At 39.5% G+C, this 72,089-nt stretch overlaps 1 protein-coding gene across 1 annotated transcript; it reads right to left on the bottom strand.

Annotated features, from left to right (window-relative positions):
• Window positions 1–25,439: 25,439 nt before the first annotated feature.
• Window positions 25,440–61,377, bottom strand: LOC149141510 (NADH-ubiquinone oxidoreductase 20 kDa subunit). The gene is made up of 3 exons (XM_089446528.1): window positions 61,219–61,377; window positions 60,248–60,666; window positions 25,440–25,911 (listed from the first exon to the last, which is right to left on the bottom strand). The coding sequence occupies exons 2-3, from the start codon at window positions 60,628–60,630 to the stop codon at window positions 25,677–25,679; spliced, it is 618 nt and encodes a 205-aa protein (XP_089302654.1). The 5' UTR covers window positions 60,631–60,666; window positions 61,219–61,377; the 3' UTR covers window positions 25,440–25,676.
• Window positions 61,378–72,089: the final 10,712 nt, after the last annotated feature.

The following is a 72,089-nucleotide window of genomic DNA, read 5'->3' as shown; positions in this document are numbered from 1 at the left end:
GACCCTCACTGCCTCCGCTCGGACTATAGCAACATTTTGGTGGCCTCCCGGTCTCCATGTGGCAGCCTCCGGCTGGGCCACGGGCCAGCCCATGGTTTACCATCATTCCAACCAATGAAAACCACAAAATTTCGACCAGTATAAATGTGCCACTTGGCATGATATAATTCAACGAGAAATTCTTTGACCAAGTTAACATCCAAGTCACCTGCCCAGTTAGTGCCAAGTCAGCAATACGGATTGCTGACTCGGCTGTCCTTTTTTTTAATTCGTCTGTTTGAGAAAGTGAATAGAACTTGTTTCTGGAGTCATACAGAGTCTGTTTCGCGTGAAACGAAATGTGTCATATTTAGGATGACGAGCACTATGCGGTCATCCAGGTTCCACACCAATCCGACATCTTTGAAATTTGAGCTATTTTTTGAGCACCTGACCATTGGCAGGCATCAAATTTGGCTAAGTATTCGCTTGAGTTGGTTTGTGAAGCAGTGAGATAGTTTGTACTTGTGCAGAGATTGTTTAGGTTAAACAAGAATTATATTTTCTTCTCAAATATTATGGTTAATGAAATATATAGATAGCGGGTTTTTAGTTGTTTCCTTCCCCAGATAAATATTGTGTTATGTGCAATGGAAATTCTTCCTTTTCTGCTTTGCGATTTCATCGATAAATTTTTGTTTCCGCTAATGAGTAGAGTAGATTCATGTATTTTGTTTTAGCATATCACATAAGTAGTTTGAATCTACAGTAAAAATCTACATGGTATCGAAGCTGAAATCACTATAGAAGAGGAGAATAAGAGTTTGTGGTGCGGTGAAATCGAATTTGTAGTTTCATACTTCAGAGTCATCAGGATGTCGTTCTACGGTTTGAGACTTGAGTATGCCCTGGAGCGTATCTCGAATTACATATCTTGGAAAGACATGACGGAGGCAGTGTTGGAAGACAACGGGTTGAAGGAATTCATAGATCATGATATCCCGAAGCCTCCAACATCTGATGCTAAAGATTTGGTTGAATGGAGAAAGTGTGGCAAAGGCAAGAAGGATTATCCTATAAGGAGTTTGAGATCATATTGTCTTTAATCTCCTCAGTAAGGAAACTTCATTTGCAATGTGGAAGGAAATGACGGATCTGTTTCAAAATAGCAGTGACCACAAGAAGTTGGCACTAAAGGACAAGCTCAAAAATATCAAGATGGAGAAGGGCGACTCAATTCCGAAGTACTTGACCAAGTTCACCCAACGTTGGGATAAGATTGGAAGAGTCGGGGTTACTGTTGCAGAAGACGATCTAGTGATCCTAGCACTTCTAGGACTTCCCAAGAGATGGCACAACTACCAGGACTCGGTTAATGGGAGGGAGAAGCTACCATAGTGGGATCGATTGTGGTCTAACTTGGTACAAGAAGAGATTTGGTGGAACACCAGAGATATATCCTCATCAAAGCATGATGATGAGGAGAACTATGCCTTAGCTGGGAAGGCGAATAAATGGAAGGGGAAGTCATCCCATTCCAAATCAGATTCCAGTTAGAGTGGCAAGAAGAAGGACATCTCGAAAATCAAGTGTTTTCACTATCACGAGTTGGGAAACTATGCCACAAAGTGTTCGCACAAGAAGGCCGGTAAGAAGCCCTCAAGAGGAGTGGCGGGTGAAGCTCTTGCTTTGCATATCGAACTGGATTTTACCCTCATCACTTGCATGGTGTCATTGATGATGGGTAGTGTGTGGTACCTGGACAATGGAGCTTCATTCCATATGACCAGCAACAAAAAGCTCTTCGATAACTTGGAGGAGAAGGATATCCAAATGCACATCAAGATGGGAGATGATGGGAGGTATAATGAAACTGGCATCGGTAATGTTACCTTTCATAGGGATTCTAGTTCTCCCCTCACCTTGAGATATGTCATGTATGTTCTAGGTTTGAAGAAGAACTTGGTTTCTATTGCCATGTTGTAGGATCGAGGCTATGATGTGATATTTAGTAAGGGAAATGTGTTCCTTCGTCACAGCCACAAGACAGGTGAAGTAGATCGGGGTCAATAACCTCTACAAATTAAAGGTATAAGACTGTGTTGCTTTGATCACTAAAGCAAAGAAGGTGTAGAGTCAAGACATCGATGAGTTGTGGCATAAAAGATTTGGTCACTTGCACCACGGAGCTTTGAAGATCATGCAGCAAATTTCTACAGGACTGCCCAAGGGTACATTAGAGCAGAGAGACACATGAAAAGTATGTATATTGGGGAAGTACACCAAAGCTTCCTTTCATGACAAAGACATTCAAGCACAAGCGACTCTTGATCGGGTTCACTTAGATGTGTGTGTACCATTCTTTACAACATTCATCGCCAAGCACAAGTATTATGTAACATTTGTTAATGATTTTTCTTGTAAGTGTTGGATTTTCTACATGCAGAAGAAAGATCAGGCATTCAATAAGTTTTGTGAAGTTAAATCACTTGTCGAGAAAGATACTAACAGGAAAGTTAAAGCTCTCAGAAGCGATAACAGTGGAGAGAGTGTTTTAAACGAATTCAAGAACGTATGTGCTTCAGAAGGCATTCAATGGGAATTGATAACACCTCATAACCCACAGCAGAATGGGGTGGTTGAAAGGAAGAATAGAAGTATTGTGGGAGCAGCATGGCCGATGTTACATGATCAGGTCCTACCATTACACTTGTGGGCTAAAGCATGAAACACAATTGTTTATTTGCATAACGGAAACCCTCATCGAATTCTCAGGTTGAGTATACTAGAAGAGGATTTTTTAGGGAAGAAACCAAATGCGGCACACTTCAAGATATTTGGTTCATCAATCTACTTCCATGTTACCAAAGATGCATAGAAAAATCTAGAGCCAACCACTGAGTTGGGAATATTTGTGAGGTACACCGATACACCTCGTAACTATTAGGTGTACCTTCCAACCAACAGGATGAAAATGGTTTGCAGAGATGTGAAATTAAATAAAGAAAAGGCCATGAGATGTTCCCTTGTGAGGGAGCTTCAACTACATGCAAATGAGGATATTTTAGCTCCAAAGGAGGAACCTTAGGATGATGTGGAGTAGCCACATGCAGAGGAGCAGGGAGTGGAAACACCCACTCATATAGAGACTTCCAGAGATGGGAGAAAGCACACCAGAGAGGCTGACAGGTTATTGCATGATGCTAGAGAGAATTTGGGAGCACCCACATCACAGTGCACGCAAAGGAGGTCACTAAAGAGGTACACTGGCTACACAACTCTGATGAGAAAGAGTGTAGAGATTGAGCCATCCTCATTTAAAGAAGCAGTGCAGCAACCAGTGTGGGTTGATGCCATGGTTGAGGAGTATGACTCCATTATCATAAACAGTGTTTGGGAAGTGGTCCCAAGACCAGCAGATAAGTCAGTGGTGAGTTCTAGATGGATTTACAAGGTAAAGCAAGCAGTGGATGGGAGTGTGGAGAAACATAAGGCCAGATTTGTGGCCAAAGGGTTCTCTCAAGTGGAAGGAATTGATTATAATGAGACTTTTTCTCCTGTAGCAAGGTAGTCATCAATCAGATCTATTCTAGCACTATCAGCGCAAATGGGATGGAAGATACATCATATGGATGTAAAGACAGCCTTCCTCAAAGGCATGATTGAGGAGGAGGTCTATATTGAGCAGCCAGAAGGATTTGAGACCTTCAACAGAGAGTTGCATGTGTGCAGACTCAAGCTAGTGTTGTATGGACTGAAACAAGCACCTTGTGCTTGGTACACCAGGATTGACAGCTATTTCACTGGGTTGGGGTTCACAAAAAGTGAAGCATATGTCAACCTTTTCCATATTTTGGTTGAAGGTAAATTGTTGATTATTGTTTTATATGTCGATGATTTGATTCTGAAAAGCGATGAGAAGAAGATTAAGTCTTGCAAAGAGGATCTTGCAAGAGACTTTGAAATGAAGGACTTGGGGCTCATGCATTACTTTCTTGGTATGGAAGTATAGCAAGGAGATGAGGAATTGTTTGTCTCTCAGGGAAAGTATGCCAAAGAGATATTGAAGAAGTTCCACATGGAGAGCAGCAAACCCATGGAGACTCATCTAGTTGGTAACTAAAGGAGGATGTTACTTCAAGTGAAGTAGTGGAGGCTATTATTTATAGACAACTTGTGGATTCACTTATGTATTTGGTGAACACACGACCGAACATGTGTTATGCAGTTAACCATCTTAGTCAAGCCATGTTTATGCCAACTAAACTGTATTGGAAGGTAGCTAAAAATGTGTTGAGATACCTCGGAGGCACCACTCAGTTTGGCCTTTGGTACAGATGGATAGAGAGCGTGAAGATTCAAGGCTTCACAGATGCAGATTGGGTTGGGAGTCCATCCGGTAGGAAAAGAACATCAGTGGGAATCTTCAGTATTGGGTCAGCAACAGTTTCTTGGTACATCAGAAAGCAGAGATTAGTTTCACTCAGTTCAGCAAAAGCAGAGTACATAGCTGCTAGTCAAGCATCTTGTGAGGCTATCTGGATGAGGAAGATTCTTGTTGGTTTTTTTGGTCAGCAGATGGATCCAACAGTGATTTACTGTGACATCAGAGTTGTATCAAACTCTCTGATAATAAAAATTTTCATGGTCGGTCCAATCATATTGACATCTGGTATCACCATCTACGAGATTGCGTGCATAGGAGAATCATGTTGTTGGAGTATATTCCTACAAAGGAGCAGGATGCAAATATTTTGATAAAGGCATTGTTAAGATGCAAATTCGAGTTTCACAGAGGTATAATCAGAGTAGTAGATAATACCTTTCTTTTTGATAGGGAGTGTTAAAAATAGCAACAAGAAAATCCTAATTTAATTTGTCCTTGAATTAAATTGGGAATTAAATTGTAATTCTATTCTCATAGCAGCTTGTAGCAGTTAACTAAGTTAAGTTGACTTAGTTGGCTCAGTAAATTCGAGTTGGAAGTCTATCTAGAGTCATGTAGAGTGATCCCTAAATTTTAGGGGCCCAAGTTGAGTTCTTATTGAGTTGTAATTATTTAATTCAGTTTAACTGAGTTAAATTCAGTTAAACTAGTTCTAACTGTTGGAGGAACTAGTGAGTGGTCAAGTGAATTAAATTGGATTTAATTCACATGCAGTGATCAATCAGATAACTAATAATTCACTAAAAATAGCTCATGCATGTCAGTTCATATGTAGGCCCAGTTGAAATTAGAGTTCAAGGACATTGTACTATCAGTTGTAGATTAATCTAAATTAAACATCTGATGCATGCAATCAATAGAAGGCCAATGGATGGATTGCACAATTATGAGTAAGGAATTTCCCAATTAAATATGGGCTAATTCCCTTGGAAACTATGTAATGAAGTAGGAGCTTGGCAGGTAACAAATTTGGCTAAGTATTGGCTTGAGCTAGTTTATGAAGTAGTGAGATAGTTTGTACTTGTGCAGAGATTGTTCAGTTTGAACAAGCATTGTATTTTCTTCTCAAATCTTTTGGTTAATGCAATATATAGATAGCGGGATTTTTAGCTATTTCTTTCCCCATATAAATATTGTGTTATGTGTGATTGAAATTATTCCTTTTATGCTTCATGATTTCATCGATCAATTTTTTTTCCGTTGATGGGTAGAGTAGATTCATGTATTTTGTTTTAGCATATCACATAGGCAATTTGAGTCTACAGCAAAAATCTACAACCATTGTTTTGGATGTTCACTTATTAGGCTTCTTAGGATGTTTCCAAGGCTTCTATTAACCAACTCAATTTTTCCATCTAAGGGTGGTATTTGAACCAAAATTGAGATTTGTTCCCAACTTCTTCCAAAGAGTCCTGCAAAAATGGCCAACAAACTTAGTATCCCTAAAAGAAACAATACTCCTAGGAATTCCATGCAATCCTACTACTTCCTTGAAAGACAAGTTAGCAATGTTACTTGCATCAATTTTTTAGCACATGTTGTAAAATGGGTTGATGGACCCTAGAATTACAACAAGAATGTTGTCCTCCTATTGTTCTCAAATTAAAATGTGAACTCAAGCTTCATATAAACTTAAGAGGTGCCTTTCACTATATCTGCAAGCCACACTTTCTCGTTCCTCTAATGCATTTATTAACTCTAACTAATGAAGGATGATGGAACATCCCTTTTTCTAATCCCTAAAATATGTAATGCAATTAAGGGATAATAATGTTGGAGAGATAGGATAGATATATTTTCAAGATTGTCTGATGTAAATATTTTGATTTAATTATAAACTACTAAAGTTGAAGAAGGAAAAGCCTATGTAAATCCTAATTTCTGGAAAGATAGCTTTATTAGGAACCCTGTAAGGGAGATTGGGAAGTTTCTTATCTTCCATAAATTTAATGTTCTGGCCCTTGATACTCTTGTTGAATTACCGACTACCCAAGTAGTTATGAGAGGATGGGGGAGGAGGTATTGGAGGTGGCCAAGCATGGGATGCGTATCTCAAGGCAGAGTCTTGGTTGACTCCATAACTCGAAAAGGAGATCCCAGACCCATGGGGGATTCACTCAATAAACCTTTGACATATCACGTGTGTCCATGGCATATTAAATAATACCCTTAATTTGACTACATGTTGGAAAATACCTCTAAAAATCATATTATTTAACCCCTTACCAATACAAACCGAATACACCTCATCAATTTAAAATACCTCTACTTTCACTAGATATTGTAGGAATCCATTTGTTCATTAACATTTTTTATATCCCTTTTTATTTTTTCGTTAACTTTGAGCGCTCCATTTTTTATACCTGCCAATATAAAAACCCTTTACCCCATATTTATCCACCAATATATTATGTCATTTTTTCCTGAATATATATCCCCCAATAGGAATGCACGTGGTATAGTATTGCTCCCACAGTGAAGCCCTCATTCCCAGACCTCTCTTGCATGAAGAAATGCTCGTGGGGAGAAAATATGTTAGTTTTATAGTTAGTCATTATGAGTAGGATTTCGAGGATATTAATGATTAGAGATAGAGACAAAGAAGAGAATTGAACTATGTGTGTGAACCCAAAACCCTTATGAACTTGTGAATGTAAGACCTGGGGCCTTGTAAACCTATAAACTTGTGATTGTAAGTTGGATTGCAAAGTCCAAGCTTGAAGTGTGTTAGTTGAGGAAACCAGAGAGAGCCCTCCACCTCAGTCGGATAGATCCAAAATAAATCTGCTATTTTGGTTGTGTATGTGCATGTGAAACACTAGAAAGAGGGAAGATCTCTTTTGGGACCATAGGAATCAGCGAAGGGATCCTCCTTTGCATTGTGCTAGCCCTCAATGGCCATATTTTATTGTGTATTCATCCTGAACTTAATGCTTGAGAAGTCGCATCCATGTTTTCCAACCAATGAAGAAGATTGGTATTCATCCTCTATCGCTTGAATTGACCCATGTAGTGTAATACAATGAGTGAATAATCCTTTAGATATCAAATTTAGCTCAGGGGTGGCCAGATGCAAGAAATTTGTAGTATAGTTGTGTCTTCGGTTGGGTGGAGAGTGGCAGTGCCTTCTTTAGTTTCCAATAGAATTAAGTGTAACGGATGAGTGTTTTTTTAGCTTATAAATGAATTGTAAATGTTGTTCAATGCTTCAAATTTTGATATCATACCATATATTTGTAGAAAATCCTATAGATTCACAAACTCATGCAATTTCCTAAAGCACAGGACAAGAATCTACTTTTACTATCAATTAGCGAAGGCCAATAGATCAATGAAAACAATAATAGCAAGAGGAAGACAAATCAATGGAAAATAACACAATAAATATCTGGGGAAAGCCACATCTCAAAACCCCTACTATTTGTGTTGCATTAATCAGAAATCCAAGATGATAATACAATGCTTGTTCTCACAAGAAAAATCTCAACACTCAGTAAAATCAATCTCCAACCCACAAGAAAACTCTTGGCCAACACTTAGCCAATTATCCTACTCTCCAAGTCCCTATTTCCTTGCTCAATTCCTATGGTTGATTAGCCCATATAAAAGGGAAACCAATGCATCCAAAACTATGCAATCCCTTCTAGGTTTAGTTCCTTATTGCATGCATGATCTATACAATTTAGTCAATCATACAATTGATAGTACCTTGTCCCTACACTCTAGTCTCAACTGGGTCTTTCTTAGAATTGACATGTGTTGTTCCTTAAGAAACCAATTTCCTGGCTATAGGGAAATTGTGCTTAAGACATTAATAAATATTATTTATTGTCACTTATTGTTTATTGTGTTCTCAAATGAAGGACTTGGAAAACTTGGCCTTAGACTCTTAATACATATATGACCAGAACATCTCAGAATTCCATTTGTTGCTAAATATAAATGATGAATGAGGAAAGTTTGAAGGAGAAGTTAAAGACAATATGCTGATTTTTCACAGGAACTACTATTTGTAACTTAAAGGAATTATGGTAATGAGAAATAAATTATAGACAATATGCTGGTCTTTCACAGAAACTAATATCTATAACTTGGAAAGGGAAGTGAGGACTTCAAGTATAGGAACGCTCTTTAAGGGATTTTAACCTACAACTTCATTACTACACTTAAAAAGAAGAAAACATAGCATGACACATGATAGAGTAACTTACAAAATTATATATAACAACTCATGGAAACTTCTGCTTCTTTCATTAATCAATGATGATATCATAAATACAGTGATCGGGTTCTCCAAAATTCCAACCACCAACCCTTTCTCTGTAAAATTTCCTCCTTTTATACATTTGTGAAACAGTTGTGAAACTGTCAAACTACTAAATTGTTTCCCTAACTATCTAAATTAAAAATTATTACATAATTTTACAAAGGTTTAAAGACACCTCAAAGAGCATAAAATAACATGAAACAACTGAATTTAGAAAAGGACAATAATTGCTGACTTGCTTTGTTAATCCATTGTTGAGCTTCTTCTGTAGATGCTTTAATAATGCTTAATCCGCTTAAACCGTAATTAACTGTGTTGACCTGTGTAAACCTGGGCTTATGCATGTACCAGGATTCAATCAACCTTTCTAAACCTTCAATATCCCTTTATTAACCCAAATATATATATATGCCCGATTAACACTAGTTATATCACGGTCTTCACCTATAAACCCTTATATCGGCACTGAATTCATTATAAACCATTTATAATAAACATATCCACAAAGCATGCATTTCTACACTTTTCAAAGCGTCTACACAGTTCTCTAGGCAACAGATTTTCCCAATAGATCCCCACCGTAGATCTGCGATTAGTGAATCAGACAATCTATAAAGATTTCAGGCGAGACATAGGCCCTGAGAATACCCGCTCGAAATGGGCGGTTTTCTCTCTCCACCTGACTGCCACATGTTGAATGTTGAGTGGGATCGGGTGAGCCCACTAAAAACCACTTACCACTTTACATCCGCCCGAAATTCCACCTTTTCTTCGGATTCGGCTTTAACACTAATTTTTCCTTTTACACAACAAAATCAACGCAAAACACATAAAGCGGAACTAAAATGGAATTAACCCAAATTAATAAATATATCAGGTCTGGAACCCAATTGCAAATTTCAATCAGCGTTGTCAACATACACATAAGGCGCTTTACAGACCCGACAGAGTTATTAAGCACATTATATATCATTTCAGGTCTGGCCCACCCAAATCGCAATCGGCATTAGGCGTGTATATATATATATATATATATATATATATATATATATAGAGAGAGAGAGAGAGAGAGAGAGAGAGAGTTTTGCGATATTGCGAACACGCCGGGAGATTTAAACAATATATATGTAACATCAGGTCCGGCCATTGCATATCGAAATTGGCGGAACCAACTCTATATGCATAAAGGCTTTGCGGACCCGACGTAATTATAAAACACAATATATATTATATCGGGTCCGGCCTACCCATATCGCAATCGACACTTATTTCTATTATAATCCCTTTATAATAGAAATATATAAAAAATGTCGTTATAAGGTATATGAGGGACTTTTTGATATGGTGGACCCGACGGGACTTAGAACCACGCTGTATATACCTTTCGGGTCTGGCTATATATGTTTTAACACTTTTTTCCTTTGTAAATTATTTATTTCAATATGCATACATATATATATCGGTTATGACTCCATTTATGTTGCGATTTAACTTTATCACGTGGACCAATTCCTCCATACTTGTTCCTTTTGCAATTTTGATAGGTTGAACCCCCCTTAATGATTTTAGACCACACATTGCGATAAAAATGATAAATAAGGCTTAAATCACAATATAAGCTACAACATCTGGCTCCACCTGGGGATAGTGCTTTTGTCCCGGAAGCACTAAGAACCACACATCAGTGCCTTATCCATTGAGCATGGAATCATATATTGCTTCGCCAAGTCTTAACTGTGTGAAAATCTGTACAGTGAACCCACACCAATATCTGCAGTGATTAGATGCTTGCACTTTGATAGCAAAATATTTAAAATCATAGATTAGTAGCCTTAGTTGGGCATGGAGTCCAAAACTGTGAAAACCCTGAAATCTGACAACTGAAACCTAACAATCTTGAAGTCTGACACCTCTGCAAACCAGTTTCCAACTGGGAAAGTCACCCTTATTCATCAACTAATCATTAAACTGAAGAACTGCCACTGGAAACCAAATGTTCAACCCCTGAGCTTATTTATGTACAAGTCCCTACATATGTACATGAATGACCTCAATCAGGTGAAGTCAATCTTCCAGAGATACCAGACTAGCATTTGAGTGCATAATCTTGAGTCACTCTGCCAGTGAATTTTTAAAATACAATTCATCCTAAATGAAAAATAAACTATGCATAAAGACAGCTCACAACCAAAATTAGGAGTATATCCACAAAATGATATATGTAGACTGCTAATAAATTTTTCCATGTAATCTGCCATAGGATCTTCAAAAGTATAAGAAAAAATTTGCTCTTGATCAGCGTCAAAAAAAAAGAAATTATCTATGTATGAAGGTTCCTACTCAATTAAACCTCTTGTTGGGATAATATGTTCAACTGAACAACTAGAAACATCTTTAAGAAAATGATCTATGTCACCTTCATATCTCCACTTTTCATCTCTAGACCTTGATTGAAAATAATTTGTAATTGTAACCTCAAGGAAGAAAAAGAAATTTTGTCACACTACTATATGGCATATGATCAACTTCAAATAGATTGTTTACCTCTGATCCATGAGCATCTTTGTGTTCTTCAATGCAATGGCATACAACCTCTTTATCAGCTTCCTTTTTACAGGAAATAGCCTCTTTTTCTATGATAAATGGCTTAATATATTGTTATCCAACATATCCCACTTGCTGGTTTCTTCTTGTATGTTCAACACCCAACTGATGAACTTGAAGAGCTTCATCTTGTTTCCCAATTAAACCATTTTCATTATAGATAGGAGGATCATCAAATCTAACAAAATAGGAACTCTGGGGATTTATTTGCAACTCAATCATTTCTTCCTCTTCTTGATTGTTGAGCAGAGACTCTTGATGCATGTTTAAACTTTCCTCCATCTGAATACTCTCTTAATTTGCTTGGAACAGGGTCAACCCATTCTCTGCTTGGGAATTTATTGAAGAAAACTGTTTTATAACCCTCTCTACATCATTTTGAGAACATGATAGTTCCTCACTTTCAGAGACTTGCTCATAACTCTGAATGCTTGACATATTATCAACAAAATCATTAGTTTCATCAACAAGATCATCTTGAGCTTTTAAATTTTCTTTAGCATCATAAAGTTCACAACAACCTTCAAAAAGAAACTTGTGTGGGTAATAAGTTTTACAAGAAGAATTGAATACTGAATGGAAATCTTTCAAAGATGAAATGCTTGAAAGAGGCAGAGACCTGAACCAAGCCCTAGCTTCTTGATCCAAAGAAAACATAAAGAACTTCATCTTAACATCTTCATGAATGATGCCCTGCTGCTCCATGCATTCATGAAACTCTTGGTGATGTTGAGCTGGATCTTCATATTCCTTTCTACTGAATTTTGGAAGATACTCATTCCACACAGAAAATCCAGGCATATCATGAGGATAGCCAGTGATCCCAGTAAAATCAAATGGATCAAATTTATGGACTAAGAAAGCAGGGAGAGTCGTTAAAATCTAGAAAAGAAAACTTCAATGTACAGTGGAGTCACCAATCAATGTGGTAAGTGAAAATCACAGGTGTGCATATACAACCAACTGTTGAAACTTGTCACTCTCAAGAATCAGCTTCAAACTTAATGAACCCAAGAAAAAGTGTTCTTATTCTATTGCTTTTCAAGTTATGGTCTTTATTACAATGGAGTCGCCTTTTAATGCTTTTATTCAAAACAGCGAAGTATTTCCTCCTCACTGAACAACTAGAGGAAAATATTGAAACCCAGGGAAAAATCTTCTTGTCTTCTCTCCCCGGCAGCGGCGCCAATTAATGTTGTTCCTTAAGGAACCAATTTCCTAGTTGTAGGGAAATTGTGCTTAAGACATTAATAAATATTATTTACTGTCACTTATTGTTTAATGTGTTCTCAAATGAAGGAGTTGGAAAACTTGGCCTTAGACTCTTAATACATATATGACCAGAACATCTCAGAATTCCATTTGTTGCTAAATATAAATGATGAATGACGAAAGTTTGAAGGAGAAGTTAAAGACAATATGTTGATTTTTCATAGGAACTACTATCTGTAACTTAGAGGAATTATGATAATGAGAAATAAATTATAGACAATATGTTGGTCTTTCACAAAAACTATTATCTATAACTTGGAAAGGGAAGTGAGGACTTCAAGTATTAAGGGATTTTCCTGCAGCTTCATTACTACACTTAAAAAGAAGAAAACATAGCATGACACATCACAGAGAAACTTACAAAATTATATATAAAAACTCATGGAAACTTCTGCTTCTTTCATTAATCAATGATAATATCATAAATATAGTGGTCGGGTTCTCCAAAATTCCAACCACCAACCCTTTCTCTGTAAAATTTCCTCCTTTTATACATTTGTGAAACAATTGTGAAACTGTCAAACTACTAAACTGTTTCCCTAACTATCTGAATTAAAAATTATTACAAAATTTTACAGAGGTTTAAAGACACCTCAAAGAGCATAAAATAACAGGAAACAACTAAATTTAGAAGAGGACAATAATTTTTGACTTGCTCTGTTAATCCGCTGTTGAGTTTCTTCTATAGATGCTTTAATAATGCTTAATCCGTTTAAACCGTAATTAACTGTGTTGACTTGTGTAAACCTGGGATTATGCATGTACCGGGATTCAATCAACCTTTCTAAACCTTCAATATCCCTTTATTAACCCAAATATATATATGCCCTCTTAACATTAGTTATATCACGGTCTTCACCTATAAACCCTTATATCGGCGCTGAATTCATTATAAACCATTTATAATAAACATATCCATAAAGCATGCATTTCCACACTTTTCAAAGCGTCTGCACAGTTCTCTAGGAAACAGATTTGCCCAATAATCCCCACCGTAGATCTGTGATTAGTGAATCAGACGGTCTATAAAGATTTCGGGCAAGACATAAGCCCTGAGAATACCCGCCCGAAATGGGTGGTTTTCTCTCTCCACCTGACTTCCACGTGTTGAATGCCGAGTGGGATCGGGTGAGCCCACTAAAAACCACTTACCACTTTACATCCGCCCGAAATTCCACCTTTTAACTTAAAATCCGCCTTTTCTTCAGATTCGGCTTTAACACTAATTTTTCCGTTTACACAGCAAAATCAACGCAAAACACATAAAGCAGAACTGAAATGGAATTAACCCAATTTAATAAATATATCGGGTCTGGAACCCAATTGCAAATTGCAATCGGTGTTGTGAACATACACATAAGGCGCTTTATGGACCCTACAGAGTTATTAAGCACATGATATATCATTTCGGGTCTGGCCCACCCATATCGCAATCGGCATTAACCGTATATATATATATATATATATATATATATAAAGAGTTTTGCGATATTGCGGACCCGACGAGAGATTTAAACAATATATATGTAACATCAGGTCCGGCCATTGCATATCACAATCGGCAAAACCAACTCTATATGCATAAAGGCTTTCTGGACCCGACGTAATTATAAAACACAATATATATTATATCAGGTCTGGCTTACCCATATCACAATCGGCGCTTATTTCTATTATAATCCCTTTATAATATAAATATATAAAAATGTGTAGTTATAAGGTATATGAGGGACTTTTTGATATGGCGGACCCGACGGGACTTAGAACCATGCTGTATATACCTTTCGGGTCTGGCTATATATGTTTTAACACTTTTTTCCTTTGTAAATTATTTATTTCAATATGCATACATATATATATCGGTTATGACTCCATTTATGTTGCGATTTAACTTTATCACATGGGCCAATTCCTTCATACTTGTTCCTTTTGCAATTTTGATAGGTTGAACCCCCCTTAATGATTTTAGGCCACACATTGCGATAAAATTGATAAATAAGGCTTAAATCACAATATAAGCTACAACAACATGCATGAGTTTCTGATGAGGGAATCTTCAGTTAACTGGAGTAGCACTAGTTAATGCATTAGTGCACCAATTGAATGTTAACTCACTATTAGTTACTCAAATAGTTTGGAACTAATTTAACTGAACTTAACTCAGTAAACTGAGTTATCTAATTACAACTCACACTTAACTCATCCTGAACCCCTATAATATAGGGAGAACATATACATGACTTCAGAAAGACTTCCAACTCGAAATTCATAAGTTAACTAAGTCAACTCACTCTAATTAACTATTACAAGTTGCTATGAGAATAAAATTCGATTTTAATTCTCAATTTAATTCAGGGACAAATTAAACTGGAATTTCTGGATTCTATTTTTATCATTTCTTATTGTTATTTTCAACACTCCCTCTCAACAAGAAAGTAATTCAATTCGATCCTGATTTTGAACCTTTGGAATGTTATGCATGCAACACTTCTCTCTAGTGTTGTTGCTCCACCAACTCCAGAAACAAAAACAAAAAAAACATCCAACCTAAATCAGTATGATGCATCTGTCATCAAAGTCTCTGACTGTTATTGCCTCTGTCAACTAAAAACTTTGTGCTTCTGTTGACTCTGCCTTTCTGCACTGTTGTCAACCCTTCTCTACGCTCTTTAGTATCTGACTTCTCTATCCTCTGTCACTCTGATCTCTAACTACATCAATCCCATTGATTCCTCTCACTACTATGTACTTTGGTCTCCCGTAGCAAGGTATGATCCATGAGATAAAACCTCTCAATGGACCCAGCCCAATTTTAACCTTCTTGGGACTATCACTTCACATCGCCCCACCTTACACCTGGACGTATGGTTGCATGTGATCCATCTGCCCACTTGGCTCGAAATTTCCCCCTACTAGAGGTCTCTGCATGAGTGGACGCCTCCACTCGAGCTCCTCTCGTCTTCTCCAATTGTGGTTGCTCCACAATTGTATGATACTGCTTCTGAGATTGCTTGAGTAGATCTTTCCACTCAGTCTCCTCTCAGTTTCTCTAATTATGGCTACTCCACAATTTCATGCAGCTGCTCCTGAGACTTCTTCTAGGGCTGCATGTTGAGAGGTAATTTACTCTCCCTCTCAACCACCAAATTTTTAACCTTTTCCTTGCTCCTCAAGGCTTTGCATGCATCTTGAAACTCAAGAGAATACAGGTTCTTGACCCATGCACCGATCTGTTTCACCTGTTTCGTGGTGATGTGTCTAAGGAACACCTTTCCCTTACTAAAAACCACATCATAGCCACGGTCTTCCAATACCACGACTGAAACAATATTCTTCTTTAGTCCTGGAACATACATCACATATGTGATCCTGAGAGGTGAGACAGACACCCATTGAAAGTTAACCGTACCGGTCCCGCTAGCTCTATACCTCTTGTCATCTCCAAACTCTATGCTCTGCTTGAGGTCTTTCTTCTCAAAATCACTAAAGCGATCTTTATTCCCCGTCATGTGGAATGAGGCACCGCTATCAAAATACCACACGCCTCCCATGACAGTGTTGGTCATGCATGCAATGAGAGTGAAATCAAGTCGAATTGTGAAGCTAGAGATTCACCTGCTACCGCTATTGTCGGCTCCTTCTTGCTTGCTTTCTTCTATGGGTAGTTCTTGGCATAGTGCCTGTTCTCATGACAGTGAAAACACTTGACTTTCGTCAAGTCCATATTCTTTCCGCCCTCCTTGCCTTGGGACCTCTTTCCCTTGGACTTATTTGCCTTACTCGCTAAGGAAAAATCCTCTTCCACTTCCTTGGAAGAGGTCCCATCTTTGGTGTTCCTCCTGATCTCCTCCTGCATCGAATTCGACTACAGTCATTCCCAATCTGGTAGCGTCTCCCGACCATTGACAAAGTCCTAATAACTATTCCAACTCTTTGGTAGTCCTAGAAGAGCAATACTCACTATATCATCCTCAGTAACCGTGATTCCAACACTTCCAAGTTCATCACGACATTGAGTGAACTTGGTCAAGTAATTTGGAATTGAGTTGCCCGCCTCCATCTTGATTTTTCGAAGTTTATCTTTCAGTGCCAACTTCCTTTGGTCACTATTGTTCTAGAAAAGGTCCTTCAATGCTTTCCACATAGCATGCGGAGTTTCCTTCCCATGGAGACTCGAGACAATGTGGTCTCGAACTCCCTCAAGGATTATCCGCCTCGCCCTTACCACACACTTCTTCCATTCGGCCAGATTCTGAGCATCTAATGTTGGTGGCTTAGGAATGTCCTGATCAATGAATTCCTTTAAGCCATTGTCTTCCAACATGGCCTCCATCTGGTCCTTCCAGGCTATATAATTCGAGCTGCCATCCAAGGCATACTTGAGCTGCAAACTGTAGAACATCATCTATCGATCCTAAAGTATGTATTGCAAATTCGAATTTCACTTGTAACCCAAAACTCAAAACTTTGAAATCTCTAGTATATTTTTCTCGACTCTGATACCATGTAGAAAACCCTGTAGATTCACAAGCTCATGCAATTTCCTAAAGCATAGGACAAGAATCTTCTTCTACTATCAACCAACGGAAGCCAATAGATCGATGAAAACAATACTAGCAAGAGGAAGACAAATCAATGGCACATAACACAATAAATATTCGGAGAAATCCACAACTCAAAACCCCTACTATCTGTATTGCATTAATCAGAAATCCAATATGATAATACAATGCTTGTTCTCACAAGAACAATCCCAGCACTAAGTAAAATCAATCTCCAACTCACAAGAAAACTCTTGGAAAACACCTAGCCAATTCTCCTGCTCTCCAAGTCCCTATTTCCTTGCGCAATTCCTATCGCTAATTAGCCCATATAAAAGGAAAACCAGTGTATCCAAAACTGTGCAATCCCTTCTAGGTCTAGTTCCTGATTGCATGCATGATCTATACAACTTAGTAAATCATACCACTGATTGTACATTGTCCCTGCACTCTAGTCTCAACTGGGTCTTTCTCAGAATCGACATGCATGAATTTCCAATGAGGGAATCTTCAATTAACTAGAGTAGCATTAGTTAATGCATTAGTGTGCCAACTAACTGTTAACTCACTATTAGTTCCTTAAATAGTTTGGAACTAATTTAACTAAACTTAACTCAGTAAACTAAGTTATCTAATTGCAACTCACACTTAACTCATCCTGGAACCCTATAATATAGGGAGAACATATACATGGCTTCAGAAAGACTTCTAACTCAAAATTTCTAAGTTAACAAAGTCAACTCACTCTAATTAACTATTACAAGTTTCTATGAGAATAAAACTTGATTTTAATTCTCAGTTTAATTCAAGGACAAATTAAACTGGAATTTCTAGATTCTATTTTTATCATTTCTTCTTGTTATTTTCAACAATTTTATGTGTATGTATGTATTAGTGGGTTTAAATTTGTTATTATATATATATATATATATATATATATATATATATATATATATATATTGAATGTTATGTTGAAATGAGCTTGAATAGAGAGTTGAGGTCTAGCATAGTTTCTTGGATGTTGATATGCATTCCTTTATGAATGAGTGTTGCATGTAATGGAAGCCTTGCCCATATGTTAATTGAGACCTATGTACATCGTATGTCCATAAATTGAGATGTTATCCTTGGTCGTAATGGCTACACTCAGTGTTGTTTCATGAATGTTGTCATGTTGTATTATTGTTTCACTAATGGTGGAGCCAACCCTACATGATGACGAAAGCTTAAGTTTTTTTCTATCTATGGAGATGAGTTATATTTCGGGCCTCCATGTAGTATCTCAAATCGAGATGAGGGGGCTTGAAGTTGCCTAGTTAAAGGCAATGAACTCCCTAGTTTAGAATATACCAATGAGCTCTAATCAAACAAATATAATCCACCTTAAGTTTCGGGAGTTTTGGAAAATTGGAGAATAGGGAAGTCTTGGCCCTAGCCCTGGGCACATGTCCTTAGAGGATATAGGACTAGGAGCCAGTTGGAAACGGAGGGGTGGCTTATCAGAATATCAACCCCCAGAGGAATGAAAATAATTACATTTGGGGGAAAACCCCTTATATGTTGTGACTCGAGTGGTGGACAGTCAGATAACATCCCTATTTCTATTTACTATGCCCTTCAACTAACAATGTCAAAGTATTGGAGGAATTGAAAGAATCGAAGGAGTGATGCTATGTATAATGATATGGGTATGGCACGTGTATGACATGTGTCACCCAGATTTGGCCCTTTTCGGTATACCAATTATGTAAATACGAGTGACATATAGCACATGTCAACAGGGTCCACATGGCATAGGACACATACATTATTTCCACATGTAAGGCACTGATTGGATGTTGCAGGATGTTGTGGCAGGATGAGTTATCATATCGGCCTATCAGCATATTGATACTTCTAAGCGATTGTGCTTTGAAAAATCTTTGATATCTTAATACACACATCAATGGGCCACATGTCTGGAACATCTTTGTTCATCATGTGGTGAACTATGTTTGGATGTCATAAAATGAGGTGGCATGATGAGCTAGTCATCGGCCTATCGACTTAATGGTGTTTTGCAACGATTTTTAGTTACAAGGAAATTTGTTGATAACCCAATCGACTCATGTAGGTATATCTTGCAACCCATCATAACCCACTGGAGAGATCATTGTGCTAAGTGGAGTTACTTTTCTAGACCATTTTTCCTTTGATCTTATTTTGCTTAGGTCGATTCTAGTAACCCTGGAATTAGATGCATACCATTTTGCCACTCATCTCTCAAAAATGAGTTTTCTTTTGGTGATATTTTCATGTTCATTAAAGAACGAAAATCTAAGGCTTCATTTTTCTAATGTTTTCATTCTCGTTAAACCAACGAAAATTCCATGTTCCTTTACAATATTTCCTCCTCATTACCCACATGAAAAGTGGAGAAAATTAGTATCCTCTTCTCATGCTTATTAACCTATGATAAAGATACCGAACACGCTATTAACTATTTCTTGGGCTCGTAAAAACCTTATGAAAAAGACATACTTTCATGTAGGAATCTAATTCTTTTTGGGGCTCATTAAATTTGAACAAAAAAGACATTGTTGTGCTTACTTGCCTTCTCTTTCATGCTCATAAAGCGATGGAGGAGATCAACCATACAAAAGTGGGGAGGAAACATTGTTCATCTATATTACATTATGGAAGTTGCCAATCACCCTTGAACATGGCACCTATTTGTGTCATTATCTTACAATTGGATCTTAGACTAGCTTTGGAGCTAAACCATCAATATGAGTCAAGTAACTCCTTACTAAGAGTTAGTATCTCGCCCAATTGGTTACCCTTCCAATCATATGGGTTGTGATGATTCCTCTTGTATGATCATTGTCATATAAATGGTGTTCTTTAGTCCAAGTTTTCGAGTCTATATTGTGTTGTTCCATAATATGTTCAAAGGAAGTCTTAGGCTGAGTTGGACATCTACATTGTCATTTGACCTTTTGAGTTAGCCATCACTATGTCAGTTGTACATCATGACTTCATCAACTATCAACATCATCATTATCTTAGTGTTTTTTTGGTGTCAAATTATGGGGGATACATCAAGGCCCTATTTTGATGGATCTCCTTCCATCAACACCAACTCATTATCTAGGGAGTATATCTAGAAACTAGTTAGTACCTTTAAGCTTGCAATCTTAGTGGTACGCTTCCTTGTATTTAATAAAAGTTTCACCTTAGTGTCCTATGTTTGACCAATTTTATGAGTGTTTGACATCAGCACATCTATTCATACTTGATAGTCTATACTAAGTACCTTAGGAATCATTTTCATCAATGGTGGTTTAAGTACCTTAGGAATCATTTTCATCAATGGTGGTTTCCTTGTGTCTGTTAATGGGATTCATCAATTCCTAGTAACCAGAGGATCCCCTGCATGTTCAACATCAACTCGTCCATTTGCATGCTATATGGTTGTACCATCAAGACAAAGACCTTGGGTATTGAGGCTACCTCACTCATGCATGTTGCTTCACCCAAGGTATGATATTATGTATTTTGAGGAGCACGTTTGACACTCATTGGCGTCCATTATCCTTCTGATATATATTGTGACATATATCCACGTTGTAATTATTTCATGGTAATGATCAACATTTGATGACATGGATCCATTGTGTACTATCTTTCGTGGCAATGATCTTGCATATCATTTCATGGATCCACGGTGTATTATGTTAGTGACCATGCTCTATTCATTTTGTACTAAGTATGGATCTGCATACCTTGGGTGTCTCCACACTCACTATTTTGATGTAATGTATTTTGGCCATCAGTGTCTCTTAATCTCACACAGTAAGGGGCATCTGTAATAGCTCAATTTGACACTCCTTAGGACTATTTGAGAAGCCCTAAAAAATGAGTTGGAGGTGTCACATCCATCCCATGGAAAAACCCTAAAGACATTAAAATTTGGTCTTCCAATGCTCCTAGTACAATGGAAAAGACAATTGCAATGCCCCCAATGCACTAGCAAGAGGTGTTTGATGCTCCCATCCTCTAGCAAAGAGCATTGATATGGCCGCTATGGTTTATGGAGTGAGAGATAGGGTTTTGAAAGAGGAAAATAGTGATCAAAAATAAGATAAGGATGAAAACACCATGTCAAACAAAGTCCAAAATGTCTAGGTTCATCCCCTCTGCCTTCTCAACTTAACTATAAATCAGAATCACCCATGGGAGAAAAAATAATAGAAAGAGTGAAAGTAATTTTACTTTTCTTGAGTTATGAGAGGATACTCCACCTTGTGATAATCCTACGTACAGCGAGCCTTCACTGTGAGTGTAGGTGAGAGCAGTCATCTCCTATCAAGGAGCTCAAGGGACTTGCAACTATTGTAAGTGTCTTCTTTAATATAACAGAAATGTTTTCCGACATTTTGTTTATGTCATTTACATGTAGATGATAGCATTTGTGTTTCTTGTAGATTTAGATGACTAATATGACTAACATTTGCATTGCAAGGTAGAATTTAGTGTATTATGATCTTTCTTTTACAATATGGGTATTGGAGGTCAAGACAGATTCTTAGAGATGGCATCTTCCAAACCAAGGTAGGATCAACTTTCAAATAAAAGGTATGCAACTTTACATATTCTTTCATTTTTTGAAAATGCAAATGTGTCTAGATTGTGAAGGCAAGATTGGGTGATAGCTATTGTTTGTCATAGATCAATGGGCCAATCTATGGGAAGAACTTTTTGGTAACAAAGGGGAATTCCAAGATAACACCTTCCCATTATTTTGAGTGGTTACAAAAAGGTCAAATTCATTGAATGTTTAGACTATAACTACTCTACCTAAAAATGGATTTATAATGGTTTAGAGCTTTGCATAGAGATCATTGTTGATTGAGTGATAAGTAAGCATATCTAAACAAGAAATAAAGTATATTCCCCACTACCATAGTTCTTAACCAATTGATGAGCCCCCACTACTATTGTAATTGACCAATTGATGGGTTGTATTTGGCATAGCGATGCTTTTTTTATTAGCATATTACATGGTAGAGAATGACAATGATTTAGCATTAACATTGTGCAATTGTTTTTCCACTATTGGCATGGACCTTGGCATTACAAAGCCATTAAACCAAACCTTAAAGCCAACAAACAAAACCATGTAGTCTATAAGTCCCTCATTTATTGATCAGACTATTATTAAATCCCCTTGAGGAGGATCATGTGAGTTGATACGTTGACCCATTTTTTCCTTTTTTCTGAAATTTCAGCAAATTGATTATCATTATATTTTATAAAAACAGTAAGTGTAATGCATTTAGTGGCTCGATGAAAGGATATGTACTCTTAATCTGAGTTCTCTAACTCATACCTCCACTACACCCTTCCAATGGAATAATGGACTGGGGGCATAGCAAGCCTTCCTCTATCGAATTGTCTAGATAATAGAGACATGCTATCCATCGACTAAAAAAAAGTATTGAGAAAACCATTCTATTAACCTCTACACACACTCTTTGTTGATCCACTCTAGGTAAAATAACGCACTAAGGAGGTGCAAGTTGAAGATTTATTTAAGCCAATAATAATGGAACAAGATAAACAATTAATAATAATGCATGCCATCTAAATCATTCTCATTACTAAAACATGTATTTGTACATGGGTGTGAATTATCCCATGAAATGACCAACCACTATAATCACTCAATGAACACTCTTCAAGTATTATTTCAATCTCAAATTGTCTCTATGAGATATGATGACAACAGCAACTTCAACAATTATTGCTAATTAGATTAAGGATATCACACATTACTCATTAACACAACATTCCTCCATAATAATCATTTGGAAATTTTCCAGAGTCAGATTCCCTAAATTTGTGGAACTTATCCTTTGGTAGTGCCTTCGTGAAAATCTCCACAACTTGTTTTTCTATATTACAATATAGAACCACAAGCACACCTTCCTAAACCAAATGTCAAAAAAAATGCATATCAATGTGTTTAGTCTCATCATGAAAAATTGCACTGTTATTCAATTATCATCAATTAAACTAAGTATAGCACAAAGATATGAAAAATGATATTAAAGCCGCCTTTTTGGACCTTTTGTTCCATATAAAAGGTCAGATTGGGAAGCAGGTTCAACATAAACCGCTTACTTTAATGCATATTCCTCGTGAAACTTGTCACTTGAGTGTCGTCTCTCTGAACTAAACTTCATCATAACGTTCAAGGAGTGGCAAGAGACTGTGTTACCTATCGGTAATGAAACATCATAATTTCCAAATCTGGTGTGTCCATGAATAGGGTAAATGTAAGGAAAGAACTGCCTCATTGACTCTATAGAGAAGGGTAAGGAAATTTGGTTAAAAAACCTTAAAAGGAGATACTCAATGTGCTTAGTCTCATCATGAAAAATTGGATTCTTATTCAATTATTATCAATTAAATTAAGGATAGCATCTGGCATGAATAGGGTAAATGTAAGGGAAGAACTGCCTCATTGACTCTATAGAGAAGGGTAAGGAAATTTGGTTAAAAAACCTTAAAAGGAGACACTCAATGTGCTTAATCTCATCATGAAAAATTGGATTCTTATTCAATTATTATCAATTAAATTAAGGATAGCACAAAGATATGATAACTTGATATTAAAGCCACCTTTTTGGACCGTTTGTTCCATATAAAACATCAGATTGGGAAGCAGGTTCAACATAAACCGCCTACTTTAATGCATATTCCTCATGAAACTTGTCACTTGAGTGTCCTCTCTCTGAACTAAACTTCATTATAACATTCAAGGAGTCGCAGGAGACTGTGTTACCTATCGGTAATGAAACGTCATAATTTCCAAATCTGGTGTGTCCATGAATAGGGTAAATGTAAGGGGAGAACTGCCTCATTGACTCCATAGATAAGGTTAAGGAAATATGGTTAAAAAACCTTAAAAGGAGATACTCTAGAAACTATCACAGCATTTGTACTGTGGGGACTATACTCACATCTGTAAGGTACAATGCACCTCAAACTCTGGAAAGAAAACAGACCAATTTGAAATGAATGAAAGCACCAAAATTATCAGATATTGAAATGTCCTGTATGCACAAAATGGTCAGGCTAAAATGGCCTATTCAGATATAGCCCACGAATAGTTGGTTTGGGTAAAGATACTCGACCTAGAGACCAAATTAAGGCTTTAACCTATCTTTAACACAACGTCATCGACGACCCATTTTCCACCTAAAGCAAGTAAACATAGCGCACACAAGAATATCTGCATAAAACCATCATGACTTTAAGGCCCAAAAATGATTGTCCAAGTACCAATTCCAAGTTTGCAACCTTCTAACCATATAGCCTAATCTCTATGTGGAACACTTTGTTAGAAAGCAAATCTTGTAAAGTATTCAGACATAGAACAATGATTCACTTATTCTTCACAATGATTCTCGTTAATTGCTAATTTGCTACATGATGAGTCCGACCAATTTTACTCACTCTTTCTAGCATGGAAGTACATTGTATCGTACTTGAAAAACAAGATTACAAAAGCACATTACAGATCCTCTAAATTTTGTTATGTCATCAACTGCTGCATGATGACTCCAAGTGATTTTACTAACTCTTTTTAGTATGGCAGTAATTTATCGTACTTGGAAGAAACAAGATTATACGAGCACATTACAAATCTTCCTAATATTATTGTGTATAAATTACGAGGGAATTAAACTATTGTTTAAGGTGTAAAAATTCAATCTCGTAAGAAAATCAAGATCATTATTCTTGATTCGTTGATATGGGTGTAATACTCTAATTTCAATTACACAACATAATACAAGAATTGTCTTGACTCACGAGACTAATGAATCAAGTACAAACAGTTTGTGGGTAGATCAAGATCAATTTTTTCCTGAACCATTCCTCATGAAGAGTACACTAAGTCATTTTCAAAGAGCAAGACTTTGAAATCTTAAAGAAAGAAAGAGCAGCTTGGCCTCCACCTCAGAAATGTTAATTTCCATGTTATCCAGTGGCTACAATCTTTTTGGAATATTTTTTATTACCCTGTAATTTGACAGCTCTTCTTGAGCTCTCAGTTGTTGGAAACCGTATTTTGGCCAATAGGTAATAGAAGGAACATATCTTACATGTTGCAATGCCATTTATTTCTGCAGTTAATAATGACCTCACCCTATAGATGACAGACACCAGTAACCAATGGTCCTACATAAAAATGTGGGAATTTCACTATAAGCCTTTACGGTCATGCAACTCCTTACATAAAGAAGTAATTCAAACCATGCAGACAAAATTGTCCAACAAATACAATGCAAGAATGTAGCATTTATTTACTGCTCCATGAACAAGAACACCATTATTCACTCCCACTACCAAATTAGCATATAAAATGGAAAACCAAGTTCCCCAATCAAAGATCAATAAGTCACTAGAAAATAGAAATGCCAATATGTCTTATGCTGAGCACAGCATATGAAAATGAAAATTGCAGTGTGAATATCTTTTATGCATAAGTACCACCATTTACTCTACAACAGGCATTTTACTTTGTCCACCACAGAAGTAAATCCTTGCGTCGATGGATTTTCTTCTGTAATTGAAGCAGTCCATAAAGCAAAGCCTCTGCAGTAGGTGGGCAGCCTGGCACATAGATGTCAACTGGAACAATTCGATCACAACCACGCACAACAGAATATGAGTAGTGATAATAACCTCCGCCATTTGCACAGCTACCCATGGAAATAACCCAGCGTGGCTCTGGCATTTGATCATAAACCCTGCAACAGAAATAAATTACTTCAATTCAAATAGCTGCTAGAACTCCACAGATAAAGATGTCTCAAAATGTTCACACAATTAACAGCACTGATGACAAAATGCCAGTCATATTTAAAAAAAAATAGGATTAAAAGAATCCAATATAATCCAAAATGCATCAGAATTATGCTTTTATCAATAAAAGAATCCAAACCGTATAAAGACAAAACAATCTGCCTTCCCTGAACAACAAAGCAATTCAAACATTTCCTTGTTTAGTGTTATAGGCCCCAGCAACAGTCCCATGACAAATTTGTTTAGAGTCTAGACACTGGAATTTCCCCCAATCCAACCACCTCTTGTTCTACACCTAACTTTCTTGATAGAAATACTGAAAAGCATCTCTCCTGATAGATTCAGTTCTTAATCCAGTTTTGAAAATGCAAAAATTGGCTACATATTATTTCCTATCACTCTGAAACCATAGCTCTATGGGCATTAGAAACATATATATCATCCAACTGAATCTGTAATATACCAGTTAATTCTTCTACAATAAGTTATAGCAGCTATGGTATGAAGTAACTGATTCAGAAAATAATATTTCTTTGGCATCAAAGTTTCTTAGAATTGAAAATTAGTAGTGAAATAGAACAAAAGAAACATGCCTGATGTAAAAAAGGTCACTTCTATCTTCAGGGACAAGGAAAATGTTATCAAAAGATGAGAATTTTCTAAAGCTTAATCCGAGTTAGAAGAGAGTATACTGGTCTTTCGTTAAAAAGGTCACTTCTATCTCCAAGGAAAAGGAAAATATTATCAAAAGATGAGAAGTTTCTAAAACTTAATCCGAGTTGGGAGAGAATATACATGATTGAGGTAGAAAAGGTCACTCCTATCTTCACGGACAAGGAAAATGTTATCAAAAATGAGAATTTTCTAAAACTTAATCCGAGTTAGGAGAGAGTATCTCCAAAACAGAGCTTACGACATGAGTCAAAATGAATCAAGGTAGACAGTAATCTGCATGATTAACAGAAGTTGGATTCCTCAGCAGTAAAACTGAGAATGCTTGTGCAAATTTGGCTACTCAACAACCCCAAACATTGAAAAGCAGAACTCAAGTCCATCTTATATTGTGTAAAACATCGACACTCATGGCTCAAACCAGAAAAGATGCCAAAATTGATACAAAAAGATGGCAAATAAAGAACATATAAATACAGGAACATTGAAAAGCAGATCTCAAGTCCATCTTATATTGTGTGAAACTAAGCCTCAAACAAGAAAAGATGCCAAAGTCTATACCAAAAGATTAAAAATAAAGAATATATAAATACAGGAACCAATGCTTAAGAAGGATTCAAATATAGTTGAGCAGTATCATTCTGATCCCTGACAAGGAAAACTGATAAAAAACATTAAAAAGACTTTATATCTTTACTTGTTCAAGTCCAGTATTAGGCTTGCTACAAATGAGGTATGAATGCACAAACAGACAATCTAAGTGAAATACTGTTGTGAACTTGATCAACATAGGCCTAAATGTAGTGGGGAATTTCACATTGGCAGCATCCCACATACAAATTCTCTGCCTTTTCAACTATTTGATTTCATATAATCACACTTACTCAAATGTCACAGAGTGGGCAGCGTTATGATAAAATTTAGCTTCTTACAGCAAAGCCTTTCACAAGGGCCAAGACAAATGTAACATCGAAGTGTTACCAATGTCACCTTGGTAATCACTTCCCTTGCTTTAGTGAAAGGATGAGATCAACGCAAGGCTAAGTTGCACGAAACAGGGAAACGCGGAAGCGAAACGAAACGGGGAAGCGAAACGAAACGCGACCTCCCCAAATTTTGGAAACGGGGAAACGCGAATATATATAATAATATATATATATATATTAAAAATATTTAAAAATTATTATTATATATATGTGCAATCATAAAGCATGAATGATACATTTACTTACATAAACATTTAAACATTAAGATTAAATTTACATCACATTTACTAATTGGAAACCCTAAAAAAAATTAAAAAAAAAAATAAATAAATAAATAAATATATATATATATATATATATATTAAAAAACAAGTGTTTTTTTTGGGGAAACGTGGCACGTACGGCCTAGAAACGCGTTTCCGGCCGTACGGCCAAGTTTCCGTTTCGGGAAACGTGGCCGTACGGCCGGAAACGCGTTTCCACCGTACGGTACGCGGAAACGCGTTTCCGTTTCGTTTCCGTACGGAAACGGACCCTGTACCTGCGTTTCCTGCAACTTAGACGCAAGGGAATGGATAAAGGGATAAGTGAAAAAGTAGTATGCAAGGATTTGGACATGCTATCTCTATCTAGGCCTCCTATTTGTGCCCCTCCTGACAAGGAAAGAAATACCCCTACTTGAGTAGATGGAATTGATGACCACTAAGGTGAAATAAGTAACGAGCATAACTTCCAAGCATCATGATTCATTCTCTAACTTCAACCCATGATCCTTGCTCAAATGCCTAATACATTAAATACAAACACTTGTATGAAACAATGGCTAATATACCCCATGCGCATTGAAAGATATTGCAGGAAACAGCTCCCAACTCGGCATACACTTACTGAAAACACCTAGAAATGCTGAAATGCAGCCAAAACATTGTTGAAACACTTGTACAACATTTCCTGATTTGGAAATGTTGTACAGTACAGTCAGTAGCATTTTGGCAACATTTCCACTGAAGTTTACTTCATTTCCGTGACTATTTTTGCCCGTGCAAGCTCACTCAAGCACCCAAGAAGGGCGTAGGGCCCTTCTATAGCCAAAAAAAAGTCTACCACTAGAACTTATTTCTAATCGCTCCACAAACTAATTTATCTCTAATCAACCCACACTCTAGTTTTACTGAACAAACACCTTGTTATTTTTTTGTTGGTGAGGATGAGAATGAGGATAACTAGGATATGATTGTACTTGTCATTAGCTCATGTTTTATTTCATTTTCAACACATAAAGCCATGTACAAAGGCTGATTTTGGATGTATAGCCTCCTGTATAAAGGTTGATTTTGGAATCTCTGATGTATAGTCTCATCTATAAAGGCTAACTTTGGATGGTGCATCATGTAATCATCCATGGGAGTTAATATAGACATGGTTTTTCTTCTAAAATGTCATTTATATGTATCATTCTTTTTGTAGAGGTGATTGTACTGTGTAGGGCCAGTCCAACTCATGTCTTGAGAGCACCCATGTCTTTCCCATATGGTCATGTTCGATTGAGTCGATATGTGTTTCCTTGTCTTTGGTAGAGCATTATCCAAATCTTCCACATGGCATTACCACAGTTCACAACGTTCCATACTTTATCCTAATGCATAAGGAACCCAGGACCAAAGTTTAACACTGACTTAAAATGATCATCATGATACCCGCTGGACATGCCATGTCAAAATTTTGGCAAAAAGAGGTTATTTAAAGTAAAATTCAGCTCTAAAGGGAGTTGTTGCCTTAAATTAAGTAAGTAGGTAAAGTATGGTTAAAATGGTCTTTCCTTACATAAAATAGTTAAAAAGGTTAAAGTATGGTTAAATTGGCTCTCTTAATAAATTTGATGCATCCTTTTTAAAGCAAAACAACCCCACACCAATGCCAAAATGTGGGGTCAAAAGGGCATGAAGGGTCAAATAATGACTTGTGAGCTTGAGAAGGTAGACGCGAGGTTTCCATATGGGCCATCTAAGTAAACCAAGCCACCAGCTCAGAAAAGGTTATTTGAGCATTCGTTCATGGACCAAAAACTTCCAAAGGAGTAGTTGTGCATGTTCAATCAAACCGTGAACTCATTTAAGGGTCAACCAAGCCACACATCAACAAATCTAGTCGTGGGGTCCTCAAGAATAATTGTGAGGCTCTGTGGGGGCCAAATAAAAATTATAAAGTAAATAGGGACATGTTAAAGACAATCATAACTCACCCAGGCCACACGTGGGGGTTGTTCACCGTCATCTCCAAATATCGTCAACTTTTAAACAATTGCAGTACATCCCAGCTAGACGTAGAGCACCCACATGAGTCAAAGTTATATCAAAGGTGGGTCGTACAAGTTACGAGGTGGTTCGGGTTTTTCCAAAATAGCTATGGAAGCTCCTAAAGTAGATCATTTGGACATATTTTCATCACTATGCATGAGAGCAAGAAAATGCACAATCAAAGCAATCCATTTGTTCCATCCTCAAAGTCAATTCAGTGGTAAAGTTGTGTAAATTGAATCCCTTGGGGGTATTTTTACTCAAAATATTATTTTCATGTTGTGACCGACTTAGTATCCAGAGATTATGGACGAAGTCAAAATAGTTGTTATCTTTGGGACTGAAGTGTAACTAGTCGTTATGACAAAATTTAGCTTCTAAGTGCAAAGCCTTTCACAAGGGCTAAGACAAATGTAACATAGAAGTGTTACCAATGTCACCTTGGTAATCACTTCCCTTGTTTTAGTGAAAGGATGAGATCAACACAAGGGAATGGAGAGAGGGATAAGTGGAAAAGCGGTATGCAAGGATATGGACATGCTATCTCTATCTAGGCCTCCTATTTGTGCCCCTCCTAGACAAGGAAAGAAAGGCCCCTACTTGACTAGATGGAATTGATGACCACCAAGGTGAAGTAAGGTAACGAGCATAACTTCTAAGCATCATGATTCATTCTCTAACTTCAACCCATGATCCTCACTCAAATGCCTAATACATTAAATACAAACACTTGTAAGAAACAATGGCTAATGTATCTCATGCGCATTGAAGTATATAGCAGGAAACAACTCCCAACTCGGCGTACCGTTACAGAAAACACCTAGAAATGTCGAAACGCAGCCAAAACGTTGTTGAAACACCTGTACAACATTTCCTGATTTGGAAACGTTGTACAGTACAATCGGTGGTATTTTGATAGCATTTCTACTAAAGTTTACTTCATTTCTGTGACTATTTTTACTTGTGCAAGCTCACTCAAGCACCCAAGAAGTGCGTAGGGCCCTTCTATAGCCAAAAAAGACTCTACCATTAGAACTTATTTCTAATCACTCCACAAACTAATTTATTTCTAATCAACCCACACTCTAGTTTTACTAAACAAACACCTTGTTTTTTTTTGTTGATGAGGATGAGAATGAAGATTACTAGGATATGATTGTACTTGTCTTTAGCTCATGTTTTATTTCATTTTCAACACATAAAGCCATGTACAAAGGCTGATTTTGGATGTATAGCCTCAGGTATAAAGGTTAATTTTGGAATCTTTGATGTATAGTTGTTAAGTTTAGGTATGTTCTATGCTAGAGCAATTTATTTAAATTTTCCCAGTTAGTTCAATATCTTTAGCAATCAAATCAGCATTAAAGTAAATTGCAGTTAGAACATAACTATAAATCGCAGAAGACAAGCCAAGACAAGAGGACACAAGATGTGGCGCCAGCCAGGGACAAACCCCAATGTGGGGAAACCCTTGATCAATTCTTCTTTTATTTTCTTCAAAGTTCAGCAGAGAGAGAGATAGTACATTTACAACAAAAGTCAACACTTTGACTTATCTAGATCTGAGCATAGATCATCTCCTATAACAATGAGATCAGTTGAAGACATTCTGCTTCAACTGATTCTCCAAGGTGATGGCTTCACCTATCATAGTGTTGCCTTTTGTCCATTTGCTGCACATAACTGTGTGACACCATCCTGTACTGTCACATGTGTTGAACCTTGATGACTGAGCTGCTCCTGCTCTCATCATCATGCTGCTCATTATTTATCATGCCCACTGTTTCATTCATCATCATGTTGCCTTTGTTAATGTGCATCATTCATGCATCATCATGTTGCCCTTGCTAATGTGCATCATCATGCTACCCTTGCTAATGTGCATCATTCATCATCATGCCTTCCGCTGAGAACATCATGATGCACATTCACATTAGTGCCATCGAGATCAAGCTTGTGAAATCATCTTTAATACCACTATTCACTAAGATATGAGAGTTATATCGAGATCAAGTAAAGATCTTATAACTGTCACAAGACTACAACGAGATATATTATGAAATCATAGTGATCCGTCCTTTTGTTTCAAACCCTAACCACTGTTGGCCATTATGCTGAGACAAATACATATACATATGTGAGACTGAGATGACACCCAACGTAATTTTCATTGTGCAATCTGAGTTATTGTTGTTTATTACATCTAAACTGCCACAGAGATACCACCAAGATATATATGCATAGATTGTGGCTACAGCAGTTCCTTCCTGCAGCCTAATTACCCTTATCACTGCAGCTACCCTCTCCTTGACAGCGGCTTCCTATGTCTTGATTGCGGCTTCTTCAGTCACTGTGGCTTCTGTGGCTACTTCGGTTATAAGTGAGTTTTGTCATACCTGTATAGCGTATACTTAAACCTGTATAGCATATACTCAAAATTCACATGGAGGCAGAGAGAAATGTGGGATTCAGATGCATGAACAGGTCTTGTTGACTTGACCCATTGACTGCGTTTAGATGTTCATAAGCCTGTGGCTCCTCTTCCATACTGGACTGCGGTTATGACTGCAGCTTCTTCATTGACTGCGTAGGATTTTGACAGTGGTTTCATCGCTACCCTTACTGCGGCTTCATTACTATGACGATCATTATAGTGGACAGAGTTCTGACATTCATCCTATAGCTGCTCTTTATTTCAGAGGCATCCGAGATCCTCATCACTGCAAAGATGTCTGAATTGTATACGTATGAATGTCTCCATGACTGTGCATAGGGTGTCCATGAACAGCGTATAAGGTCCAGCGTATAATGTCTTTGTTTGCATCCTCATAAGCCTGCGGATAGATCTTCATGACCTGCGTTGGATTAGGGCATCACATCACTATAATTTAGGGTTGCGTTTAATACCTTTTCCTCCACTGCATTTAATACCTTCTCCTCGAAGACTTGTAGGCCAGGCCAGCGTATTACTCTTGGTGTCTCTCTCCTACTCCAAAAACCCAAGACGTGGAGAGGAGGAGATCAACTCAACAATGTGTCCCTCAAATGACTTCAAGTCCTCACCAATTTATACTAAAAACGTAGATGATGAATAGACACGTCTATTGGGCTTCTGAGCCTACTCAAGTCGTTGGCCGACTTGACAATAATTCCATAATCAAAATAAATTCATATCTCCATAAATACTTATCGGAATCGGATGATCTTTAGATCAATCCTACACCTCTCGATGAGAGGGATCCAATAAAAATATCAGCTGCCATAAATAAGATGACCCACATGGAGTTTGGCCCTAGTTGCCAATTTTAACACTCCCTCTCAACTAGGGAGAACTCCATCCGCTGATCCAAATTCCATATGTCCAACTGTACTGTCTCTGCCATCAGTGCCCTGCAATGCTTTGCCCAGCTCTGCTGGCTCTGCTTTCTGCTCAGCTCTGCTGGCTCTGCTCTCTGCTGGCTTGCTCTGCTCTGCTGAATCGTGAAGAAGAAGAATTGATCGAGAATGTCTCATACCATTCTCCACTGACTTGAAGTCAGTCTCAGAGTGCGTACCACTGGTCCCAGACCAGTCTCAACCGACCCAAAGTCAATGTCATAGTGGGTACCACTCCTACCACTGGTCCCAGACCAGTATCATCAGTCTCAGAGTGTGTACCACTGGTCCCAGACCAGTATCATCAGTCTCAGAGTGTGTACCACTGGTCCCAGACCAGTGTCAACCGACCCGAAGTCAGCGTCATAGTATGTACCACTCTCACTAGTCCCAGACCAGTCCTCCACTGACCCGGAGTCCGTCTCAAAGTATGTACCACTAGTCCCAGACCAGTCTCAACCAACCCGAAGTTAGCATCATAGCAGGTACAACTCCTACCATTGGTCCCAGACTAGTATCATTGATCCCAGATCAATGAAGGTCATCCTAGCATAGGGAGTATAGTAGATACAGCGATGCGTCCATCGGTACTACTATGGTCCCTATCCTCATTTCCCTGCTCATTGATCAGATGAGAGGTACTTCCCATGAGTCCTAGACTGCATGGGTAGGATGCCTCGACAGGAGAACTAATCAATCTTGTCCTCACAGGAGAACTTATCATCCTGCTACTCAACCGCCATGGAGAACACATCATCCAGGCCTCACAGGAGAACTAATATTCCTGCTACATTATCATCATGGAAAACACATCATCCAGACCTCCCAAGAGAACTAACCATCTTGCTACACAAGAGAGCGAATCATCCTATCCCACAAGAGAGCGAATCATCTTGTCCCACAAGAGAGCGAATCATCTTGTTCACAGGAGAGTGAATCATCCTGTCCACAGGAGAGCAAATCATCCTGTCCCACAAGAGAGCGAATCATCTTGTCCCAGTGCGCACCACCAAGGGAGGGTGAGTCACCCTATAGTCGTATGTTGCTCCAATAAGAACCGCAAGCCCCCAGAGCTCAATGTATGCAACATGCAGGACCCTTTTACAAGGGTCTCTTGACGACTCCAAGTCGTTCGGGAAAATCACAAATTTGATCTTTCCCCAGGGCTCTGACAAAGTGTAGCAACCTGTACATCATCTCAGTGCGATGGAGCCTCCTTGCTCATCGACTTACCATATCTCGGATAAGGCAATATCTGATGTCTATCTGCTCGAGCAATCATTGAATACGGGATTCCTCAATAATCGAATCCCACCTCTGGTTGTCACAGAGAATCACAGTGGTATTCATCATGTGTACTCACTGAAGAGTTTCCACAACCAGGCAACTTCATACGAGGTCATACTCGTAGTTATGTATCCAGTCTCGACGGTACTTATAACAACCGACTTCTGCTTCCTGCTCATCCATGATATCGAAGCAGAATCCAAAGAGAACCAGCACTGAAAAGTGCTCTAGTGATCCTCCACACTGCCTGCCCAGTCAGCATTCGAATAATCATGCAGTTTTCATATTTCCAGCAGTGTATCTCAATCCATGAGAGATTGTGCCCCAAAGATATCTCAGAGGATTCTATGCACCAATCCAGTGAGGCTCAACCAAATATGAGCTCACCATGCTAACTTCAAAACATATGTTCGGAATCCAACTCCCTCTTACTTCTGCACATGAGAGGGTCTGCACCTGTCAGAAATAGTTCGTCCGCATAAGGTGCCAGTATGAGAGATCTATCATTCACAACCTTCCGGTAATGGTTTGGATTGGTTTCACTCCTAGTGAATCTCAACCTCATCAAACAGCTATCAACCCTTTCATACTTCGCCCGGGGTGTTTTGCTTCAAGCCATAGAGGGCTTTCTTTCACCTGTATACATGAGATTCCTGATTATCAATCTCAGACCCCTCGGGTTGTTCCAAACCTGTGGACCTGCTACATGAGGGGAATGGTCCCTTGTAAGATTTTCCTTCGGTATATCTCAAACATGTACTTTCATGCTCCTTTTGAATTCAGGCATCCCTGTCACCATCTAACTCACAGACCTTCGGTGCTACGTGACAATGGACATGGTCCCCAGTGGACTTCCTGTAATTTGATACAACCTTGAACTCAAAAACATCTTTGAAAATTCTATTTCCAAACACGTACCTTCCCATCGATGAGTGCCACCCTGAAACCTTTGACTTCCATTTCCGAGATGGACACCAGGTTCTTCTTACGATCAGGTACATAATAGTGATTCTGGGGTTCCTTGCTTTCTTTGAAGAGTCTACCATTTCCTTGATGACCTGCATTACCAATGATTCCTTTGATCATTGAAGATGTCCCTGGAATGATTGTTATCTTCATCAAGAGATGTGTCTCTACCATTCGGACACTCCTTCGCATAATGGCCTGAACTTATTGCAACCAAGGCATCCGCCTTTCCTTCCACCCTTAGATCCGAACTTCCCAATGAAGTGATCTTTAGATGGGCCATCAGAAACTTCAGCTACGCCATTCTGATAATATGCTCTGCTTTGACTTCACCCTTTGTGAACTTAAAAGAGAGATGTGGAACCCATTGACCCTTGTCCCTATTGTCTTTGGTGATTACTCTTTCACTCTTGCTTGGGCATTGTCTTCACCTCACCTCTGATACCATGTTAAGTTTAGGTATGTTCTATGCTAGAGCAATTTATTTAAATTTTCCCAGTTAGTTCAATATCTTTAGCAATCACATTAGCATTAAAGTAAACTGCAGTTAGAACATGAATATAAATCGCAAAAGAAAAGCCAAGACAAGAGGACACAAGATGTGGCGCCAGCAAGGAACAAACCCTAATGTGGGGAAACCCTTGATCAATTCTTCTTTTATGTTCTTCAAAGTTCAGCAGAGAGAGAGATAGTACATTTACAACAGAAGTCAACACTTTGACTTATCTAGATCTGAGCATAAATCATCTCCTATAACGATGAGATCAGTTGAAGACATTCTGCTTCAACTGATTCTCCAAGGTGACGGCTTCACCTATCATAGTGCTGCCTTTCGTCTATTTGTTGCACATAACTGTGTGACACTATCTTATATTGTCACATGTGTTGAACCTTGATGACTGAGTTGCTCCTGCTCTCATCATCATGTTGCTCATTATTTATCATGCCCACTGTTTCATTCATCATCATGTTGTCTTTGCTAATGTGCAGCATTCATGCATCATCATGTTGCCCTTGCTAATGTGCATCATTCATGCATCATCATGCTGCCCTTGCTAATGTGCATCATTCATCATCATGCCTTCCGCTGAGAACATCATGATGCACATTCACATTAGTGCCATCGAGATCAAGCTTGTGAGATCATCTTTAATACCACCATTCACTGAGATATGAGAGTTATATCGAGATCAAGTAAAGATCTTATAACTGTCATAAGACTGCAACGAGATATATTATGAAATCATAGTGATCTGTCCTTTTGTTTCAAACCCTAACCACTGTTGGCCATTATGTTGAGACAACTACATATACATATGTGAGACTGAGATGACACCCAACGTAATTTTCATTGTGCAATCTGAGTTACTGTTGTTTATTACATCTAAACTGCCACAGGGATACCACCGAGATCTATATGCATAGATTGCGGCTACAGCAGTTCCTTCCTGTGGCCTAATTACCCTTATCACTGCGGCTACCCTCTCCTTGACCGCGGCTTCCTATGTCTTGACTGCGGCTTGACTGCGGCTTCTTCATTCATTGTGGCTTCTGCGGCTACTTCGGTTATAAGTGAGTTTTGTCATACCTGTATAGCATATACTTAAACCTGTATAGCGTATACTCAAACTTCACGTGGAATGGCAGAGAGGAATGCGGGATTCAGATGCGTGAACAGGTCTTGTTGACTTGACCCATTCACTGCGTTTAGATCTTCATAAGCCTGCGGCTCCTCTTCCATACTGGACTGCGGTTATGACTATAGCTTCTTCATTGACTGCGTGGGATTTTGACGGTGGTTTCATCGTTACCCTTACTGCGGCTTCATTACTATGACGATCATTATAGTGGACAGTGTTCTGACATTCACCCTGTAGCTGCTCTTTATTTCAGAGGCATCCGAGATCCTCATCACTGCAAAGATGTCTGAATTGTATACGTATGAATGTCTCCATGACTGCGCATAGGGTGTCCATGAACAGCATATAAGGTCCAGCGTATAATGTCTCTATTTGCATCCTCATAAGCCTGCGGATAGATCTTCATGACCTGCGTTGGATTAGGGCATCACATGACTGTAATTTAGGGCTGCGTTTAATACCTTTTCCTCCACTGCGTTTAATACCTTCTCCTCCAAGACTTGTAGGCCAGCGTATTACTCTTGGTGTCTCTCTCCTACTCCAAAAACCCAAGACGTGGAGAGGAGGAGATCACCTCAAGAATGTGTCCCTCAAATGACTTCAAGTCCTCACCAATTTATACTAAAAACGTAGATGATGAATAGACATGTCTATTGGGCTTCTGAGCCTACTCAAGTTGCTGGCCGACTTGACAATAATTCCATAATCAAAATAAATTCATATCTCCATAAATACTTATCGGAATCGGATGATCTTTAGATCAATCCTACACCTATCGATGAGAGGGATCTAATAAAAATATCAGCTGCCATAAATACCTGACCGACATGGAGTTTGGCCCTAGTTGCCAATTTTAACAATAGTCTCATCTATAAAGGCTAACTTTGGATTGTGCATCATGTAATCATCCATGGGAGTTAATATACACATGATTTTTCTTCTAAAATGTCATTTATATGTATCATTCTTTTTGTAGAGGTGATTGCACTGTGTAGGCCCAGTCCAACCCATGTCTTGAGAGCACCCATGTCTTTCCCACATGGTCATGTTTGATTGAGTCGATATGTGTTTCCTTGTCTTTGGTAGAGCATTATCCAAATCTTCCACATGGCATTACCACGGTTCACAACATTCCACACTTTATGGGGCATTGCACGTATCCTAATGCATAAGGCTCCCAGGACCAAAGTTTAACACTGATTCAAAATGATATACCCATTGGACATGCCATGTCCGAATTTTGGCAAAAGGAGGTTATTAAAGGTTAAATTCAGCTCTAAAGGGAGTTGCCTTAAATTAAGTAAGTAGCTAAAGTGTGGCAAAATGGTCTTTCCTTCCATAAAATTGTTAAAGAGGTTAAAGTATGGTTAGATTGGCTCTCTTAGTAAATTTGATGCATCATTTTTAAAGCAAAACACCCCACACAAATGCCAAAATGTGGGGTCAAAAGGGCACAAAGGGATAATGACTTGTGAGCTTGAGAAGGTAGACGCAAGGTTTCCATGTCGGCCGTCTAAGTAAACCAGGCCACCAACTCAGAAAAGGTAATTTGAGCATTCATTCATGGACCAAAAACTTCCAAAGGAGCAGTTGTGCATGTTCAGTCAAACCGCGAACTCATTTAAGGGTCAACCAAGCCATACATCGACAAATCTAGTCGTGGAGTCCTCAAGAATAATCGTGAGGGTCTGTGGGGCCCAAATAAAAATTATAAAGTCAATAGGTACATGTTAAAGACAATCGTAACTCACCCAGGCCACACGTGGGGTTGTTCAGCGTCATCTCCACATGCTGTCAGCTTTTATACAATTGCCGTACATCCCAGCTAGATGTAGAGCACCCACATGAGTCAAAGTTATATCAAAGATGGGTCGTACAAGTTACAAGGTGGTTCGGGTTTTTCCAAAATAGCTATGAAAGCTCCTAAAGTAGATCATTTGGACATATTTTGTCATTATGCATGAGAGCAAGCAAATGCACAATCAAAGCAATTCATTTGTTGCATCCTCAAAGTCAACTCAGTGGTTAAATTGTGTAAATTGTGTAAATTGTGTAAATTGAATCCCTTGGGGGTATTTTTACTTAAAATATTATTTTCATGTTGTAACCAACTTAGTATCCAGAGATTATGGACAACAAGTGAAAATAGCTGTTATCTTTGCAACTGAAGTGTCAAGTGTTCCATTTAGTAGTTGAATTGTGGAATATAATTCCAAAGTTTTTTTGAAACTGTTTTCACTGTGCAAACAAATATTGTGGATCGATTTTTCTATGCATTCTCTTTTCGGTTAATTGCTATATATTCTGTGCTTATAAACTAGTTGCAGGTTAAAGGATTCTTGTAGGATTACTGGGTTGACCCATTGAGGGGTAATGAGCTACTTGGAAAAAGGAGTTAAGGCTAACCCTCATTTACTGGGTTGACCCATTGAGGGGCAACAAGCCACTTGGAAAAAGCAGTCAAGGCTAGCCCTCATTTCTATTTTGCTCACGAAGGAGTTTGCTCACCTATTCTCTGGACAAATTCTCATAGCGAATTTCTTCAACTGCAGAAGGGCATTTTATTTTGTCACTGTTGTCTCAGTAATTGGAGACATCTTTGGGATTGGATCTTTCTAAGCAAAATCCAGAGATTTGTTAATTGTCTTACACTAGAAAGGGGTGAGATAGTTTCAAGACTCCAATCACCCTTGCTGGTCCAAATCACAAGACCAACTTAAAGGGTGTTTTGATGCGATCCAGCACTCTTAAATAAGGAACAACAAAAATAAAGTTTGTTTTGAATGAAACAGCCGTTTAATTATTTCAAGAATCACTCTTTAGTTCTCTTTTTTTTGTTTGCATAAAAATAAAAACACAAAAACATTTAGATAGTTTAGGTGCATTTTTGCCTTCTAGACTTTTAGTTAGTTTGATTACTTGGGTATGCTTGAATCTCAGAAATTTGACCCAAGGAAGGTATAGCCCTGTTTTTGTTGTTCAGGTTTCAAGTCACTTCAGGGGCTGTCTAAAGGGTTTTGCAGATCTGTAATTATTTACAGTGAATTTTATACCAGAGCCGGGAAATTCCTATACACAGCGAACATTTTCAGTTAAGTATTACTCACGTATACCCTTGTTCAATTTCCAGAATTGTTTATAAGTAAATAATTACTGTTCTGATGTTAACTGTAACATATTCCGTCAACCACAAGTCCAAAAAACTTGCTAGAATAAATCTCTGAGTTTTAACCCTGCAGGGATATGGCCTGAAATCTTTGCAACTAGTTTCCAGCTTGCTGAAAACTGAAAATTGAATGCAGATATGAAACTGTGGATAATTAATATTGTCAAATCCTTGCTGCCCTAGATTCCCCCACCCCTAGATCTTCAATCTAGAGTGGCTACACACTTTTGGGTGACCCCCAATAGGACATTTCCTCACTGTTTTCTGCATTTTTTCTGCGTTTTCATATCTGTAGTAACAAGACAGCAAGCAAATTTACAAAGTACAGCCTCTTATCAAAGATACAGCTTAAAGAAACACTTCTTGTTTGGTAAGAGTATTGTTTTGTCATTCATTTGAGCTATTAAGAGTTGTTATTTCCTAGTTTTGAATGACATTTAGTTGATGGTCTGAATTATTTCCTGCACATTTCCATTTCAAATTGGTAATTAAACAAAAATTAACTCTTATCTTTAACCTAGGTTCATTTTATTAGGCACTGGTCCTGTAATTTCTATGGTGAGGTATCTTGTCCAGGTAATCCTCCCATAGCCATTCAATAGGAGTTGGACATAAAGAGTAGGGACTAATGTTGAGGTGACACACTTGTCCTGCATGGTGCCACCGTATCATCTCAAAGGAACCTTGTCGAGACTGCCAGCCGAGCCAGTAATAATTCCCATAGTTTAAATATTACTGTACAAGCGGCCTTTTACAATATAAATGGTCTTATGTGCCACTCCAATGATCTTTGGCATCGTTTAGTTGATATGCACAAAAGGATTTCAGACACTTGGAAACCTGATAAAAGAGGAGGCTTCTATTTACCCGTGTGAAGGGGTTTTTCATTGTTGAGTTTGATCTTGCAGAAGACAAGGATTTGATTTTCAACTCATGACCCTAGTTCTAATAGGGCATTTAGCAATACGTTGCTCAAAAGGGCCAAGGCAAGTTAAGAAGCACCAGCATAAATTAGCGTGGTGGGTTGGAGCCATGGAAGAACATCAATTGATTAATAAGGAAGACCCACCTAAGTTGGACCCACCCATGGAAAAACCAAAAGTGGATTCTCGGAAAATTAGGGACACACCATCAAAGAATACCTTCAACTACACCATGATTCAGCACCACAAGGTATGGTAGAAGAGGAATCTGATTTTCCTCCTCCTTTTGATTGGAAAACAAAGCTCACTCTTTGGCCTAGAACTAAGGGATGTTGAAAAGGATCAGACTAAGGAAGATGAGATTCTAGAACATCTAGAACCTCCAGAGTCTCCAGATCAAGACAAATCAGGATAGAAAGGAAAAGTAAGGACTTCATCAAATGTGAAAGAAGCTTGGACAACAGTAGCAAAGAAAAAAATCTATTTTAGTAGCACAGCCAATTGTGACAAGAGGTAGGGCACATAATCCTGTTTAGCCATGTTGTGTTTTTGTATTTTGTTATGTAAGCAATTTGTCAGAGTTTACTCATGTAAGAAATACCAGGATGCAGTTTTTTGAACATATGTGTTTTCTGTAAAGAAAAAATCTATTTCATAGCACAGCTAATTGTGACAAGTAGGGCACATAATCCTGTTCAGTGTTTAGCCATGTTCTGTTTTTGTCTTTTGTTAAGTAGGCAATTTGTCAAAATTTACTCATGTAAGAAATATCAGGATGTAGTTTTAGTGAACATAAGTATTTTTTGTATTTGAAAAATAAGGAACTGAAAATTTTGCTCAAAATCTAAGGCTAGCAGAAATAGAGAGTATGATTTTTTCTTGGAAAAAAGAAAGCGCTGAAAATTTTGCTCAAAACCTAAGGCTAGCAATTTCTGTACTCTAGCTGTCAGCCTAAGCCACTGCCCCTTTATAATATAAATTCTCCCAGGACCTACAGGTCAAAAGCTTACGAGTCCAAAGTTCAACTATGTTTTGGAACTGTAGCAAATGTGCCCAGTGAGAATCAACCTTCAAAGGGATACTCAACCTCACAGGACAAAAACTCATGAGTCTAAAATTCAGCTAAGAGCTGGGACTGTGTGCTAAATAGCATGCAAGAAATCAGCTTTCAAAGGCATACTCAAAATCCCACACAGACCAAAACCCGCGATTATGAAATTTGAATACATAGGGCGACGGCAGCAAAAATGCCTTGTGGGAAATCAATCTGCAAAGGGATTCTCAAAATCCCTTAAGCCAAAAACCCACAAAGCCAGAAAATTGATTAAGTACAGACGTTAATGTATTAAAAAATTCAAACTTTTCAACATATCTCTTGCATACAAAATGCAACGGACCTGAAACTTCAGGGGTAAAGCTGTGCCTACATTATGAATTGATGTCCCGCCATATGACATCTTGCAACACCATTTGACATCGCCTACACCTAATTTTTACCTTTTGTGCACTTGGACAGAAATTTGAAGACTAGCAGGCAGAATCAAGTTCAGTATATTGGGATACTAATAAAAATCCACAAACATACTATTATTCCAGTGGAATTCTTTGCTTTCTGTAAAGTTTAGGTATGTTCTATGCTTAGAGCAATTTATTTCAATTTTCACAGTTAGCTCAATATCTTTAGCAATCACATCAGCATCAAAGTAAACTGCAGATAGAACATAAACATAAATCACAGAAGACAAGCCAAGACAAGAGGACACAAGATGCGGCACTAGCCAGGGACAAACCCCAATGTGGGGAAACCCTTGATCAATTCTTCTTATATGTTCTTCAATAGTTCAGTAGAGAGAGAGGGAGATAGTACATTTACAACAGAAGTCAATACTTCGACTAATATATTATCTCTACATGAGATCAGTTGAAGACATGCTGCTTCAACTGATTCTCCAAGGTGACTCATTCACCTATCATGTGCTGCATCTCGTCCATATGCTGCACCTCACCGTGCTGCACCCATCATCACAATACTGGACCTCATGCTGCTGCTGTCCCAGTGTTTACCTAGTGCCACGGCTGCACCATGCTATGCCCATGTGCTTGCTGCACCATTGCTGCTTTGTGTCCTAGCTGCATCAAGTACTATACTGCTGTCCCATACAGCACTCTACTTGCAGCTGTCCATGCTTTACCATGCTGCTGCTGTCCATGATTCTTCATGCTTGCAGCTGTCCCATGTTGCATCATGTTTTACCATGCATGCTATAATACCTCATCATTGCCATGCTGTCCCATTGCAGCACCTATGTCTAGCAATACTGATCATATGTATTGCTGCCCATTGCTGTTATGACTGTGTTCAGGTTAGGGCTACCACACAGTCAGGAGATAAGTCCTTTTAGGACTGCAGTTTATCTTGAAGAGCTTTCCCTCATGCCACGCTGCCCTTTGAAGGTGCTGTCCACCCTTGACAGTCCTTGACACAACCTCAGCTGTGTGCTCTGGCTTGCAGCCTAGCACAATAGCTAGCTGTAGCACTCTGCCTTCCCAAATGATACCCAAACAGCAGCGATTCTTAAATTCTTTCCTTGTGAACTCAGGCAAGCTGACAACACTTACCTGCACTCAAACGCATACATATACAACCCTGAGTCTCTCCTCCTTGTGTCTGTGGCTTCCCTGTCTTGCTGCTGTCCATGCCCACATTGCTTCATGCTATGATAAGGTCACTTCTGTTGCGGATGAAGTCCTTCTTATGCTGCAGCTAAGGCCTTGACTCAGGGCTCCTCTTGACAGCAGTTTAGGGCTTCCTCTTGACAGTGGTTTAGGGCTCCCATTAGCTACGGATAAGGGCCTTCCCTTTGCTGCGGTTAGAGCTCCCTTTGCTACAGATTAGAGCCCTCCCTTTGCTGCGGATTAGGGCTCCTTTGCCGTGGATTAGAGCCTTCCCTTTGCTGCGGATTAGGGCTCCCTTTGCTGTGCATTAGAACTCCTATTGACTGCAGCTAGGGCTTCTTAGATCTGAGGCCAGATCTCCTCCAAGACTGCGGCTAGGGCTCTCCTAGATGACTGCATCTAGGGCTCTTTTAGATGACCCTCTCCACTGCGTCTTCCTTGAGAGAAGACAAACCCAAAACAAGTGGAGAGAGGGAGATCATGAGAGTTGTGTTCTCAAATTAGTCAAGGCACCTTTATTTATACAAAAATGTGGAGCACATGAGGGGTTTATTTGGTTGCTGGCCGACCTTGACGAATTGTCCCATAACACAAATAAATTCATATCTCCATGAATACTTATTGGAATCGGATGATCTTTAGATCAATCCTACACCTCTCAATGAGAGGGATCCAAGAAAGATATCATCTGCCATTAATAAGATGACCCACATGCAGTTTGGCCCTAGTTACCAATTTTAACACTCCCTCTCAACTAGGGAGGACTCCATCCGCTAATCTATATGTCTAACTGTACTATCTTTGCCATCAGTGCCCTGCACTGTTCTTCTCAGTTCTGCTCTGTTGACCTCTGCTCTGTTCTGCTCTGCTGAAACATGAAGAAGAAGAATTGATCGAGAATGTCTCATACTATTCTCTACTGACCCGATGTCAGTTTCATCTGAAGAGAGTGTGTCATATCAATCTTACTGACCCGAAGTCAGTTTTATTGATCCCAGAACAATATCACAAGAGAGTGTCTCAAACCACTCATACCGATCCTAGATCAGTTTCATTGATCCCAGATCAATGGAGGTCATCCCAGCATAGGGAGTACGGTAGATACAACGATGCGTCCATCGATATTACTACTATGGTCCCTAACTCCATTTCCCTGCTCATTGATTAGATGAGAGGTACTTTCCATGAGTCCCTAACTGCATAGGTAGGATGCCTCGACACGATAATTAATCATCCTGTCAACAGGAGAACGAATCATCCTATCCATTGGTCGCCACATGAGAACTAATCATCATGTCCCACAAGAGAACTAATCATCCTGGCTCACAGTCGCCACGAGAGAACTAATCATCCCAACCCACAGGAGAACTAATCATCCTGTTCCATAGTTGCCACGAGAGAACTAATCATCCCGGCCCACAGGAGAACTAATCATCTTGTTCCATAGTCGCCACAAGGTGTCACAGGGAAAGGTTGAACCTGTCACCCTGTACATAGCGCACCACCAAGGGAGGGTGAGTCGCCCTGTGGTCGTATGTCACTCCAGTAAGTACCCCAAGCCCTCTAGAACTCCCAGAGCTCAGTGCATGCAACATGTAGGACCCTTATACGAAGGTCTCTCAACGACTCCAAGTCGTTCGAGAAAATCACAGGTTGGACCTTTCCCCGGGGCTTTGACAAAGTGTCTGCGACCTGTACATCAGTCTCAATGCGATGGAGCCTCCTCGCTCATCGACTTACGATATCTATCCGCTGGAGCAATCATCGAATACGGCATTACTCAATAATCGAATCCCCCCCTAGTTGTCACAAAGAATCACAGTGGTATTCATGATGTGTACAAACAGCTCACTGATGAGCTTCCACAACCAGGCAGCTTCACACGAGATCATACTTGTAGCTATGTATTCGGTCTCGTCGGTGCTTATAGCAACCGACTTCTGCTTCCTGCTCATCCATGATTTTGATGCAAAATCCAAAGAGAACCAACACTAAGAAGTGCTCTAGCAATCCTCCACACTGCCTACCCAATCAACATTCGAATAATCCTGCAACTTTCATATTTCCGGCAGCGTATCTCAATCCATGAGAGATTGTGCCCTGAAGATATCTTAGAAGATTCTTGGCACCAATCTAGTGAGGCTCAACCAAATATGAGCTCACCATGCTAACTGCAAAGCATATATACGGACGGAAGTTCACCAAGAACATCAATGCAGATGAGTTTATGAAACTCAGAGGCATTGCCCAAATCTGGTCCGGCATCACCACCATATAACTTCTGAAAGTTAAGATCCTCGAGGTAGTCACGGGCTTGCAGTTTACCATTCCATATCCGGAATCCAACTCCCTCTTACTTATGCAAGTGAGATGGTCTGCACCTGTCAAAAATAGGTCGTCCTCAGAAGGTGCCGGTATGAGAGGTCTATCATCCACAACCTTCGAGCAATGGTTTGGATTGGTTTCACTCCTCGTGAATCTCAGCTTCATCAGAGATCTATCAATTTTCTCATACTATGCCCGAGGTGTTATACTTCAAGCCATAGAGGGACTTCTTCCACCTGTATACATGAGATTCCCGATCATGAATCTCAAACTCCTCGGGTTGTTCCAAACCTGTGGACCTGCTATATGAGGGGAATGGTCCCCTTGTAAGATTTTCCTTCGGTACATCTCAGACATGTACCTTCATGCTCTTCTTGAATTCAGGCATCTGAGTCACCATCTGACTCATATCAGGTCTGGCCCCATTAGTAGACCTTCGGTGCTATAGATCAGATGTGTCAATTGATATGGTCCCCAGTGGACCATCCTGCAACTTGATACAAATTGCCAACCCTGAACTCAAAATCATCTTTAGAAAGTTTTATTTTTAAACACGTACCTTTCCATCGATGAATGCCACCCTAAAACCTTTGACTTCCATTGCCAAAATGTACACCAGGTTCTTCTTGCGATCAGGTACATAAAAGAGATTTTGTAAGTGAATCGAGTTACCCTCATTCAATTGAGAGGTAACATACCCTACACCCTTTTCGAGATAGGTGGCATCGGCTCCAAGTATAATCCCACGATTGTTTCCATCTCTACCAAATTAGAGAGAGCACCCTTCTATCCGATGGAGTGCCTTGAAGCACTACAATCAATAAGCCAAATTCCCAAAGACTCTGAAGGAGAGGGCCAATACAAGATAGCACTTCTTTATCTTATCAAAAACAACATTCGATTCTTCATACCTGGGGTTCCTTGCTTTCTTGAAGAGTCGGTCGTTACCTTGATGACCTGCACTGTCATTCCTCTAATCATTGAAGATGTCCTTGGAATGATTGTTATCATCATCAAGTGAGGTGTCCCTACCATTCAGACACTCCTTCGCATAATGGCCGAACTAAGATTCCTTTCCTTCCACCCTGAGATCCGGTCTTCCCAATGAAGTGATCTTTAGGTAGGCCATATTGCGCTGCGCCATTCTGATAATATTCTCTGCTTCGATTTCACACTCAATGAATTTGAAGAGGGATGAGGAACCCATTGATCCTTTTGTCCTTTCCTAACTATCTTCGGTGATTGCTCTTTCACTCTTGCTTGGGCATTGTCATCACCTCAGCTCTGATAACATGTTAAGTTTAGGTATGTTCTATGCTTAGAGCAATTTATTTCAATTTTCACAGTTAGCTCAATATCTTTAGCAATCACATCAGCATTAAAGTAAACTGCATATAGAACATAAACATAAATCGCAGAAGACAAGCCAAGACAAGAGGACACAAGATGTGGCGCTAGCCAGGGACAAACCCCAATGTGGGGAAACCCTTGATCAATTCTTCTTATATGTTCTTCAATAGTTCAGCAAAGCGAGAGAGAGATAGTACATTTACAACATAAGCCAATACTTCGACTAATATATTATCTCTACATGAGATCAATTGAAGACACGCTGCTTCAACTGGTTCTCCAAGGTGACTCATTCACCTATCATTTCTTGCATCTCGTCCATATGCTACACCTCACTGTGCTGCACCATGCTGCACCCATCATCACAATACTGGACCTCATGCAACTGTTGTCCCAGTGTTTACCTAGTGCCACGGCTGCACCATGCTATGCCCATATGCTTGCTACACCATTGCTGCTTTGTGTCCTAGCTGCATCCAGTACTATACTGTTGTCCCATACAGCACTCTACTTGCAGCTGTCCATGGTTATGCTGCTGCTGTCCATGATTCTTCATGCTTGCAGCTGTCCCATGTTGCATCATGTTTTACCATGCATGCTATAATACCTCATCATTGCCACACTGTCCCATTGCCGCACCTATGTCTAGCAATACTGATCATATGTATTGCTGCCCATTGCTGTAATGACTGTGTTCAGGTTAGGGCTACTACACAGTCAGAAGATAAGTCCTTTTAGGACTGCAGTTTATCTTGAAGAGCTTTCCCTCATGCCACGTTGCCCTTTGAAGGTGTTGTCCACCCTTGACAGTCCTTGACACAACCTCAGCTGTGTGCTCTGGCTTGCAGCCTAGCACAGCAGCTAGCTGTAGCACTCCACCTTCCCAAATGATGCCCAAACAGTAGCGTTTCTTTCCTTGTGAACTCGGGCAAGCTGACAACACTTACCTGCACTCAAACGCATACATATACAGCCCTGAATCTCTCCTCCTTGTGACTGCGGCTTCCCTGTCTTGCTGCTGTCCATGCCCACATTGCTTCATGCTATGAGAAGGTCCCTTCTGCTGCAGATGAAGTCCTTCTTATGCTGCGGCTAAGGCCTTGACTCAAGGCTCCTCTTGACCACAGTTTAGGGCTTCCTCTTGACAGTGGTTTTGGGCTCCCATTAGCTACGGATAAGGGCCTTCTCTTTGCTGCGGATTAGAGCCTTCCCTTTGCTGTGGATTAGGGCTCCCTTTGCCGTGGATTAGAGCCTTCCCTTCACTGCGGATTAGGGCTCCCTTTGTTGTGGATTAGAGCCTTCTCTTTGCTGCGGATTAGGGCTCCCTTTGCTGTGCATTAGAACTCCTATTGACTGCAGCTAGGGCTTCTTAGATCTGTGGCCAGATCTCCAAGACTGCGGCTAGGGCTCTCCTAGATGACTGCATCTAGGGCTCTTTTAGATGACCCTATCCACTGCGTCTTCCTTGAGAGAAGACAAACCCAAAACAAGGGGAGAGAGGGAGATCATGAGAGTTGTGTTCTCAAATGATTCAAGGCACCTTTATTTATACAAAAACGTGGAGCACATGAGGGGTTTATTTGGTTGCTGGCCGACCTTGATGAATTGTCCCATAACACAAATAAATTCATATCTCCATGAATACTTATCGGAATCAGATGATCTTTAGATCAATCCTACACCTCTCGATGAGAGGGATCCAAGAAAAATATCAGCTGCCATTAATAAGATGACCCACATGGAGTTTGGCTCTAGTTGCCAATTTTAACACTTTCATATCATCTTTTCTGTAATGGGTATGGGCATCTGAACCTGCAAATCTGAACATTGGTATGCGATGCCCTCCATCATGGTTTCATGGGTGCTGTTGTTTATTTCCTTGAATTCTATGAAACCCCACTTCCATGGCTTATAAAGCTGTACTTTGATGAATTTAAAGCTTAGGTAAAACAAAATATTTTGAGGTCCCCTTAAAAGTTGTTGAAACTTGCTATTTTTAACCTGTCTTCATCATAGGTTGATCCACTTGTCTCCTCTAGATTGCTTTTCAACATAGTCCTCAAGCATGTTCTCTAACATGTTCAAATGAACAAACAGTCACTACATTGCCGGGCTTCATTGTTACAGGCATCAGGTACAGTACTGCTCCCATACCATGTAAAATTCAGAGATAGAGTTGCAGGAATAAAAAATAGAAATCCACAGTAAATGTAGTGATTCATCAGTTTGAATGTCCACAGCATTCGAACTGTTCTGGGTATTGCTGTTGTTCCTTTGATCATACTATTATTCCAGTGGAATTATTTGCTTTCATACCATCCTTTCTGTCATGGGTATGGGCATCTGAACCTGCAAATCCGAACATGGGTATGTGATGCCCTCCATCATGGTTTCATGGGTGCTGTTGTTTATTTCCTTGAATTCTATGAAACCCCACTACCATGGCTTATAAAGCTGTACTTTGATGAATTAAAGCTTAGGTAAAACAAAATATTTTGAGGTCCCTTTAAAAGTTGTTGAAAACCTAGATTTACTTGCTCTTTTTAACCTGTCTTCATCATAGGTTGATCCACTTGTCTCCTCTAGATTGTTTTTCAACGGAGTCCTCAATCATGTTCTCTAACATGTTCAAACGAACAAACAGTCACTACATTGCCAGGTTTATTGTTACAGGCATCAGGTACAGTATTGCTCCCATACCACGTAAAATTCAGAGAGAGTTGCAGGAATAAAAATAGAAATCCACAGTAAATGTAGTGATTCAACTTCCTCAAAGGATACAATCAGATATAACTCACTTGGTATGACTATTTATATCCCCTATGAATATCCATGCCCTATTTTAGGTGGGACCTTGCATGCCTATGTGTAACTTTATCACACACAATCTAGCATACATTTATTTATTTAAATTTGGTCACATGTCATAAACCTTAAACAACAGCAATACCCAGAACAGTTCGAATGCTGTGGACATTCAGATAGGGAATGCAGACACATGGTACAGTCATCTTGCCCATGAAAACACAGACATTAAGTCACCCAGAAAATACAAAGAAGAAATCATTACAGGCTGTCATTTACATACAGATATATCTTTGTACAGTTTTAAGGGCAGTGGTGAAGAAGGGAAGGATGAATGACTGTCACTGGTCTTGTATGTTCAAAGAAAACTGCAGGTACTAACAAATGTTTCAGAGTCACCCAAAGAGATAGAAAACTTAAAAGGCCATGCCAAAATCCCTCACAAAGTACTGAAACTATGTGATGCACCACCATTAAGTCACCTTGCAGAATACAAATTCACTTTGGCATCGGCATGCCAGCACATGGTTGCGGGCCAGCCCCCCCCCCCCGCCCCCCCCAACCCGCTCCAGAAGTGCGCTCTCTAAAAAAGATTTTGCTCCCTTGCTTTTTTTGCAAATTTTTTTATGCCAACACATTCCAAACGCAATTTTTTTCAAAGAAACAAGAATTTTTGAGGGAGGCAGTCTAATGATCAAACCTATGGCCCTAGTATTGATATGCAATTCATGGTTTTATTAAATTCTTAAAGTAAAAGGATGAAATGACTTAGAATGTTTGAGAGTGGTTCCGACCTCATTGGATTTCATATGGAGAAAGTAGAATTTTAGATCTCACTCAAAATCCAGCAAACTTATCTGTTTTCAGGAATTCAGGATTGGGGGGGATTGCAATGATTCCATTGGAATTTGTCATGTACTGGGATATGGAACTCGTCAAGAGCACCGATCCCTCTATGTAACTTGATGTTAGTGACATTGGTTGTCAAAATCCTCTATCATGACCCTAGTAAAAATGTACTTATTACTCAAACAAAATCTTGACTTGACTTGACATGCTATGTTTTTTCTATCTTATGTTAATGCTTAGAGGGTGATAATAATGACAAAGATCTCAAGATAGGCAATGATTTTGATGATATGTGCATGATTTTTTTGGGTCATAGAGTTGTTAATTTTGGTATGTTCTACGCTTAGAGCAATTTACTTCAATTTTTCATATTAGCTCAATATCAATTCCAGATTAGCAATCACATCAGCATGATAGTAAAGTGCAGATAGAACATAAACATAAACAACAGAAGACATGTCAAGACAAGAGGACACAAGATGTGGCGCCAGCCAGGGACAAACCCCAATGTGGGGAAACCCTTGATCAATTCTTCTTATATTCTTCAATACTTCAGCAGAGAGAGATAGTACAAATACATAAATCTGAGATTTTATGACAGCAGAAGAAGGATTATCATTCTACTAATGATGACATTTCAGAGATGCAGTCCTGAATTCCCTTGACAGTCTTAACCAATAAGAGTGCTGAAGTAGATCATCAATCTAGAAACCCTTCATACTGCTGCACCAATGCACTGATGACAAGCTGCTCCTGCAATTCTGATTAGGGCATAATATGCAGCCCTAAACTCCCTTGCTATGTGATATGTAGCTGAACTGATGAGGGCACTAATCTCAATGGATCAGCTCTTAATAAACCCTTGCTATGATGCTATGGCCTAGCACATAGCAATGCTGAAGTAAATAATCAAAGACTTCAACACTTTCCTTTACAGTAAAGCTGTGGCTTATCGAACAGTCCTTAGAGCATAGAGCATGATTATACCAGCTCTCTTCATTACATAGTTACCTACAGCAAACATGAATTAATGCTGTGATAAGATATTTCCTTACAGCCACCTTTGCTGTGAACATAGCTGTCAATGAGTGCTTCTTTAGGACTACTTCAGGCTGAGTATAAGGACCTCCATTAACAGCATTTTAGGGCTTCATCTGAACCATGTATAACAGCAGATTAGGATCCTTAATAAATGCGGATTAGGGCTTCCTCCTAGATCTCGGTAGAGCCTCCTACATACAGCGTAATAAGCCTCCCCTTTACTGCGGCTGGCTATGAGTATAAGCCTTACCTAGACTGCGGCTAGGGCTCCTTGACAGCGGATGGATGGTGATTTACAGACCTGCGTTTAGGGCTCCTTTAGAGCTTGACTTGACAGCAGATGAAGGGTCCCATAGACTGTGGATTAGAGAACCCTTTTAGGCTGTGAATTGTAGCTCCCTTAGACTGCGTTTAGGGCTAGGGTTCTTCTCTAGGATAGCAGCCAGATCTCTGCGGCTAAGGCTCTTCTTTACTGCGGTTAGGGTTAGGATAGATTCCTCCCTTTAAGACTGCAGCTAGCTGAGAATAAAACCCTTCTTCCTCTGCGGCTAGGAGTCTCCTTTAGAACAGCGTAAGGGCTTCTCTATTAGACCTCTCCTTCCATCAAAACCCAAACAAAATGGAGTGAGAGATCACAAGAGATGAGTGACTCAAATGACTTGCAAGTCACCTCTATTTATAGTAAAGCGTTGAGGATAAGTTGGGGTAATTTGGTTGCTGGCCGACCTTGACGAAATGTCACATAACACAAATAAATTCATATCTCTATGAATACATGTCGGAATCGGACGATCTTTAGATCAATCCTACACCTCTCAACGAGAGGAATCCAAGAAAAATATCAGCTGCCATAAATAAGAAGACCCACATGGAGTTTGGCCCTAGTTGCCAATTTTAACACTCCCTGTCAAATAGGGAGAACTCCATCTACTAATCCAACTCCATCTACTAATCCATCTACCAGACTGTACTCTTTGTTATTAGTGCATTGCCCTGCGCTACTCTGCTCTGCTGAACTATGAAGAAGAAGAAGTGATCAAGAATGTATCATACCATTCTCTACTAACCCGAAGTCAGTCTCAGATAAAAGAGTCTCATACCACTCTTACTGATCCGAAATCGATTCCAAAAAGAGAGTGTCTCATACCACTCTTACTGATCCGAAATCAATTCCAAAAAGAGTGTGTCTCATACCACTCTTACTGATCCAAAATCAATTCCAAATAAAAAGTGTCTCATATCACTCTTACTGATCAGAAATCAATTCCAAATAAAGAGAGTGTCTCATACCACTCTTACTGACCCAACATCAATTCCAATTGATCCCATATCAATATCATCCTAGCATAGGGTGTACGGTAGTACACGATGCGTCCATCGGTAGTACTATAGTCCCTATCCTCATTTCCCTACTCATTGGCCAAATGAAAGGTACTTCCCATGAGTCCCAGACTGCATGGGTAGGATGTCTCAGCAAGAGAAGGATGAACCACTCATCTTGCCTACATGTCGCCATGGGGTATCCCAGGGGAAGGCTAAACCACTCACCCTGTACACAACAAATCACTGGGGGAAGGCTAAACCACTCACCTTATGATTGTGTCTCAGCAGGAGAAGGATGAACCACTCTTCCTGCCTACATAGCAAACCACTAAGGGAAGGCTGAACCACTCACCCTATGGTTTCTCATCACTCCAAGAAGTACCCCATGCCCCCCGGAACTCCCAGAGCTCAATATCCATATCATATAGGACCCTCAAGAGAGGGTCTCTCCACGACTCCTAATTGTTCTCAGAAAATAACGAATTTGACCTTTCCCAAGGGCTTCGTCAGAATATCGGCGACCTGCACATCAGTCCCAATGCGAAGGAGCCTTCTTGCTCCTTGTTGTACCATATCCCAGATAAAGTGGTACTTGATGTCTATATGCTTGGAGCGATCATAGAATACGGGATTCCTCAGCAATCGAATCCCCCTCTGGTTGTGACAGAAGATCATGACGATATCCAGCACGTGTCCAAACAGCTCACTGAAGAGCTTCCCCGACCAAACAATTTCACACGAGACCATACTCGTAGCTATATCTAGCCTCACGGTGCTTAAAGCAACCAACTTTTGCTTCCTGCTTATCCAGGATATCGAAGCAGCACCCAAGGAGAACCAGCACCAAAAAGTGCTCTCCACGCTGCCTGCCCAATCATCATCAGAATAATCATGCAACCTTACATTTCAATTTTCCGGTAGTGTATCTTAGTCCATGAGTGGTTGTGCCCTAAAGATATCTCAAAATATTGTTGGCACCAATCCAATGAGGCTCAACCATGTTAACTGCAAAACATGTATCCGGATGGGAGTTCACCAAGAACATCAATGCTACTATGAGTTGACGAAACTCTTGAGGCATTTCTCAAATCAAGTCTGGTAGCACTACCGCATTACTTCTTAAAGTTAAGTCCATCACGGTAGTCACAGGCTTGCAGTCTATCACCCCATATTCAGAATCCAACTCCCTCTTACATTTATAAATGAGAGGTCTATCATCCACAACCTTAAAGCAAAGGTTTGGATCGGCTTCACTCCTATGAATCTCAGCTTCATCAAATAGCTATCTCTCATACCAAGCCCGGGATGCTTGCTTCAAATCATAGAGAGATTTCTTTAACTTGTATACATGAGATTCCTGATCATGAATCTCAAACCCCTCGGATTGTTCCACATCTGTGGTCTTGCTTTTACATGAGGAGAAAAGTCCACTTGTAAGTCTTTCTTCGATACATCGTGGACATGCACCTTCATGCTCTTCAGGCATTCTTGTCACCATTTGACTCACATCGGTTTGGAATGTGACGCAAAACATGGCCCCCACTGAACTTCCTGCAATCTGATACAAAGTGCCAAGCCTGAACCCAAAAGTAAAAGCATCTTTATAATTCCTTTTCCATACACGTACCTTTCTATCGATGAATGCCACCTTGTAACCTTTGTCTTCCATTGTCGAAATGGACACCAAGTTCTTCTTGAGATCTAGTACATAAAGAACTTCTTGCAAGTGAATTGAGTTACCCTGATCTAATTGAAGAGTAACATTCGGCATCATCTCCAAGAATTATCTCCAAGTTTGTTTCCTTCTCTCTCAGATTAGAGAGAGCTTCCCTGTATCCGGTGAAGTGCCCTGAGGCACCACTATCAATATACCACTTTTCCAAAGTGTCCAGAGGAGAGGTAGTGGAGAGGGCCAATATAAGATAATACTCCTTTTGCTTATCAGAAACAACATTTGATTCTTCACACCTGGAGTTCCTTGCTTTCTTGGAGGGTCGACCATTTCCTTGATGTCCTGCATTCCTTCAATCATTGTTATTGAAGTTGCCCCTGGAATAATTGTGATCATCATCATGTGATGTGCACCTTCTATTCGGACACTCCCTTGCATAGTGGCCAAATTTGTTGCAAGTAAAGCATCTGCCTTTCCTTCCTCCTTTGAATCCAGGATTTCCATGGTAATGACCCTTAGATCCTACACTGTTCTTCCTCTTGGCATGAGCAGAGAATGCAGTAGGGTAATTCTATTAGAGGGCATCTCTTGCTCCACCATCCTGGTTTCTTCTTGAATGCATCTCGACATCAATTCTTCAAACCCTGGAATCAGATCATTATTGAGAATAGTGGTTCTGAAAATATACCACTCAGGTGGGAGTCCTCCAAGGGTAGTGATAGTAAGTTCCCTCCAGATATGATTTATCCAATCAATAGAAGATCATTCTTGATCTCAGTGATCCTTAAGAAGTAGGATTGAATATCCTCATCCTTGCCCTTGTTAATATCCTTCAACTTATTTTTGAGGAACAAACTTGATTTGCATCACTAACTTTAAACAAGCTTACCAATCTATCGTAGATCTCCTTGGAGGTGTTCAGCTCGAAAATGTAGGCCACCAGACGCTTGTCAATTGAATCTCTGATAATCTTCTTCGCTTTGACTTCACCCTTAGTGTACTTGTTCTTTGTAACAGTTAGTGCATTTGATGGAAGCTTAGGGATTTTACCCTTTACGTAATCCAATACTTCCTGCTCTTCCAACGTCAGATCCAGAGACATCTTCCATCCGTGATAGTCATACTTTTCACAGAGCTTGTCTTGAGTTGGGAAGTGGGATGAGGAACCCATTGAGCCTTTGACCTTTCCAACTATCTTCGGCGATTGCTTTTTCAATCTAGCTTGGGCTTTGTCTTCACCTCAGCTCTGATACCATGTTAATTTTGGTATGTTCTATACTTACAGAGTAGTTTACTTCAATTTTTCATATTAACTCAATATCAATCCCAGATTAGCAATCACATCAGCATGATAGTAAAGTGTAGATAGAACATAAACATAAACAACAAAAGACAAGTCAAGACAAGAGGACACAAGATGTGGCGCCAACCAAGGATAAACCCCAATGTGGGGAAACCCTTGATCAATTCTTCTTATATTCTTCAATAGTTCAGCAGAGAGAGAGAGAGACAGTACATATACATAAATCTAAGATTTTATGAGAGCAAAAGAAGGATTATCATTCTACTAATGACGACATTTCAGAGATGCAGTCCTGAATTCCCTTGACAGTCTTACCCAATATGAGCGCTGAAGTAGATCATCAATCTAGAAGACCTTCATACTGCTGCACCAATCCATTGATGACAAGTTGCTCCTGCAATTCCGATTAGGGCTTAACATGCAGCCCTAAACTCCCTTGTTATGTGATATGTAGTTGAACTGATGAGGGCACTAATCTTAATGGATCAGCTCTTAATAAACCCTTGCCATGATGTTATGGCCTATGGCCTAGCACATAGCAATGTTGAAGTAAATAATCAAATACCAAGGAGCAGACTTCAACACTTTCCTTTACAGTAAAGTTGTGGCTTATCAAACAGTCCTTAGGGCATGATTATACCAGTTCCCTTCATCACATAGTTACCTTCAGCAAACATGAATTAATGTTGTGATAAGATATTTCCTTACAGCCACCTTTATTGTGAACATAATTGTTAATGAGTGCTTCTTTAGGACTACTTCAGGCTGAGTATAAGGACCTCCATTAACAGCATTTTAGGGCTTCATCTAAACCATGTATAACAGCAGATTAGGATCCTTAATAAATGCGGATTAGGGCTTCCTCCTAGATCTCGGAAGAGCCTCCTACATACAGCGTAATAAGCCTCCCCTTTACTGTGGTTGGCTATGAGTATAAGCCTTACCTAGACTGCGATTAGGGCTCCTTGATAGCAGAAGGATGGTGATTTACAAACTTGCGTTTAGGGCTCCTTTAGAGCTCGACTTGACAGCAAATGAAGGGTCCCATATACTGTGGATTAGAGAACCCTTTTAGGCTATGAATTGTAGCTCCCTTAGATTGCGTTTAGGGCTAGGGTTCTTCTCTAGGATAGCGGCCAAATCTCTGTGGCTAAGACTCTTCCTTACTGCGGCTAGGGTTAGGATAGATTCCTCCCTTTAGGACTGAGGCTAGTTGAAAATAAAACCCTTCTTCCTCTGCGGCTAGGAGTCTCCTTTAGAACAGCGTAAGGTCTTCTCTATTAGACCTCTCCTTCCATCAAAACCCAAACAAAATGGAGCGAGAGATCACAAGAGATGAGTGACTCAAATGACTTGCAAGTCACCTCTATTTATAGTAAAACGTTGAGGATAAGTTGGGGTAATTTGGTTGTTGGCCGACCTTGATGAAATGTCACATGACACAAATAAATTCATATCTCCATGAATACATATCGGAATCGGATGATCTTTAGATCAATCCTACACCTCTCGACGAGAGGAATCCAAGAAAAATATCAGTTGCCATAAATAAGAAGACCCACATGGAGTTTGGCCCAGGTTGCCAATTTTAACAAGAGGCCATCTAGAGCATGTTTGTTGATGTATTTTTGGTTCTGAGATGGATTGCACTCAATGCTATTTTGGTTATGTGCACCCTTACATGCTATATAAATCAGAACTTGTAACTTGTGGACCTATGGTTGACGAAGATTGTAGCTACTATATGATTGATGCTATATGATTTGATCCATGTTTTTATGCTTTTTATAACTAATTCATCATTCTACATGCTTTCTCATAAATTAGACATTTCTCGTGGCCGCAAGAGGCCCAAGCATTAGCAATAGATAATAGATTTACTTGTCTTTTCTAGTTTCTAGTAGTTTTTATAACTGTTGACTCTTTCATATTTATTATGATATTTTTTGTAAACAACATATGACAATTTAAGTTTGAAGCTTGAAGTTGGCAATTATAACTCATTGGTAATGAATTATGAATATGATGCTTCGTGACAGTTGAAAGTTGAAACATTTCATTTCATGTTAGATATTCTTTGTTATCATTTGGTTACTTGGTAATGGTAATGGTTACAAGTACAAGTTACACCTTTAGTGATCAATGATCATAAATGTTATATATCGAATTTTGGAAGCTTGAAACTTTAAGATTGATGAATCATGAGACTCGATATGTTTTATGTTACTAACTTGTAGACGTGGTTGATGATGATTATAACTTCTAGAGGATTGATGTTATATGGTTCAATTCATGTTTTAATGTTTTTTATATCTAATTCATCATTCTACATGCTTTTGTTGGTATATATGCATCAAAATATATAAAAATATATATTATATAAAAATTGGCACCCGATTCGCTCCCAAACTGGGAGCTTTTGAAAATGTCGCCCCCGCTCCCAAGTAACCTTGTGCCAGCAACGAGGCAGAATAGAAGATTGGATAGAAAACTTTGTTCGATGATGTCAGCAGGGAGTATTGAATACATGAAAACCAAGGTGCAAACAGAAATATGGTGTGATTGCACAACTAAGGAATTGAAATAAGTTCATTTACATGGTGAACTGACAGGTCAGATATTAATAATTACAGTGCTATCAAAATAAAATCCATGAACTCAGATGATTACTTGATAAAATCCAGGGTCGGGTAACGCTTTCCTGAAACTGGATATAAAGGCATTTCAAAGCTTGGTCACAAAATTATTCTCATTTTTCTTCAACACGATTGAAAAGCCACTGATAAAGAGAATTTTTTTTATACCCCTCAAAAAGGAACAGTTAAAAAAAAAAAAAAAATATATATATATATATATATATGCTTGAAGTCTGTTGTTGGGCCTAGCCAATCAAATGCCACAGATTGTAGGTGCTGAGTATTTTAATGTGTAAGATGAAGAGGATAACGTTAAAACGGTGGGTTGCAGCTCCCACTTTAGAGTTGGTATTCTTCCATAACATGAGACACATGCAAAGAAGCAACATCTAATCAGATACATGTGCAAAGAAGCAACATCTAGTCGATTGTACTGGAGATGATCCTAAAACCATCAAAGTTAGTATTGCCGGTCATTAGAAATATGTTTTTACACCTCTTCAAACAATTCACAGATTTGATTATATATTGTGAAAAGAACGAGACGGGGAAAAACAATGAAAGCCAGAGAAAGAAAGTATGTAACTCTCTCTACTTGTCCAGGGGACCAAAACAAACTAAAATACAAGTGGATTCACATGTTAAATACCAAAAGCAAAGAGGAGAACTTAATTGAGGGATTCTGATTTCATTGTCCATAAAATAGTTTCTAAATGGAGCACATACATCTATGTCACCAACAGAAGGAACTGACCCAATATGGGAGAGAGAAAAGTATGCAAATTGATTTCGTACAAACAAATTGGGTTTGGTCTAGGATTTTCATAGCCCATTTTGCCTCAACCTGTTTAATTTCAAATTCCAACGACGTCACTCCAGGACTGCAAATGAGGGGAGACTTTCTGCAGCGGTCCAAACCATAATCTACGTAAAGCATTTAAGATTTTTGTAGAACTGGATTAATAGAAACAGCAGGAAAATCCACATACTTGCGGAGAGCCGGTGCCATCTTGTTCGTAAGAGTTCCTGCAACGATCATGCAGTCAGACTGCCTTGGACTGGGCCTGAAAATTATTCCAAACCTGTCTAAATCATAGCGAGCTGCACCAGTGTGCATCATCTCCACCGCACAACATGCAAGGCCAAATGTCATGGGCCAAATGGATCCCTTCCTCGCCCAATTCACAAGGGCATCGAGCTTCGATATCACGTACTCCGCCGGCTTCGAAACCCCTGTGACCGAACGGTTGTATGGAGTCGGCGCAGACAACGAGGATGAACCCGCCGCTTCGGCCATAGTCGGTGCAACTGTATGCACCATCCTTGAAGACGAAACCATAGCTAATCGAGCACTTCTAGGAAGTAATGCCATTGTAAATCTCCTATTTCTCGCTACAAAAATGAAACCCTGGCACAAGCGATCAATTAAATCAGAGTTTGGGCATCGAAGGATTTCAGATTTCACAAAATCTCTACGCCATTAAACAATTTCTTCACCACTTTTCTCTTTTGATTCCAACAACAGCAGAGCCCTACAGTCTATTGACAGTTCGGGCTCCTAAAGTATCAATTTGAAAATCAAGGTTTGCAAATCTGTACATAATCCGAAAATCTAAAGCTAGTTTGCCCTTCCGATCCAAATTCCAAAAATAATTGAAAAGTAAAAACCCTATCATATAAAATCATTGCTTGAGGGTTCAAACATCAAAATTCCTCAGACTTCAGCATCAACGTTTAGAAAATATTTGCAAGATTGCACGTGTTGTCGTATATTTTTCTCTGAAGAAATTCATTGACAGGCATTGAATATGAAGTTGAGGGATATTCAGACTCAGAGAGAGTAAAATACTTGAAAAACAACTAATTTCCAGGAAAAGATTTGCGCATATGTATATATATGTGTTCCAGCTCGTGTGTGTATTTGTGGCGATGGTATGGAAACATGCTGAAGGATGCTCACCTGCGCTTTTGAGAAGTAGCTCTGTAACGTTGTTGTGGCGGTGAACCTGAGAGGAAGGAGAAACACTCAGAATGGGTAAAATATATGTTCCGATATATAAACGGTGAGACAAATAATGTGGCGAATGTGTTTTACGGAAGTCCGCACAATTTTCAGTTCCCATATAAGAGGAGGTGCAGTTTACACAACGTAATAATAGAATATTTTTATATTGAGATGATTTGTGAAATTTTGAAATTTTTGTGATAATTTTTCATGAATAAAATAAATGGTTGCGTAAATGTTATTAATTTATAATAACAATTTTAAATATAAGTTTTTAGGGTTAATTTAATTGGTCGAGTTATTGTTAAGAGGTGCAGTTGCGAAATTTTGAAATTTTTTTGATAATTTTTCGTGAATAAAATAAATTGTTGTGTAAATGTTACTAATATATAATAACAATTTCAAAAATAAGTTTTAATGGTTAATTTAATTGGTCGAATTATTGTGGTTAAAATATTTTGCTAATAAGAGATCACGTGGTTAATTTTCCTTTGTTAATGACCCGCAGGAAGTGATTTTTTAGGGTGGATTTGCCCAAATAGTTTCTGTGGACATAGTAGCAGTCATGATCTCTGGTATCCTTGAACCACACATAAATAAAAATAAAAATAAATAAATAAATTCCCAATATATATAGTGCTTTATGGATTAGTGGCAACTATAATGGTTTGGTTGTTTTGATGAGGACCAAGTATAGAGCTTGGAGAGCATGGTCCTTCTTTGTATGGAGTTTATCAATTGTGATTATTGTTGTAATTTTGGACATTTGGGTTTAGGCCACTTTTGTTGAAGAAGGTTAATTATATGGATTTTCTTACCTATATGTGTATGTGGTGCTCGCTAAATTCAATGCAATTTGAGTTGGCTTAATAGTAATATTGTTACTCATAGTTGCTACAATTAACTACTACTAACATTTGCACCAGAAGGGCGTAAAGACACGTCGATAGGACTTCAAAATGAAAGATCTTATTGTTAGTGATACATCAAACTGAATCTTCCTAGATAAAACATTGGAAAACATTGGCAACACATATTTGTTTTATTCGACGGTGTTGATCGGGAAAAATGTTTTGATCAACATTTGGGGAAATCCATGAAGTCAATATTTGTAACTTAGATCTATATCTGTTTAAGTGGTGGTTCCGACTAGTGTAATGGGACTAGTTATATTGCACAACTTTGTAAGGGGCTACCTTGTGTCCTTTATTACATTGCCAGTGTGTTGTGGTAAAAACACAGCTTCTGCCCCCCCCCCCCCCCCCTCCCTCCCTCCCTCCCAATTATTCACTTAATTTTCACTATGGGGACCCATTAATTGAATGGTTAGTCATATTACCATTTGATTTTGAGAATTTGGATTGCTTCAATGATTTCAATGTGTTCCTATTTTCCTATCATAAATATTTTTGGTCTCATAACAATGTAAACTTTGAAACGGGAACTATAAACTCAAAACGGGAACTCTGGCCAAAAAACCCCAAAAAAACATCAAAAACAGTGCTAAAAACGAAAAGTGTGTATACTGGAACGATGTTTTTTTTTTTAGGTGTCAATTTTGATCGTGTTTTAAAAATGGCAGTGACTACGAAATTTTCGTGCAAAATATAGCTTCAAAACGAAAGTGATGATACTGGAATAATGATTTTTTTTTAGGGTCAATTTTCAAACTTTTTAAAAAATGCTAATAAAACCAATTTTTTATGTCTCAAACAAAGTTAATTTTTAAGGAAAAAACACATTAATGTTTCTGGTAGAATATCATTTTTCTTTCCTAAGTATAAATTTAACATGTTTTCAACCACAACATGCTAGATACAAAAGAAATTGAAAATTTTTCAACTATAAAATTAAAAAACCATGACATTATGAACAAATTATATCACTAAATGAATTCAAAAGTCTTTATTTGTATACTGAATAAAACAGACATTATATCTCTAATTTGATATTGCATTGTAGATATTTAAACAATAAAATTTATCATACTTAAGACATAATCCAACAACATAAAAATGCTTCATAACTTCTCATTTAACAACATATGGAAAACATTAATTTTATTTGAAGATACGATGCATACATCAGTTATATAAACTGTCTTAAACAATTATTCAAAATCACTCATATTTTCTTGCACACCATCAGAATTCACATCTTCAGATGAGTGACTGGATGCTGACGAAGATGTTCCATATTCTTCTCTTTCATCAACTAGTGCCCCATCTGAGTCCACATGCATGCCCAACATTCCAGGTTTCAAAAGTCTTCTAGATCTACGACTGGTTTCAGCAGACTCCCATGTCAACACTGTTTCTTCTGGTAACAACCTTTTCAGAATCTTTGTCGTCTTGAAGCGAAGAGTTCCTCTCTTTGTTAAATTGAAGTCATAAACAAGTATGTCAACATCCTCCAATTGTAATATGTCTGTGCGGCGGCGATTTATATTTGTACCCTTTCTTTTTCTTTTTCCACCATTTTTTTTGTCAACTACCATCTCTGGCTTATACACACCATTGAATGGGTGTGTATTTGTGGCATACCAATGTACTTCAACACCTGTAACATCCTCATTTTCTGTAAAGACCTTTATAACTTTAGCAACCCAAAATGGATAGCAATTGGAATCTCCATCTGCTAGCACTGCAATCATGCAACCCTCCTTAATATCATGTACTGAACCCCTATAAAGGTCTTCCATGGCTTCACGTTGTGCACGAGATCTTCTGGAACCAATATACATCTCTCTTTCCATTGCCTGTGAAGAATTAATAATACCTTGAGTTTGTTGTTGTTCAACAATGTTTACTTCCTCTTGTTCATTCGACACATTTTGTGGCCAAATAAATGGATTTTTCAAAGGTATATCTTCATTGGTTGTTGTTGAAATGATATCACTTTGATTATTGAAAAATGACTCCCACCAAACTGAATCAGCAATGTCAAAGTACTCATATGTATATCTAATACATTTTTTAATTTCTTCTAGGCAATCAGAATAATTTATATGTCTATTCTGTCTGCGTGCATTCTGAACTTCACCAACTGATTATAATAACAATATTTTTGATGCAAATATTGGACGATCTGGAATGAACTTCAAAAATTGCAAACCTGATGACGGTGCCCATTCTGTAGTAGTTGAAAACTTCTTGCCCCATATTAGTGTTTTCCCATCAATTTTTTTAATATGAAATTGATGTTGAAAGCTAATATCATTAAGTTGTTCAATGCATTTCCCCTCACCATATGATCCTAGAATAAACCTTCGCATGTCAACAGTTTCTTCCAACACTTCAAAAGCAGGCTCTGGCATGTATGATTTCTTAATACATTCAATTAGTGATGGCAAGCTCCCAACTTCCTTCCTCCTCAATGTGACTGAAAAACGACTGAACATCTGATCAATATGGTCATGAGTGTGCCCAACAAGAAGGAAACCAACCTTTACCTTTTGAAAAATTCTCAATTCAACAAGCATGTTCAGATACCCAAAAACAACCTGATTTTTGTTTTCACGGCAAGTGTTGTCCAATTGTAGATACAAAACTTCAGGAAGATTACCAGACCAATGAGAAATCACATCATGAATTATGGTTATGGTCAGATTTGCATCATTATGAATATTTGGAGCTGTGAAGTACACCCTTGGCAACATTTTCCCATTGAAGACCATACAACCGACCAAGTGAAACTGAATAAAATTTTCCTCTTGTAAATTTTTGAGTGTGCGAACAAAATGTGGTAAAAGTGTTTTCTTCTGGTCCATACCATCAATTATCAAACCCAAATATTTATTTGGATTATCATAACACTTCTTTCGATGCTTGTACAACTTCTTCCTTTCATTTGTTTGTTGTTCGCGATGCTCCTGAAGTTCTTTGACAATTAAATCTACACAACATAAAAGAAATTCATTAAGAAATATGTTTTCATAGTTGATGACTATACAATTTTAAAAGTAAAAGTCATGAACACTTACCTCTTTCTAAGCCTTCACATTTGTCCCTTTTTTATTTAAGAGAAGCAAATGTACTGCAAATCCCCATCCTTGTCTTCTTAGGAATACGAACATTATTGAATTCTTTCTTCCATATCTTCACAAAATATTGATATGTAATAAATTGGCCCTGTCCCTCAGCACTTTCTGCATATTCTTTGTATAAGTTGTAGATTTCTCGTCTTGAAAAATTATCTGGAATATGTATTGTCTCTCTATTTGGCATACACTCTCCATGCTTTGAAAAGAAATCTTTCATCCATGACATTGCAGTGTTTGATAATGGCCCAAACTGTCTTTTATAACGTACTTCTGAATAAAATGTGGAATCCTTTTCCAAATTTTCTTGAATTCTCGAGAGACGAAAATTCCCAATTGAATGAAACATTTTGAAAGCTTTTCTACACAATAATAAATTCCTAATATGATAATCATAACCTGACAATGTAGATTGCATGCAGCCAACTAAATATGAGTTTTGCATGCTTTTATTCATTGACAAATATCTCTTCCTGCTTTCTAATGCAAATGTGAAATCCATATGTTTCAAGCAATTTTTTTGGCAACATTCACTTGAAATGAGAGCGCTGATAGAACTTCTTTTCGTCAGATATTCTGCTCTACCCCTTGTATAACTAGAATAGCTTGCATTGATACGAAAAGGTCTGCTCCTACTCCTCGATACAATATTTCTTGGCAACATCTCCATCATTGGATCATCATTTTTATAAGGATTTTCATCATCATTAAGAGGAATGTTATCCACACTATGATCAGCTCTGATTTTCAAATTTTGACTGAGAGGATACCCTTCATCTTCCCCTTCTTCAGTGCTACTGTCATAGTCCTTAGAATTCAGACTAAATGGAAAATCTGACTCGATGTTTAATGGATATTCTTCCTCATGTACATTGTCAGTGCTACTCTCATAGTCTATAGAATTAGGACTACGTTGAAAATGTGGTTGTTTACTTATTGAAGATGCTACATCCTGTCCTTTGTCACTGCTACCTTTATACTGATTAGAATTAGGACTAACTGCATCATCCTGTTCTTCATCACTGCTGCTCTCATAGTCCTTAGAATCAGGACTAAGAGGACATTGTGATACTCCAATCTTTTGAAAATCATCATCCCGCGCTTCATCACTGCTGCTCTCATAGTCCTTAGAATCAGGACTAAGAGGACATTGTGATACTCCAATCTTTTGAAAATCATCATCCCGCGCTTCATCACCGCTGCTCTCATAGTCCTTAGAATTAGGACTAAGTGGACACTTTGACACTCCATTCTTTTGAAATTCATTATCACACTCATCATCACTGCTGCTCTCATAGTCCTTAGAATTAGGACTAAGTGGACACTTTTACACTCCATTCTTTTGAAATTCATTATCACACTCATCATCACTGCTGCTCTCATAGTCCTTAGAATTAGGACTAAGTGGACACTTTGACACTCCATTCTTTTGAAATTCATTATCACACTCTTCATCACTGCTGCTCTCATAGTCCTTAGAATTAGGACTAAGTGGACACTTTGACACTCCATTTTTTTGAAATTCATTATCACACTTTTCATCACTACTGCTCTCATAGTCCTTAGAATTAGGACTAAGTGGACACCGTGACACTCCATTATTTTGAAATTCGCCATCATGCACGTCAAAACTGCTGCTCTCATAGTCCTCAGAATTAGGACTAAGTGGACACCGTGACACTCCATTCTTTTGAACTTCACCATCACACTCTTCAAAACTGCTACTCTCATAGTCCTCAGAATTAGGACTAAGTGGACATCGTGACACTCCATTCTTTTGAACTTCACCATCATGCTCTTCATCACCGCTGCTTTCATAGTCCTTAGAATTAGGACTAAGTGGAATCTGTGACTCTTTATTAATTTGAAATTCTCCATCCCCTCTTTCATCAGTGATGCTCTCGTAGTCTTTAGAATCGGGACTAAGTGGAAGAATTGACTTTCTATTCATAGTGGAAGAATTCCCGCTATATTCATCAATATGAATAGAGTTGTTACACGGTGAAGATGTTGATGGTGTATAAATCGAAACCTCACCATCAGAACAATCCATCCCTTTCAAATAGAAGATGTTGAATGATACAAATGGAGTCTCCTAAGAATATTATATAGCTTAAAGAATGAAATATTCCCTCCAAAATTATTCCCTCCAAAAATTTTCGCGAAAATATTTCCCTCCAAAAGTTTGTTAGATTTATTTACCTTTATTATTTTATTCTACAATTGATTGAAAAACATAAACTAAATTTTTTTATGAAATCAATCACTGAAATTCAAATTGTAAACTACAACTTGTATATTAATTACTCTAATAGTTAAAGTATATAATATTTACTAAACAACTAATTTTTTTTTTTAATTTTTATAATATATTCTAAAACAAATTAATCCCACATTCAATCCATTGTAAAATAACTCTACAATATTCGCTCTATAATAATTTAAAACAAATTATCCCACATTAATCGTACAGAAAAACATCTTCGTAATTTCACTTATATATTAAATTTCGTTATCACTATTACTCACCTCACATCCAGGTTTTCTGAAGTTTGTTGAAAGACTTGTGAATTTGTGGAGCAGTTATATTGCTATCAACAACATATTCAACGAAGAATTAACAACATATTCAACAAAGAATTATCGCAATTGAAAGGTAAGTTCAATTTTTTTTCAAAATTTTCATATTAAATTAATTTAACGAAGAAGTTTTTTTTTTTAAATTAATAATTTTTCCAAGCCAAAATAACAATTATGTCAATCGTGAGCATGGTGGGCCCATGCGCCAGCCCTTGCCACCCACAACTCACCCACCCATGCACCCCCTTCCCTGACTCTTCCTTCCCTACCCCACAACTCTCCTCCCCATAAGCCCACCCCCTAACTCCCATTCCCCTCCAATCTCAACTCCTCCCCCCCTTCCTTAACGCCGGCCCCATGGGCCCCACCCCCTAACTCCTTCCCCCTCTGTTTCCTTCCCCGTGCCCCCTCTCCCTCCACGCCCTTCCCTCGCCACCCGCACCCCCACACCCTAACTCCGACCCCCCCTGGCCGCCCCCCTGACCCCACCCCCTATCCCCCCCTCCCTCGCCCCTCCACCCCCGCCCCCCCCCCACTACTCCCCCTACCCCCCCCAACCCCCCGCCCCCCCCCCCCCCCCCCCCCCATACCCCCTACCCCCCACCCCCGCACCCCATACCCCCTACCCCCCTACCCCCCGCGCCCCATTCCCCCTACACCCCCAACCCCCTCCCCGCGGCCGCCCCTCCCCACCGCGCCCACCCCTCCCCACCCCGCACCCCCTCCGCCCACCCGACCCTTCCCCCGCCCCCTCCCCTGGCCCCCTCCGCCCACCCCTCCCTTCCCCCGCCCCCTCCCCTCCCCACCCCGCACCCCCTCCGCCCACCCGACCCTTCCCCCGCCCCCTCCGCCCACCCCTCCCTCCCCCGGCCCCCCTCCCCTCGCGGAGGGGGAGGGAGGGGTGGCCCGGTGCTGGCGGAGGAGGCCGGGGGAGGGGGCCGGGGGAGGGAGGAGGGGTGGGTGGAGGGGCGGGGGAACGGAGGGGTGGGCGGAGGGGGGGGGGGCCGGGGGAGGGAGGGGTGGGCGGGGGGGGGGCGGGGGAGGGAGGGGTGGGCAGAGGGGCAGGGGGCGGCGGGAGGGAGGGGTGGGCAGAGGGGGCCAAGGGAGGGGGAGGGGGTGGGCGGGGGAGGGGTGGGGTGGGTAGGGGTGGCCGGGGGGCGCGCGGGGTGGGCGCGGTGGGGAGGGGTGGCCCGCAGGGAGGGGGTGGGGGGTGTAGGGGGTTAAGGGGTGGGGTTTAGGGGGGTAGGGGGTGTGGGGGGAGGGGGTTGGGGAGTGTGGGGGGCGAGGGGTTAGGGGGTTTGGGGGGATGGGGGTTAGGGGGGCGAGGGGTTAGGGGGTATGGGGGGCGGGGGGTTGGGGGGATGGGGTGTGGGGGGATGGTAGGGGGTATGATGAGGGAAGGGGAGGGGGGGCCGCGGGGGGGTGGGGAAGGAAGGGAAGTGGTGGGCGGCCGGGGGGGTGGTGGGCTAGGGGGAGGACCGGAGGGGGGCGCCGTGGCGGGTGGGAAAGGGAGGGTAGGGGGGCGGCTGGGGGGGTGGGTAAGGGGGGTGAAAGGGTGCGGGCGGAGGCCGGGGGGGAGGAGGTCGGCAGAGGTGGGGGGAGGGGAGGGGGAGGGGAAGCCGCGGGAGGGGTGGGGGCAGGGGAGGGAAGGGCGCGGGCGGTGGAGGCCGGTGGAGGGGCGAGGGGAGGGAGAAGGGGTCAGGGCGGCCGAGGGGGCCGCGGGGGTGGAGGGGGAAGGGAGGAGGAGGCCGGCGAAGGGGGCAGGGGAGGAGGGGAGAGGGGCGGCTGGGGAGGGGGGGGAGGTATAGAGGGTGGGGTGAGGGGAGCGGCTGAGGGGGTGCGGGGAGTGTGGGGAGGGAAAAGGGAGTAGAGGGGGCGAGTTGGATTGGAGGGCCGAAAGGTGAGGGGATTGGGGGTGAGGGTGATGGTAGAGGTGTGGGCGTGGGTAGGGGGTTTTGGGGAGGTGGAGAGTTGGGGCACATGGGTAGGGGGCGCATGGGTAAGGGGGTTGAGGGGAGGGGGCATGTGTAAGGGGCTTGGGGGGTCAGTTGGGTAGAGGGGGGCATATGTATGGGAGTTATGGGGGGTAGAGGGGAGGGCATGGGTAGGGGATAGGTTGGTTGGGTAGGGGGTTGTGGGGGGCGCATGGGTAGGGGCTCGCCCATACTTGCCTAAATGTCCACTTAGCCTCATCATCCCTCACCTAACCTCCCGCTCGCCCATAGACCCGCCTGCCCGTTAGAGGTGGCTGGGCAATTCTGATTATACAAATAAAAAATTTATGGTATATTTTTGTTGTTAATTTAAGTTAATATGTTTTTTTATTTACTAATTTATGTGTTTTTATTTTTTAGGAATATGGCGTCAAGGAAAATTTCTGTGAATCTTTCTGGACGAAAGACTCTTAAAGGTGCATCTTCAAAAAACATTGGTGAACGAACTCCACCTGAGCTCATGGCTACAAATATTTCAAGTGCCTTAAGTGATAAGAAGATAATCTCAGATTGGAAAAGTTCAAAAGAGGTGAAATTTCCATCAAGAGTCTAGTATGTGAAAGAAAGAGAGAGCACAAATGTGAATATATATCTATACATTGATATACCCCATAATAGTGAAAATTTGGAGGTGATGGGAAGAGTCTTAGATATGTGTTCGGTACCAAACACTGAAGTTGTTTACGTACTTACAAAAGCTCCCAAGTCACATGAAAGGATTAAATACCGACTATCATATTCATTATATGACACGAGAGAGGTATCTACAAAGTTGTGTAAAAAAATCGTAAATGAGATGACACAAAACATCGTAAGTATTGTTATTTGTATTTTTATTTTGCGTTTTGAAAGTGTCTCGCTATATTTTTTTAACTTTGTTTATATTAACATATGATATTTTGTTTGGCAGAATTTTGTTGAAAGCTGTTCAATTAGGTTGGGAGGCATTCATTTCATAGAGCATGATATCATGAAAGTTGTCAGGCATTTTTACTCAGTGTCAGAAGAAGATATGGAAAACATGGAAAATGTAGTAATTGATGATGCTACAAAACTACATCCAAAGAATCAGAAAAAAAGGCCTCTGGTGGATAAATCTAGTAAGGGTAAACAAGTTACTTTTGAGGACGATGAAGTTGAAATTGACAATAAAGCATATGTTGCCATTACTGAAGATGACATTGGAACTGAGGAAGGTCGTAAAAGGCCAAAAGTAACAATGCCCAAGAATAGATCTCTTGAGAATGTTATGACGAAGAAAAGTAGAGTTGAAGATCTTGAAGTAGTCATTACCAGCAGTCAAGAACCTAGTGAAACTTCAAAAGAAAGCAGAGAAATCATTACACTAGGAGCTGATTTAGATGATCGCATTATCAAAACAAAACAAAATGCCATTCGACAGAATTTGACAAAGAGAAACTTAATTGATGGTGGTCGTACATTTCAGTTAAATGTCAGACAAACCTATAAGGCAAGTGAAGGACAATGCCAATATCAAGTCAGAAAGCCACATCATCTGCATGTTCACAACTTAAAGACATTGATGAGGTACAATCCATATGCTCATGTGGTTAGTTATGTGCTTCTTGTTGATCCACTTCAAGTTCCCAACAAAGAAGCATTTGATAAGTCAAAATGTTTTGAATACAATTATTATGTGCTTGGGGGGAACCATTCTGTTGAAGCTCAAAGACAATTGATGGAGGAATATCCTAATAACCCACGTTTTGAAACAATGAAATGTATCATTTATGCTGGTTTAAATGAAACAGAAGCAAAGTTAGTGGCATGGGATCATAATTCAGATAATGAATATAGGATGTCTATGACTTTCATCCAAAGGGTTAGATTTATTCATAGTGAATTCCTAGAAAAATGTGGTGGGGATAGGATGAATATTACTGCAGATTTCCGAAAGGAATGTTGTATGGAAATAGGCTATCAAATTGAAGAGAAAACCAATTCAAAAGGTGGAAAAGACAGCAGATATAGCGATTTATTCAGAGGTGTTGATAACATTTTCCAATTGGCATTTAGAACTGGAGATATTTGGAAGTTGATTGATGACATTTTTAGCATGTGGGAAGACATTGGCATTAAAAACCAGAGGGTCAAAAAGTCTAAGCCATTGATATGTAGCAACAATAAATCAGCTCTTGAACTGAAGCAACTTCCAGACGATATGACCATCACGCTTTGGAGGGCGATGCAAA

The sequence above is a fragment of the Pinus tabuliformis genome, chromosome X (assembly GCF_031772625.1).
Source record: "Pinus tabuliformis cultivar Carrire ecotype Pingquan chromosome X, CPIR1, whole genome shotgun sequence".
Taxonomy (NCBI): domain Eukaryota; kingdom Viridiplantae; phylum Streptophyta; class Pinopsida; order Pinales; family Pinaceae; genus Pinus; species Pinus tabuliformis.
The sequence above is the reverse complement of the archived record's forward strand: the minus strand, read 5'-3'. Positions and strand labels throughout refer to the sequence as shown.

Coding starts and splice junctions, on each gene's coding strand:
- LOC149141510 (XM_089446528.1), bottom strand. CDS start 60,630: ATGGCATTACTTCCTAGAAGTGCTCGATTAGCTATGGTTTCGTCTTCA. Junction 25,912..60,247: donor ATGGCACCGGCTCTCCGCAA/GTATGTGGATTT, acceptor TTTCTGTTGCAG/GGTTTATGATCAAATGCCAG.